Below are 72089 nucleotides of genomic sequence, written 5' to 3'. Positions count from 1 at the left end.
GGTGTCCGAAAAAATTTGGCCTAGTAACCATGATGGATATCAATGTGTCTAGTAAACTCCAGCCTAATAAAAATGACACCAATAGCCTCCAATACTTTTGGTATTTGAAGATTGGTCATCTATTGATAAGATCATCACTTCACAATAGAGATCTTAAAACATATATGAAAGATAGTCACCTTTCATTTATTTATTTAACAAGTTTGTAAACCATACAATTTAATATAATATTCATGAATAAATTTACAAAAAAATGTAATTAATAATTTTTCATACCAAGTTCAGTTATAAAATACTCTATTTTCACTCTTCCAAGTGGTTTAGTGAAAATACTAGCGGCTTGATCATTTGTCTTAACATAGATCAACTTGATCACATCCTTGTCAACCCTGTCTCTGATATAGTGGTAAGGAGTCTCAATATGCTTTGACCAATTGTGGAAGACTGGATTTGCAGAAAGTTTAATGCAACTCTAATTGTCATAATGGATTATAGTAGACTATAAATTCTTTCCAAATAATCCAAATAACAACTTCTTTAAACAAAGTGCTTCACATGCTCCCATGGAGGCTGCCATATATTTAGCTTCAATGAAACTCAAAGAAATTGTAGGTTGTTTTCTACTAAACCATGCTATCATAGTTGTTCCGAGACTAGAACAACATCCAGAGGTACTTTTGCAATTTATGGAACAACTAGTCCAATTAGAATTAGTATAGCCTTCAATTTTGATTTCAACATTTTTGTATTTCAGTCCAAGACAAATAGTGCCATGTAGATATCTCAAAACATGTTTTGCAGCCATTGGTTGTGTTTTTCATGCATAATTTAACTTAGTACATTTGTGGAATAATAGATATTAGGCCTAGTGTTTACTAGAAATAGACCCAATAATTTGCCTGGAAATGGTAGGATCAATAGATTCTAAATGCGGGGCTTCCTCTTTTAGCTTGTGTAGATTAGTTTCATTGGTATAGCAAGTGACTTATTTTCCATATCCCAAATCTATTCAAAATATCCTAAGTGTATTTTCCTAGATTTAAGAATATGTAATCTTCCTTTTGACATACTTCTAGACCCAAAAAGTAATGTAATAACCTTAGCTATTTCTTAGCAGAAAGATCTTATTTAAATTTAGCAGTAAGATGATCTTCACCTATTATTTAGAGATCATCAACATAAAGAACCAATATAATCATATCTCCATTAGAAACTTCAAAATAAATGTTAGGATCAGCTTCATTTTTAGAGTATCCTAATTTGGTGAGATAGTTGTCAATTCTTTCATAGCACACTCAAGGTGCTTGTTTAAGGCCATACAAGGATTTATATAGTTTGAAAAGGTTTTCATTTTTTATCACAAAACCTTCAAGTTGCTCAATGTAAACTTCTTCATTTATGACTCAATTTAAGAATGTTGTTTTAACATCCATTTGATGCACCTTACACATTCGCTACTACTAATGGAAGAATTTCTCTAATAGAAGTGAAATGAACAACTAGGGCAAAGGTTTCTTCATAATCAATACCTTCCTTCTATAAAAAACCTCAAGAAACAAACCTTGCTTTATGTTCCTCAATGCTTCCATCTACTACATGTTTTATTTTATAGAGCCATTTAGAAGAAACAAAATATTTGGCTTTAGGTCAATATCCTAGACATCATTTTGTAGTATTGATTAATATTCTTCAACCATAGTATCTTTCCATGCTTGATAAGTTAGAGCTTCTTCAACATACGTGGATTCAAATTTAGTAAGTTTAGTTACTAGTATGGTATAACATAATTTGTTTCTAGTTTTATTGACTTCCTTAGTAATTTCACCTAGTTCAATGTCATTTTCCTCGAGCATTTTTCTTTCCCACAAAGGTCTTTTCTTGACATTAGGAAAGTTACTATTTTCTACATATTGTACTGGTCTAGTTTCTTCTGATATACTTTCCCCCTAAATTTCAAATGGAGGACTTTCATCTAAGTCTATATTAGGATCATCATCTATACTTGTTGATAGATTTAAGGTAGTGTTCTTGAAAATCACATCTCTGCTAACTTCCACTAATTTTTGTCCAAGGACATAAACTTTGTATCCTTTTGAGTTTTCACAATACCTAACAAATATCTTGTTCTTTCCTAATGCTTTTAATTTAGTTCATCTTAAGTCAAGTTTATTTCTTGTAAAGACTTATGTAGGTGTTGTACTTTCTAGAATGGAGTAGGCACATTTGTTTGTATGTATACAATAGTATTTGTGATTTTTTCCCAAAATGAGTAGTGTGTATTTTTCCTCTCTACTAGCCCATTCTATTGAGGATTGAAAGGTGAAGTATACTCCCTCTTAATTCCAACTGATGCACTAAACACTTTGAAAATTTTAGAAGTGTATTCTTCCAAATTATCAAATCTTAGAGTTTTAATTTTCTTTGACACTTGACTTTCTACCAATTCCTTGAATTCTTTGAATTTCTATAACACCTTATTTGATTATTTTACTTTTATGAAATAAATCCAAGTCTTCCTCAAGTAATCATCAATGAAAGTTATGTAATATGAGTAAACTCCTAGAAAAAGTGTTGGCATGGGCCAACATAGATCGGAGTAAATTAGTTCTAGAATTGATTTGGACTTGTCATCATTTTGAGGGAAAGGTTTTTATATGTTCTTTCCTAGAGCACATCCTTTACATATATTTATGTGTTTAGAATTTAGGTTTAGTATACTAGAGGTGATTTTTTCTATCTTAGGTAATAAGCTAAAACCAATATGCCCAAGTCTCCTATGCCAAATTTTATTTTCATTTGTTAATTCATGATTAAGAGCTTGGTTTTTAATGTTTCATAGTTTGTATAAGGTCCTCTATTTGGTTCCTATGATAATAGCAGTTTTCAGATTTGAGTTTTTAGGCTAGTACAAAACTTTGTCTTCATTGAATGTAACTTGAAATCCTTCACCAGCTAATCTAGAGATTGAAATGAGATTTCTTTTTATTCTAGGTACAAATAGAATATTTTTCAATTTTAATGTAGCTCTAGTCCTTAGTTGAATGAAACAAGTCCCAATACCTTTGACTAGATGAGTAGAATTGTCTAAAATAGTAACTACTTTGGATTTGTTATTTTCAAGTGTTTCAAATTTGTCTTTGAATCCAGTTATATGTCTGGAAGCACCACATTCTATTATCCACACACTTTCATTAGATCATATTTCACTTGACAAAGCAATGAAGAATAACATATTTTTATCTTTCTTACTTTCGGCTAAGAACGCTAATGTGTTTTTCCCTTTTAGGACATTTATTGAAGATATTTTTGAATTTATCACACTTATAACATTTAACTTTAGAGAAATTAGTTTTGTTGAGTTTATTATTCTTTTTCTTATAGTCATGTTTCTTTCCTTTAAAATTCCTCTTCTTACCTTGATGATTAGGAGCAAAGAAAAGAGCTCGAGTCTCTCCCTCTTGATTTGATACAATACCTCTGGAGATTAATGTTGACTCTTCTGATATACAATTAGTCTTTAGTTGATCAAATGATGGAATTGAGGATCTACTAACGACTTGAATGAATTCTTCCCATGATAATTGTAATCATCTAAGTGTTAATATTGAGATTTCTTGGTCTTCTACCTTGTTCCCAATAGAATTTAAATGATTTTTAATTTCAATGATCCTTCCAAAATATGAAGAGATTTTTTCTCCCTTATTAATTTTAGTATTCATTAGTTGATTCTTTAGAGTAATCAATTTGATTGAGTTGTTGATTTCAAATGCATTTTTTATTGTGGTGAATACTTCAAAGGCTTTCTTTAGATTTGATATGGAAGGGAGAATGTGATCTTTTACAAAGTCTACTATGATTTTCTTGGTTTTATTGTTATGCCTTTTCCAAGTTTCTTTTTCAGTTTCATCTTTAGGAATTTGAATATCAGATTCAGTAAAAGATTCTTGTTCTAGTTCTTCAGGAATCGTAGCAAGCCAAATTTTCCACGAAAACAAGTTTATAACACCTTCAAGTCTATCTTCTACTCTTATTTTGTTTGAGATGTTTGATTTAATAGTCTCTCTACAAATTAGGCTTTGATACCATGTAATTTTTAATAAATATTGTTTGGTGGAGACTCAGTAATTTATATCTGATTCATTTCCTTTGTATGATAAACTTGAAGGATGTAGAATGAAGTCTTGATCTGTGAATTTGATGTTATCTGATACCTGTTTACATTTCTAGTCTTAGATTGATATTTCCACTATAATATATATTATTCTGTAAATGAGAATTTGAACCAGATATATGTTGAAACATGATCATGGTTCAATATATACAATATTAATTGTAACTATTCATAACTAATCTCTAACACATGCTAATCCACCCAATGGTTCAATATATACAATATTAATTGTAACTATTCATAACTAATCTCTAACACATGCTAATCCACCCAATGGTAATCTGATTAATGATAATCGTGATTATTTAAGGAAAATCCTGATTATTCAATCTGTGGAAGTAATAATGATGTTCCCTTCATAACCGGCAATCGATATATATATATCAAAAACCCGATACTCATTGGTGATAATCATATGTATTAAATGCACCCAATACAATGAGGATTTATAAGAGGCATCTAAATTATTCTATTCAATCTAAAGATTGACGAACCTGCAATTAGACTGATAGGGAAAATATATGAATATGTATTTTAACAATAATTACGAGAGAGGTGTCTCAACACAGAATGCTAACATTCTTAACACTTTTAAGCTGCTTGATTGGTTTTTCCTCGAAAGCATTTCCTTTGTCATGATTGGATAATTGTCCTTGTTATTCAAACTTCTATACAACTCTGAGAACTGATGGCAATACACTAACATCTTAACTTAGATAATTATCGGACATAAAATGGACGTGTTTTACTATATTAACATCTGTTATTATGTTGTAAAGCATCATCACTATCTTTATATGACTGATTCATCAACCAATATTGAGCTCGAACTACATATAAGAATGCTTAGTTTTGTTGTTGTCTTTCCAAATTATCATTGATACTTTCTATCTTTTCCCTTTTGAAATTAGTGTCCTTCGATCTGTTATGAGCTATTATATAAGTGCGAGAGTGAAAAGATACGAAAGTGAGAATGAAAAGATAAACTCAACTAAATTTGATGAGTTGATCCTAATAAAACATAATCGCTCATGATTTCAGGAAGTACATTTCATCCATAGCACGAAATTAAATTCATTGAAAAGAATTGATCATTTAAAATGTATCACCACTCTGTAGGCAGTTGTCTAGGAAGGATCTGGTGAGATTGGAAAAGTAGTAGCCAAAATTACTGCCCGACGACGGAGTTTATGTCTGAAATGTGTGAAGCTCATTTACGCCAAGAAGGTTGTTCACTCAAATGTAATTGACGTAATATAGTAGCTTAAAAGCAGATCCAAATGTTTGCAATATCAAACATATTTTATAGTACGTTTTGAACAAATTCAAAGATTTTTAATCTCTACACTTTATTCCTAAAGATAACCTAATGTTTAACAAACTATTATCAAACCTTGCACCATAGAGGTAGTACTTTTCAGATGTAAATCAATATACAAAGCTTGGCAGTGTTAAAATTTAACTGTAGAGGTTGTTAAATGATTTCTAGGTGGTTTTTTTAACGAAAGATTGTTCTTCACATATTAGAAAAGATGGTATTAAGATTCATTCTTAGACCCTAACCTATACGGATAAGAGACTGTTCGAAAAAGTGGGGATTGATTGATTGAAGGAAATAGTATACAACCTATAGTATGAAGAATATATTAATAACAGAGTGATAATGAAGATAACACACTTACATGATACAAATATCATTATGAGAGTGGACAAAATATAATCAGGCAACATTAGACAAGTATGTTTTAATCAAAATGATGAGAATAAAAATCAATGGTTGAGATTGGGAGCTAATAAAAGACATTATACTAATACATTATGCTAGACATTATACTTTATACCCATCATATTGAATCGATGGGTGTGGAGGACTGTATCCGAAGTAGAGAGGTGATGATGGTCTACTTGCATGAGGGCAGCCTTTTACCATATATGGAGGGCATGACAAAACATGATGAAATTGTCTCAATGCAATTCTTTCAATCCTATAAGGATAGAAAGGTTACCGTTAATGGATTGGGATTTGAAATATCTAAGAAAAATATTGCAAGGGTTGGAGAATTCCTATTGGAAGGAAAGAAATAGAGGAGGCAAGCTAAGGTCTATGAGTAAGCTAGTTTGTATAAATTTTTCAAATTCAAGGAAGAATCGATGAGATTGCATGGTGGGTTTTCATGGGAAGCCCTTCCCAAGTCTTGGGACATCATCTGCTATGTGATCATATGGTATATCACCCTGGATGACCGATGTTAGGTACAATAGTATTACCATTTTTAAAATCCTAAACCACTTTGGGAATTTAGACTATATTTTCTTCTCATTTCTCTTATTGCATTCGCTAGAGGATAGCATTTTTAAGGCTAGGAGGAATTATGAGGAGGGGAAAAATTTCTACCTAACCCATTAGGATCTCATGAATAAGCTATATATTCACTATCCTTCCCAAAATCCATCGCTCCTAGTGAACCCCCTAGCCTCTAACACCTCCAACTCTCCTTAGACCCTAGCTCTAGCCCTACCCACAAGAAATTCAAGAAAACAACTAGCGTTATTGTGTCAGACTTAGACATTAGGAACGATAGGCAGAGTATAAGGAGAACCAGTAAGCATCACTAGTTAGAAAAATTGAAGTCTCTTGCCAAGCCTGGCTTCGACTCTACATCTCTGGATTGTGAGGAATTATGAGGAGGGGAAAGCTTTCTATCTAATCCATTAGGATCTCATGAATACACTATATATTCACCATCTTTCCCAAAATCCATCACTCCTAGTGAACCCCCTGGCCTCTATCACCCCCAACTCTCCTTAGACCCTGGCCCTAGCCCTATTGTAAAGAAATTCAGGAAAACAATTAGCCTTATTTAGTCAAACTCGAACATTAGGAATGATAGGCAAAGCATAAGGAGAACCAGTAATCATCTCTAGTTGGAAAAATTGAAGTCTCCTACCAAGCCTAGCTTCAACTCTACATCTTTGGATAGTGAGGTTAAGCCTACTAAAAAGAAGAGATTATCCCATCAAAAGTAATGATTATCAACTTAGCAACATAAAAGCTTCCTCCAAAATGACACATCCCACCAAACAAGTGAGATAATTAGTGGACATGCTAATTTCCATCACTAAGCCCCTCGTTATGAGACAATCCCTATCGCACATTAGCAAGTTGTACTCCATCATTAAATTACCTATTTACAAATGAGTCATTTGATCTCCACTAGAAGATCTTTCTCATTCTACCAAACTTGGGAATTGATGACTTCGTGTCCATATCCTGCCAAGTTGTGTACCATTTGGATTCCTTCCCTAAAGACATGTTGTATCTTAAAGTCTTTAAGTCTATTTAGGATACATTGGCATATTTGATAATTGACATGGTATTCTAGCTGACCACAATATCTCCCTTAATAGCTTTAATGATTAAAATAGAATAATTTTCTGTAAGAAAGTTTTTAATTCTCATGATACTAGCTAATTTTTAATTCTCATGCTACTAGCTAATTATAGTCCCCACAAGATCCCAAGCACTTCCTCCTCATTGTTCAAAACACTACAATATTTTGTAGAGTATCCCCTAATATAAGCACCTTGTGCATCCTAGATCATTCCTCCCACTGCAAGACCCTCCTGCCCACCAACTTCTTAGCTTTGTTTCATGGTAGGTTTAGTTTCCTTTTGTTTTATTTCAATTTTTCCTAATCTCACTTTCTTTGAACTATTTTCTTTTTTTGTTCTAATGCATCGTGTTACTTTTTGTCTAATGGTTTGTAGATGACTTTATTCAATAAGAATATACATTTAAAATTATTATTATATTATTTTAAAAATATATAATAAATTTATAATCTTATTTAATTAAAAATAATGTGATTATGTGAATGGACTTTTATCTAATTGGTGAAGTTGAAAGACTTGCAATGATGTGATTATTAGCCTAAAATTAGAATCTAATAAAAGCTTATATAGTCATTCATTTATTAAAAAGTAGGATGACAACCTCTCATACACCCAGCTTTGTGGCCACTAGCCACTAATATTACACAAGTCATATTATCTCTCACAAGTATAGCAATAGAAATAAGAAGGAATTGACTCCTTCCACATTAAAATATATATATTTTAGTAAAACATTTTTAACTATAAATTTTATAATAACATTCAATTTACAAAAAACATTTTTCATTTCGATAACATTAATAAAAAAAATTACAATTTTCAAAATCCAATTTAATATTGTACAAGGTAGGATTTTGTACATGAGAACATTCTAAAAATATTCACAAAAGGAGGAATTAATTCCTTTTAATTAAGAGAGGTATCCTAAAATAGTTAAATTATAATTAATGTAAAAGGTCTATTCATCGAGAAATAGTTAAATTAGTCATCTACAAAATCATCTACTAATTGTAACAAATATTCAAACATGATTTCTAATCTTAAGGATAGTGCTACTATTAGCATTGATATAATTGGACTTTTTGTTGGCAAATAAATGATTTTGTTTGTATTGTATAACAAAAAAATTATGTCGTGAACTTTGAGATTTTCTCCATCTAAAATGATTTTTCATCTAAAAGTAAAAATTAATTCATTTAACTTAAAATATAAAGAACAATTTTTTTCCTTGTAGATAAATTATAACATAGGTTGTAGTTAACAATTTATATTCTTTCTATGTCATATGGTTAATTTGAAAACATATTCTAATAGAAAAAATATCTAACAATAGCTAATTTACTCTAAACAAAATTACTTTAAACCTAATTAACAGAACCATCTAATAGTATAAATTTTTTCTAAACACAATAACTATGAAGCTAGTTCTAATACATATTTTGACAAAAATAATAACATCACTCCATTAAAATCATATATTGTATTTCATTGAAAAAATGTCACTCACATGACATATTTATAACATCTATAACATTCATAGAAATGAGAAAGAATTTTGTCTTTCCACTTAAATTACAACTTAGGCTTGGGTTAAATATTTATTAACCTTTCTACATTACACCATCACTTCTAAAATATACAATAATGAGAAAATGTTTTCTTTTTGTCGGTGGAAGTTTGGTCCATTTTTAAGCTTTTGGATGGGTTTTTGTTTGGCTTGCAACTTAGTTAGTGGTTTATACTTCTTTATTTTAACTTGGTAAATGTTAATTTGTTCTAGTTTTGTTACCTTGATAATTACCTAAGGGGTTAAAACAAAGTTTAATTTTTGGAATGAGAGAAAATTTAAATGTTAAAAATCATTCTCTCTCCATAACAAAACGACATCTCTTTAAGCACTAGAATCACTCTCTGCCCATACAAAAGTCCTCTTCTCTCTCTACATATCAAATGCTAATTTCTCTATCTATCAACCTTAACTTTTTAGAAAGGTAAGATTAAGTAGTTAGAGTTTGGATCTCAACTTTGCCCAAAATGCATACTCTAATACTAACCCAAACTTTGAACCCGAACCCAAACTTTAGAATAACTCCCGTTTGAAAATAAAGTTAAAAAATACAATTTAAAAAAAAAAGATTTTTGACAGAGGCTTTGACAAGCATTACACAAAGAGGAGGTTCAATGAAAGTGTCAGCAAACTGATAAGACTCCATTGCAATCTTGGATTCCAAATGGTGCTTGAAAATGCTATCATGCGTAGAAAAATGAAAGTATTTTATGATTTTTACTTAGAGTTGTGTCACTTTCACCAATCATGAAAACCCGCTATGAAGTTTGTTAAGATGGCTTTAATGAATACAAAAAGACTGAGAGTTTGCATTTTATAAATGCAAAATAGGCCCAATCTGGTCACAATGACACCTGAAGGAGGGTTTGGTAATATAATTTTGACTATCGAATGTGACAATGGCACTACACCCGCACTTGCAGTCTGTTAAAAATAATGTTTATTATAATAGCTAGGCATTTAATGCACAGTCCAGAACTTTCTACTTGCTTCTTGGAGCCTCTCTCTTTGTGCAACATGTGAATTTAAAATTATGTAGAAATCTCTAGAGTGCTTCCTTTCTTGAAGCTTCTCAAGAACCCTCTAGAAATATGTATGAGCTCTATAAATAGAGCATTCCTCTCAGCTGTAATAATAAGAAGAAAATTTATAGCTCTTTGATATATTTGAGTTTTGTTGCTCTGTTTTTAAGCTCTGTTTTTATGCTCTGTTTTTCATTCTTTGTGCTGCTATTTTAATTCATCATGGTATCAGAGCATTTTCAGTTCTTTGGGCTATGAATATATGTGTTTTCCTTGTGTGAATCTTTGCATTTGCAGGCTGTAACTAAGGAGTGAACATCAGTTTGGTTTGGGACAAAAAGCCTACATCAAAGGAAGGATATTGCAGCAAAAGAAAAGGTTTTTTCTTCAACAAATTGGTGATATTTTTTCAGTTTCAAGCTTGGGTGTTCAAGTTTTTAAATATCTTTCATTCTCATCCAAAAAAAAGGGAGAGAATTTATCAATGGAATCACTTGGTGTGACTTTGCCTACAGTTAAATTAAATGGAAAAAATTATTATGATTGGGTATCTCATGTTGAAATCACTCTAACCCTTCAAAATTGTTATGATATTGTGACTGGTAGTGAACAAAGGCCTACGAATCTAAGAAATGATCAAGATAATTGGGATAAAAGGGACAAGAGGGCAGCAACACTAATCAAGCTTACACTTTCGGAAGAAGTTTTTCCAGAAGTTCGTAATGAGAGGAGTGAAGTCAAAGTTTGGGAGATTTTGAAAGATTTATATCAAAATTCAGGTGATACATGGATCTTATCTCTCACAATTGAATTATACAATTTGAAATTATCAAGCTCACAAGAGATAGTCCCACATTTAAGTAAGTTAAAGGAAAAGAAAAATGAGCTTGCTTCTTCTGGAAAAGATATAGATGATAAAGATTTTGTGCACATTATATTACAAAGTCTTCCAGGATCTTATCAATCATTTATGAGGGGTTTAGATACTACAGATAAATTAAAAAGTATTAAATCAGAAGAATTGTGTGCTAAGTTGGTTCAAGAAGAGAAAAGACAAGTTAAAGAAAAAGAATCATTTGATGGTGAATCTCAAGCATTTGTAATGAAAGGAAAACAATATTATAAGAAGTCACAAGAAAATGAATCTAAAGAAAGAAATTGAAAGAATGAAAATAAGATTATTTCATATATAGATCATAATAGAAGTAAATGAAAATGTCATTATTGTGGTAAAATGGGTCATAAGGAAAATGAATGTTTCAAGAAGAAAAGAGATGTAGAAAAGAAAGTAAATAATTATCCAAAATTAGGAGATTCTAAAAGAAATGCATTTTGTGTTGCACTTAAAGAAAATAATACTTTCAAAGAAGATTGGGTTATTGATTCTGGTGCTACACAACACATGTCTCATAATGAGAATCAATTTGAATCAATAAGTGAAAATAATATAGAGAAAATATATTTGGGGGATAATAGTGCTTTAGAAGTTAAAGGGACTGGTAATGTCAAAATTGATAATGGTTTGTTCAAAAATGTGAAATTAGTCCTTGAATTAAAAACAAATCTACTTTCAGTATCTCAAATTGCAAGTCAAGGACATAAAATAGAATTCTACAATGATAAGTGCTTAATCAAGGATGTCAATGATAATTATAGAGTCATTGCAATTGGTAAAATGGAGAATGGATTATATAAATTTCAAGAATTTACTTCTAAATGTGGAGATAAACATATGTGTGCTATTGCCCAATATGATGATATGAGCAGGATATGGCATGAGCGTTTGGGGCACATCAATTTTCAAAGTCTCAAGCTTATGGAGAAATTAAAAATGGTGCATGGGCTTCCAAAGATATCATTAAGCCCTAAGGTGTGTGAAGGATGTGCAATGGGAAAACAACATGTGGAAAGTTTCCCTCAAGGTAAATCATGGAGAGCAAAAACTCCTCTACATTTAGTCCATAGTGATGTAATGGGTCCTTTCAAAACATCATCAATTGGAGGATCAAGGTATGCCCTCACTTTTATAGATGATTATAGTAGAAGAATTTGGGTGTATTTTCTACAAAAGAAAGATGAAGTGTTTCAAAAGTTTAAAGAGTTTAAAGCTTTGACTGAAAAAAAAAAGTGGAAAGTACTTAAAGATACTAAGAACTGATAGAGGGACTGAATACATGAATAAAGCTCTTTTAGATTTTTGTAAAGAACATGGCATTAAAAAGGAATCAACTGTCTCTTATTCACCCCAACAAAATGGTGTTGCTAAAGGAAAAATAGAACTATAATAGAAATGGCTAGGTGCATGCCTCATTCTAGAAATTTAGAAGCTAAATTTTGGGCTGAAGCAGTTCATATTGCCGTATATATCTTGAATAGAACACCTACTAAGGCAGTTTTGAACATAACACCAGAAGAGGCATGGAGTGGAAGAAAGCCTATAGTATCTCATTTTAGAATTTTTGGTTGTAAAGCATATGCTCACATTCCTGATGAAAGGAGGAGCAAACTTGAAAGGAAAAGCGAGAAGTGCATAATGGTTGGATATAGTGAGGAATTGAAAGGATATAGGTTATACAATCCTAGAACTAATGAAATCTATATTAAAAGAAATGTATGGTTTGATGAAGATGTTAAGAATGATAATTCTCCAACATTATCTTTCTTTCCAATTTTGATTGATGAAGAAAATTCTACTTCTACTTAAAGTCAAAGTCAAGGTGTGCAAACCACTACATGGGATGAGACTCAAGAAAGTGATAATGAAAATCCAAAGAAATTTAGAAGCATCAAAGAAATTTATCAAGAAGGTCCTAGATATATATTTGCTAACTATGCTCTTATGACTAAGGTGATGCAGGTTGACACTCCAAACACATATGAAGAAGCAAAAGGAAAAGAAGAATGGGAAGAAGCTATACAAGAAGAATACAATTCTTTGATGAAGAATGGAACATGGGAACTAACAACACTTCCAGAAGGCAAAAATGCGGTTGGTTGCAAGTGGACCTATAGAACCAAATTCACATCAGATGGAGCTATTGAAAAATACAAAGCAAGGTTAGTGGCTAAAGGTTTCTCACAAGAAGAAGGTATAGACTATACTAAAACCTTTGCTCCAGTAGCTAAGATGACTTCCATTCGTACAATAGTTGCTTTAGCTACAAATTTTGGTTGGAAAATTTTTCAAATGGATGTAAAATGTGCATTTTTGCATGGTGACTTAAAAGAAGAAATTTATATGCAACAACCACCAGGATTTATTAAGTATGGAGAGGAGAATTTGGTGTGTAGATTAAGAAAATCACTCTATGGTATCAAACAAGCACCAAGGGAATGGTACTCAAAAATTAATAATTACTTCCTAGAAGTTGGATTTAAAAGAAGTAATGTTGATCCAGATGTGTATGTAAGATATTGTGATAATAAGGTTGTTATCATTGTATTGTATGTGGATGACTACATTATTACAGGAGATCACACACATGATATTGAGATAACTAAAAATCAACTCAAACAAGCTTTTGAAATAACTGATTTAGGACTAATGCACTATTTTTTGGGTATGCAAGTATGGCAAGAAGAAGGAAGAATCATGCTCTCTCAAACTAAATATGCTCTTGATGTACTTAAAAAATTCAATATGAGTGATTGTAAACCATGTAATACACCATGTGAAATAGGAGTAAAGTTAGGTGCTAACTCTACTCAAAAGAAAGTGGATGGAAAATTATATAGGCAGCTTGTTGGAAATCTTTTGTATCTTACTATAACTAGACCAGATATTGCATATGCAGTTGGTATTGTATCGAGATACATGGCAGATCCACACATTGAACATTGGAAAGCAGCTAAAAGAATATTAAGATATATTAAGGGTACTTACCAGCTTGGCATTGAATACAAATATGGAGGAGAACCTACTTTAGTTGGATATACGGATTCTGATTATGCAGGTGACATTGATGATAGAAAGTCAGCTTCAGGATATATCTTCCATCTTGGATCAGGACTGATTTCATGGAGTAGCAAGAAGCAATCAATAGTGTCACTCTAATCTACAGAAGCCGAATATATTGGTTTATCAAAGGCATCTCAAGAAGCATTATGGGTTAGGAGGTTACTTGAAGAATTGCATCATCCACAAGACTCTCTAACAACAATATTTTGTGATAATCAAAGTACTATCAAGCTAGCAAAAAATCCAGTATATCATGCAAGGTCCAAGAATATAGAAGTGCATCATCATTTTGTTCGAGATCTAATTGAAAGACAAGAGCTGTAGCTTCAATTTTGCGAAACAAAAGATCAACTTGCTGATATATTTACAAAAGCATTTTCTATTGTAAAATCTACGAAATTTAGAGATCTATTGCAGCTCAAAGATGTTCCTACTCTCTCCAAATAAACATTATGGGGGGGTGTTAAAAATAATGTTTATTATAATAGCTAAGCATTTAATGCACAGTCCAGAACTTTCTACTTGCTTCTTGGAGCCTCTCTCTTTGTGCAAAATGTGAATTTAAAATTATGTAGAAATCTCTAGAGTGCTTCCTTTCTTGAAGCTTCTCAAGAACCCTCTAGAAATATGTATGAGCTCTATAAATCGAGCATTCCTCTCAACTGTAATAATAAGAAGAAACTTTATAGCTCTTTGATATATTTGAGTTTTTCTGCTCTATTTTTATGCTTTGTTTTTCATTCTTTGTGCTGTTGTTTTAGTTCATCACAGTCTCATTTGCCAAAATAGAAAGATGTGGCCATATCCTCGGTGCTTCAGATGAAGACAAGAATGTTTCAAGCTCAAGAAATATGAGAAGCATAAAAGCATTGATGAAGACAAATCCTAGCCCGTGTTGTAATCAATATCCTCATTCGCAGATTTATCCATACTTCTTTGTCTACCAATAGAACAAGGAAACATGCACATAGGTGAAGGAGAGAAGTATCAAAATGCTTGATTAAATACCTAATTTAATGCTATCTCAATATTTTGAAGTCAATCACTCACAACCCGATATGAAGGCATTGATTATTTTCAAGATTATAGAGGTCTTCAAGCCATATAATTAGCTTCAATTAGAGTCTAAAATTCTCTATCTCTCATTGATTTCTTAAATGTGGAGGTGATTCATAAAAACAAAAAATAACTATCCTCAAACTCATATAAATGTTCGTTGCCAAAGTAAAGGTGAGATTTGAGTGAAGGCACAGTCATAGACAAAGGAGTGCATGAAAAATGTTTGTCTCAATGCCTAAATGAAAATGATATTCAAGATTTCCTTTTAGAACCTTCCATTTTCTCTTAAGGTTTCTTCTGATAACTTCAAGATGGGGAGATGAATCAATGACCCCTTTTATCCATGTGAACATTCTTGTGTGGATATGGAAGGATCATCATGTTGGAATTCTTTAAAATCACTAAGAAAGGGGTGAATCAGTTATCCAAGGTCTAGATGTATAGATAAAACTTTTCATAGCTTAGTAAACCCATAAAACATTTATCATCATGCATGCATCCATAAAATTATGCTATCACTTAAAACTTGTAGGTTACCATCAAATCAATTTGCAAAAATGTAAACATGAAACATAATAGATTTAGCAACACACTTGACACAATGATTTATGTTGAAACCCAATTTGGGAAAAACCACTAGTAACATGCTATTCTTTTTCACTCTTCTAAAGTGATGTCCTATGAAAGGTCAACCTTGTTAAAAGTTACAATACACATTTTAAAATATGACTATGTTAAAGAATTTATATCACTCTGTTAGGAGTGAGCTTTGTTAGAGGACTTTAGATCATTCACTTGGAATATCACCTAGTTAAAAGATTTACAAATGACTATTACATCAACCTTAATCCAAAGGATTTATCCTAGACTGATACAATTATTATAGAGTAATAGTAAAGCTTGATAAGACAACAACTTACAACTCCATTTGCAAATTGTAGATCTCTATTTCAATCCTCCATTCTACTTGGCTTTCACACATTTCAACACTAATAGCTTGTTCGCCCTTCAAGCATCCATACCCTTAAGCCTTCTTGCTTAACTTGTTAATACAGACTCTTCACTTAGGTCACTTGATGAAGCAAAACCCTAGACTCATTGTCTTCCTTGGATTCTCACACATTACAATACATGCTTCTAACCATTCATCCCTATAAATAGAGAATTAAGATCTTTTGCCATTGATGTCTTATCGTCTAATTTAGGGTTAGGATAGATTAGGTAGGATTCAATGAATCCACCCCTCATTCCATATCACTTCTAGAAACTTCTCCTTCAATATTCTTTGATTTTGCCTCAAAATGGTTTACCATGAATTCTATGCCACCAACTCATCAATCTTATCTTCCATCTGCTACACACAATCCAAGAAAGCAAACTTGTTAGCTCAAATCCATCGAATTCATGAGCTTTCTAATAATGCTGACACTCAACATTAACTAGCTTCTGATGCTCATCACACACTATGTTGCTCGACATCCTCTGAAAAATTATTTCGCACAACTAAAATTTACTAGTGTTCACCATCAACTAAACTTTACTCAGCATCCACTATTTTGCTCAGTATAAACTAAATTGAACTTTTACTTGGCTCAAACTAATTTTTTGTTTGGCTTGCACTAACTTTTCTTGAAACCTATTATCCATTCAGTCAAGCTTTGTAGACAAATTTTTTTATCTTGTTCTTCTAAACTTTCTTTGTGTAACAAAACTTTGCAACCTTACATAGATTATCAATGCACTATGATATCACTATCTTAGCTAATTTTTGTGCTCCTTTTTATATCATAACTCAACCTTTCCTCTAAGTGCTATTGTTATATCTTTCAATCAAATCCTCTTCATCAATCAAATAGTTGGTAGTACTTCAATCATATAAGTGGTTTTCTAAGTAGCAAAATAGAAGGTTTGACATAAATGAAAAAATAATGATTGGAACACATTTATCATACTTGTATCAGTCTAGTTTCAACAGATAATCAACAATCAATTCATCCTTATGATTCCCTCTAAATTACTTTTTCTTATATCTCCCTTCTAGATCAATAGACAATAAACAATCAATTGATCCATATGACTCCCTCTGAATTACTTCTTCTTATATCTCCCTTCTACAGTTATGTCCCTCTTTCTAGATAGATCTACCTCATATTGTGTTTTAGGATTTCTTCCTCTTTGTTCAATCACCAATCTCTTGTATTTCTCCCTTTAGAATCAATTTGTCTTATATTTCTTAATCATTGACAACAATGCCAAAGACTTGTCATCTTAATGTGTAGATATAAACTTCTTCAATTTCTCCTTTGTTACCTTGCTTGTGACTGATTTGTAGTTTTATCTCTTTAATTACTTCAGGTAACTCCTAAAGTAAGATCCACTACATCAATTTGCAACATATGACAATCAGCTTGTTTGATCCAGGTCACTCCTCTTTTTTCTTAGATAGCCTTTGATAGGGGTATCAACCTTAGTTTACCTCTTAGATACTAATGAGCATCCTTGGGTAATGTTTTTGTGAAGATATTAGCAACTTGTTATTTTTTGTTAATATATTCCATCTTCACCTCTTTATCTTAAACTAATTCTCTCAAATAACTATACTTGATTGCAATATGCCTAGTCTTTGTGTGCATCACATGATTATTTGATATATTTATAGTACTTGTATTATCACAATAAAGTATCATGGGTTTAGTGATCTCTTCTTTCATATCTTTGAGTAGCTATTTGATCCATACAATATTTATACAATTTATAGTAGCAGCAATGTATTCAACTTCAACAATAGATTGTGAAGTGCAATTATGTTTCTTGCTAGGTCATGTAACCATCTTTTTTTCTAAGAAAAATGATCCTCCATTGGTGCTCTTTTTGTCATCAATGTTTCTAGCCCAATCAGCATCAGTATAGACTCTTAATTCAAATTTCTCATTTTTCTTATACTATTGACAATATTCCTCTATTCCTTTTAGATATGTCATTATTCTCTTTATAGCCATAAAATGATTTTCCCTAGGATTCGCAGAGAATCTTGCAATTATCCCTATAGATAATGCAATATCAAGTATACTATGTGTTACATATTGCAATTTTCCAATCATAGACATGTATACTGTTTGATTCACCTCAACTAAATCATCATTCTTTGACAATTAATGTCATGTCACCATAGGTGTACACACCAGTTTCAAATCGTACAATCCAAAAGTTTTTAGTATCTCCTTGACATGTTTTAACTGAGTGATGTATATACCATATTTTATCTAATGTATTTTCAAACCAACAAAGAATTTGATTTCTCCAAACATAGACATCTCAAATTCTTCTTTCATTTTATTTGCAAAAGCCTTACATAAAGAATCTTGACCTCCAAATATGATATCATCAATAAAAATTTCATATAACAAAATACCTTTTATTTTCTATGCCTTCCTGTATAGATTGTTGTTATCATCAGTCTATTCAAATCCAATCTTCACAAGATAATTATGAAGTCTCTCATACCATGCTCTTGGTGCTTATTTCAAACCCTATGGAACTTTGAGTAATTTACATACCATGTTCTTATTGTTAATATCAACAAATCCTTTTGCTTGTTCTATTTAAACTCTTTCTTCTAATATGTCATTCAAAAATGCAGATTTAACATCCATTTGATAAACTTTGAAATCTTTGTATGCAAAATAAGCAAGTAGAGTTCTTATTCCTCACAATCTAGCAAAATGAGAAAATGTTTCTCCATAGTCAATTCTTTGTTCTTGTGCATATCCTTTGTAGACCCATCTTGCCTTCACAATTTTCATCTAGCTCAAGTTTTTGTATACCCAATTGGTAGGAATCACATTTTTTTCTTATGGCCTAGGAACTAGAGTCCATGTTTTATTTTACTTAATTTGATCAATCTCTTCTTTCATGGCTTTAGTCCAGTCCACATCTTCTACATCATATTTTACTATTTTGCGTTCTTTCATGCTTAGAAAATATATATATCATTTCTCATCTTGTTCCTTATAATTGGTCTAACATCTTTATCTCTAATTATTTGTGTAGTATGATGATATTTCTTGACATGTTTGGATAATCTTGGTTCAACACTAGTTTCTTCATTTTGTCTCACAACTTTAGAGTCACTATGTACATCTATGTCAGGTATTTTAGCATCTCTCTTATGTACACTAATCTTGGAATAAGAATGTGCCTCAACTTCATTCTATAGCTTGGCATCTAAATGCAACTTAGTTCTAGAATGCAACTCAATATTCATAGTATGTGACTCGATAGTCACTAAAACTTGCTATTGGTTTGTAGTTTGATTTGCATCACCTTTTTCAGTAGCCATACCTTCATTAAAGTATTCAATTTTTTTTCTTCTTTTGGTTCTTTCATAGGTTCAGCCTCATATACTTTTGTATATTCATCAAATTTCACATTTTCATTTTCTGCAACTTTGTTAGTGTTAGTTTTTAAAACCTCATAATCTTTACTTCTTGTGGAATATCCTAGGAATATACCTTTTTCACTTTTTGCACCTAGTTTACCATTCCTAAAATCTTTGAGAATAAAGCATTTGCTTCTGAATACCTTAAAATATTTTACATTAGGTGAGTGTTCATACCATAGTTCAAAAGGTGTTTAATGAGTACCTTTCTTAATTTGTACACGATTCAAGGTATCAACAACTGTACTTAAAACTTCTCTCAAGTATTTCAAAGTAACATTTGTCTCCATCATAAGTGTCCTAGCATAGTCCATTATACACTTGTTCCACCTTTCAGCAATTTTATTTTGTGGAGGGGTTCTAGGAGTAGATGTATGTCTTTTGATACCTTTTTCATTAAAGAATATCTCAAACTCATTTATGTAAATTGTCCTCCTCTGTCAAATCTCATAGACTTTTACTTGTTTTCTTCTCAACTCTTACTAAGTACCACTTAAACATTTGGAAAGTATCATATTTATGTTTTAGGAACAAAACTGTCATCATTCTAGAATAATCATCAACAAGTAGCATAATCTACTTGAATAGGTCCACACAAGTTAGTATGTACAATCTCTAGTGTTCCTTTAGAGGTATGAGTTTTACTCTTAAAACTTGACTTTGTCATTTTGCCTAACTAACATTGTTTGTGCTCTATGTTATCGAGATTCTTTAACTTGGGCAAACCTCTAACTTTTCTCATGTTACTGATACTAACCAAGTTATCAATATTAGCATGACATAACCTTTTGTACAATAGCCACACATCATCGAGTTTCAAATTTTACAATTAGACAAGTAGCATCCTCTATATCAAGATAGGATAGATCACTCCTAGTTTGATCACCCTTTATAATTAATTTTCCTTTAGTATCATATATATTAGCAATCTTGATTTCAAACTAAACCTTACATCCTAAATTATTTAATTTTAACACACTCAGCAGATTATAGTTAAGTCCTTCAACATAGTAAGCATTGCCACATAAAATATTTTCTATGAGTTTGATAGAAGCTTTTCCTTTTTTCAAGCATGGTGCATTATTACAAAATCTTACACTTTTTCCATCATAAGAATTCAAGGTAATGAACTTACTTTTATCTCTAGTCATTTGATGTGAATATCCATCTGTCATTCTTGTTCACACAAGACACAAGTGCAATTGCATCATCTTCATTAGATTTGTCCTTCATTGCAACATACACCACTTTTCCATCATGTTCATCAGATTCATCTTTTTTTTCCTCTTCAACAATGTAACAAGACTTCTTACCTTTTTCTTTGTATTTTTTATGTCTTCATCATTTCTGCTTGTGTTCTTGTTACCACCTCTGTAGTTCTTCTTCTCTAGATATCTTGTAGCAATATAACCAACCTCATTGCAATTGAAACAAATGATAGGTAATTTACCTATAAAAAAAATTTTCCCTCTGTGAAATCTCCTTGCCAGGTGCTTCAAGTTGATCTACATCCTCCTCATCTATATCTCTATAACTGGACACATATTTTATCCTTTTCTTCTTCTTCTTCTTCTCATTAGGTTCTTTCAATAACAATTTAGCTTTGAAAGAAGATTCACTATTTTCAAGTTTGTAATTATCAAAATTATATAGCTCAAAAGTAGTGAACCTACCTACCAGACATTCAAGAGATAGATTATTCCCTAGTATACATTTCAATTTTTGTATTGCAAAAACTCTAATAGCATATATAGGCAACAAGGTTCTTAAAAATTTTCTTATTACTATATCATCATCTATTGTACTAGTAGCTCCTCTTATTGCATTAACAACATCTTTTGTCCTTAAGCAATATTGAGCAATATTTTCACCTTCTTGCATTCTCATATCATCAAACTTACCTCTGAGACTTTCAACTTTGGCTCTTAGAACATCATGTCTCCTTTATAGATGGTGTGTAGAGAATCCCACATTCTCTTTGCACTATCAATACTTTAGATATCCTGAAATTTAGCATAGCTTAGGGCATATGCAATCTTCAACATTGTCTAATTGTGTTCCTTCTTCTTTTTCATATCCTGAGCAATTAAGGCTCCAGTAGAATCAACATGCTTAGTAGTAATGGTAGATTGTGCATGATCTTCAAGTCCTTTAAGGTGTAGCTTCATCAAACTTTTCCATGTACGAAAGTTATTTCTATTGAGATTAGGTGCATCACTTTTTAACATCTTGATATTTGTGCTTTTAGTACCTTCAAATTAGTCCTCTTAAGCAAATGGCTATAATACCAATTGTGGGAATTCTTTAGAATAACTAGGGGTGGAGTTTGAATCAGTTATCCAAGGTCCAAATGTATAAATAAAAATTTTTAAATCTTAGTGAACCCATAAAACATTTATTATCATTCACGCATCTATAAGATTATGCAATCACTTAAGACTTGTAGGTTACTATCAAATCAATTTGTAGAAATGTAAACATGAAATATAACATATTCAACAACACACTTGACAAAATTATTGATGTAAAAACCCAATTTTTGAAAAACTATGAGTAGCATGCCCCTCTTTTTCACTCAACCCTATTAAAGCTACAATACACACTATTAAATGTGACTATATTAAAGGGTTTCAATCACCCTATTAGGAGTCAGCCTTGCTAGAGGAATTTAGACCATTCACTTGGAATGTCATCTGGTTAAAGGATTTACAAATGAATATTTGGTCAACCTTAATCCAAAAGATTTACCCTAGATTGATACAATTATTAGAGGTTAACAATAAGACTTAATCTGATAACAACTTATAACTCCATTTATAGATTACATATCTCTATTTCAGTGCTTCATCCTACTTGGCTTTCACATATTTCAGCACAAATAACTTGTTCACCTTTCAAGTATCCATACCCTTAAGCCTTCTTTCTTAAGTTTCCAATACAGACTCTTCACTTGGGTCACTTGATGAAGAAAAACCCTAGACTCCTTATCTTTCTTGGGTTCTATCAAATTACAACACTTGCTTCTGACTAGCTATCCCTATAAATAGAGAGTTAAGATATTTTTTCATTCATTTTCTATCATCCAATTTAGGGTTAGGACATATGAGGTAGGTTTCAATGAATCTACCCCTCATTCCATATCAATTTTAGAAACTTCTGCTTCAATCTTCATTGAATTCACCTCAAAATAGTTTACCATGAATTTTGTGCCAACAACTCATCAATCTTATCTTCCACTTGGCTTATGCAATCCAAGAAAACAAACTTGTTGGCTTAGATCCATCAAATTCATGATCTTTCTAATAATGCTAACTCTGAGCACTAACTAGCTTATGATGCTCGACACATACTACATTACTTGACATCCATGGAAAATCCACTTGAGATAGAGTAAAGTTTACTGGTGGTTAGCATCAACTAAAATTTACTTGACATCCACTATTTTTCTCGGCATAAACTAAAGTGAACTTTTACTCGGATTGAACTAATATTTTGCTTGACTTGCACTAACTTTGCTTGGCACCTACTATCCATTTGGACAATCTTGGAAAACAAACTTTGTTTAACTTTTTCTTTTGAACTTGCTTAGTGCAACCAAGCTTTGCAACCTTAAGTATATTATCAATGTATCATGATATCACTATCTTAGCTTATTCTTCTACACCTTTTTATATCATAAATGAACCTTTCCTCTAGGTGCTATTGTTACCTTGTTTAATCAAATCCTCTTCATCAATTAGATAGGTAATAGTACTTAAATCATATACGGAATTGTCTTACCAGTAAAATAGTAGGTTTGACAAAATAATGATTGAAACACATTTATAATACTTGTATCATTTTGGTTTCAACAATCTCCTTTTTCAACACATCAAACCCACATCTCATGAAGCATATTTTATATGACATGCAAGTGGTTTCATAAATTAATCAATTATGTGAAATAATAGCAAGTGACATTTCAACTATTTGACAAAATGCCTCAAGTAGATATTATTGAATGAGATATAGTTGCCAAATGAATAAAGTGATAACTGTGGGAGCACATACCAAACATGTGAATCATTTGATAGAATGTCACAAGGGAGTGTCATATAATGCACTAATGTGGTTAGAAGATTTTAAAAAAATTGAGCAACTATAATTTGCAAGGAGTTGTCAGTGTTGTTGAACAATGTTCAGTATATATGTGGTGGTTAAATAGGCTTGAATCCTCTATTAGTAGACTTTTCTTCCTACCCTAGGGAAGGGTGTGAATGAAAAATGTGGAAACATAGGGTGGTCTAGATTTTCTTAACAAATTACTTCAAATTTATCATCCAAAGTAATGAGAGTTACACCACTTCAGAGAAATTGGAGTATATAGAGGCAAATCTACAAGATAATTTTTACAAATTACTACTATTTGGATTGATAGCTATGAAGGTTTGGGTTTGTGCACATGAAATAAATAATTTATATCAAAATCACTCTAACCAAGATGTAATATAGATTCAGCCAAAAAACTTCCTTCAATCTTAAAAAGATCCAACATCTATTTGAAAGAGAAAATATAACTAATATTTCATACTATACAATTTAACAAAAATAAATCACTTCCTCCAAATAAATTAAAATTGAATTAAAAAATAATAATTCATTTCAATTAAATAAACAAGAGCTCTGTAGAGCTAGAGTCCACTTTATGAAAGAAAGAATAAGTATAATAAATCAAGTTGTAAATGATTTCAAACATTTGTTTAATAGAGATTGTTGAATTTAAATTATAAATGCATGCTTCAATAGTAAAATAGAATATAATTAATCTTTATCTCTATGATATTTCTAGGTATTACTATGTTTTTTATTTTTTATGTATTTAGTTTAAATATGTACAAAATGGACACTAATAGAAAATATGACCAAAGTCTTATAGATACTTTTCATGCTTTACAACATTTGGCTTCATTAAAACCAAAATCATAAGACAATATAGAAGTTCTTGCTAATTATAATAAATTAAACGTTTCCCTCATTTTCAAATGTAAATTAGCATTCGCTTAAAGAAATTTCATAAGTTCTTAGATAATTTGATGTAATAAATTATCCTTCAATGCACTATTGAAATATAATGAATAACAAAATAAATATATTGAGATAAAAGACAAAAAATAGTACACTAAATAAATTAGGCTCAAATCAAGAAAGGAAAAATCGGAAACTATTCAAGGTCAACTATAATGAGCGAATAAATTTTGAAAAATAGTACACACTAGATTTCCTAGGCTCAAATTGAGAAAGGAAAGATATATTTAAGTTAAATTATTAGCTGATAATCTATTGTGAAAATCATAGGGCTATAAAAGTATACAAGCCTTTCTCTTATGTTGCCACATTCCACTCAATGAGATGGACCAATAATAGTCTTCTCTCCACTAGACCATCAACTTTGGATATGATAAACATTTGTTAATGTTGCTTCTATGCATACTCTTGTCATAGACATATAAATATGTCACTAACTATGCATATAGATTTAGAAATGTCATTAACAAGAAAATAATACATTTAAAAAAATTGAAATTGAAGCTATGACTGAAAAACATTCAAATAAGTTAGAGAAGCTCATATTACCTTTAAAGATGAGACCAAACACAAGTTAATGTAGTAACAATCTCAACATATGCTTGGGAAAGTCCCCGTGTTACATCCTTCTTTAAGTATTTGGATGAGGAAACTACTAGTTCTTTCCCTATGGAGCATATTCAAAGGCTATGTCCATTTTCCCTTTAAAAAAAATAATAATAAATAAATACATATACAATGTGGTAAAAAAAAGTTAGCTTAAATTCAAGAAAAAGCATAGAGACTGAATAAGCTTTCTCATTTCAATAAGAATATTAAGGTAGGAGATAAAGATAGAGTTTTACTTTGACCTCTTCCACAATAATAAAGTGTCTATTTGTTCTCTTCAATTTTCTATCTAATTTTATGTATTTCTATGTATGAATCAGTTGTGTATGAAAAGTTATCAAATCAATATTTTTTTTTGAAATAAAAGTAGCCAAAAGAAAGGGGCTAGCCCATTACAAACAAGCTAGATGACTACTAGCAGATAACCATCAAAACAAAACTAACCCCTAAAGCTTTTAAAAGAAAAAACATAAGAAAAGCTACAATAAAACAACAAGTACAGGCTTAAAACAACATGCTTCTTAACATGTAATAGAAGTTTAAACTAAAATTATAAAGATATCTACACGCTTTAAACACAATGTCTATTAACTGTTAGAAGTCACTTAACAAAAACAAAGGCGTAAAAACCTTAAAACCAAAAAATTTTGTAAACCAAAAGATTAACATGCAGAAAAAAAGAAGTGGGGGAGCCCTTAAAATTTCTTGACCTCATTCTTCCCTAGGAGAATATTCACCCAGTATTCCACTAGGAAGTCATAAAGCAACTTGGAGTCCTCCTTGGGTAGGTCCCCTTTAGCTTCCCTCAACAGGCACAGAGTGGTAGCCACCCCATGAGTAACTTTAACCATAAATTTGGTTAACAGTCCCATTCTTTCCTCCAGTGCCTGAATTCTCTCCTATAGCTCATTACCAACCTTATCTAAAACACTTAGATGTTTTTCCCTAGCAGCCTGTGAATCTTGCACAATAAGGGGGTTAGTAGCCTTTTTAGAACCTGCCTTAATAGGGGAGGGGATCATAATGAGGAAAGGCATCTTGTCCACCATTTTAGGGAATTGATCTTTAGTAGCATCCACACACCTAATCACAACCATCATAAGACATGTGACACCTCCTTATTCTCCTTGCCATTACCTAAGATTGACTTGGAGGAATCAAAAATATCTTCTACAACCCCCTCTCTACATCCCCTACCAAAGTTAACAATTTTCTCCTTCATTCTTCTTTTGTGGTAGCCCAAATCCTCCATATCTGAATCCTCCTCCTACTAGGCTCCCTCCCTTAACTTCCTCTTAGTCTAAGACTTATCCAACCTCACCGACCTTCTCCTCCTTCCTCTCTCCTCATCCTTTGACTCCATTTTCATTTTCTCCTTATCTTTTCCTTTTTCCCCTCTAGGGGAGGGATTAATTGGGGACACATTAGGAGAGTGGTGAGGGGCGGGGTCTCTAGGACCAGTAATCCTAAAGGGGACCATTTGGGGCCTATGCTTGGGGTGAATAGGAATATCAACTTCCACAATCCTGGGGGGACCAAGGCAAGGCGAAATTGGTATAGCCTAAAAACTAGACCCTAGTGTAGAATAGTAAAATTAACCCCCCTTCTCATTTTACCTTTCACATCAACAATAGAATCTTCAAGATCATGCAGTAGGAAGAAGGCAATTGAAATAAAATCACTATGTCTAAAATGATTAAGAAGAGGAAAATGATAGTAGTAGCAAAATCCATACCTTCCTTCTAGGGTAAGATATTTCATTATAATTAGACAAACCTTGTTCCACAGGTTAGGAAGCTTCTCCCTCATGAAAACCCCCTCTGTGCTAAACCTCTTCCTTACCATCCTCGAAGAAACATTGCAAATTGGTTTCATCAGTCACCTATGTCACCTTCTACTAGTTTCTTCCATTCATCACCATGCTCATCGCCATAGAAATCACCTCCTCTGAAACATGAAATGAGATATCATTAATGGTCACCTTGCAATTTTCCCATGATTTAACAAACTACATAGAATAATTCTTGTCATGACCATTGGGCGTCTCCATGAATGGGACAAAATTGCCCCCTCTCTGAATGTACTAGAACAAGGGCTTCCTCACACTATCATCGATCATAGCTGGTTCAATGTGCAAAAGGTCACCTCCCATCTCTATAATTTTTCCTCTCCTCTCTCTCTCTTTCTCTATTCAAAACCCAGGCCCTAAAATGTACTTCTCTCTTAGAAAGATAAACCCACAAATGAAGTTTATAATTACATTTAATAGTAATAATGTAACCTAGAAAATTGGTGAGAAAGATCACAATTTGGCCACCACGATCTTTCCCCCAATCATTTCCATCATTCCCAACACGTTACAAATCTATAAAATATAAATTTTTTTTGCATGATGTACGATGATCCATAAAGGGAAATGAATACAAAATCCCTCATTTCAAATTTCCAATTTTTGGGCCATGAGTTATAATTATTGTCCATACTCAAGCCTTTTCTCCTTACCATATAAGAATCAAGTATGTTTCAACCCTACCAGCTCAACAACATTAAATAAACCAGCTAGGATTCATCATTATTTATTTCTCTTTTCACTAACTCCCTCACCAAATTTGGCAAAGCGTTCAAATTCCTCCAACCTCTTAGCCCTTCAAATTTTAAAGCCAACCGTCACCATGCCATCAACTATGCTATTTCCCTCCTAAAAATTGTGATTCAAATAAAATCTATTGAGGGTGACTAATAGGTACTTGATATCATTAGTTATACTTTTGATAGGCCATCCCTCCCACATAGTGCCTTTAACCATCTCAACAATGACTTTAGAATCGCCTTTAACTTATACATCCTACCATCCCACACTCAAGGCAAAATTTAAACCCCAGTATAGAGCCATCAATTCTGCAACATTATTTGAAACTTTCCCTAATATACCAGCATAAGCCAACAACATCCTTTGCTTACAGTCCTAACAATCCCTCCCCCAACCGATCCTTCTATTTTGGTAGCACCATCAAAATTAAGTTTGACCCAATTAGCTAGTAGGGGTTTCCATTGAGTTCTCTTTCTAGCCATAAGATTAGAGTTGTCAATCTCCATAATCCCATCAATTAACAACCAACAATTTTCAATTCTTATCTCTAGGGTAGAAGGGGGGAATGTTAGTTTTCTTCAATTGCTACATCTAATGTTATAAACAATCAATTTGGAGACTATATTAGCCACGACCTTCACCTCCCTCTCTTCATTTTTGAACACCCTATTATTTCACTCCCTCCAAATACCCTAATACACTTGGTGGGGGGAATAATCTTCCACAAGTTGATAAGTAGGGGGTGAGTAAAGGGGGCCTACCAGTTCACCAAATGCCCCACCTCCACATTGAACACCCAATTCACCTCAAACTTCTGGAGGAATTTCCCCCACACCTTAGAAGAAAATTTTTATTGTAAGAATAGGTGGTTAATACTCTCTTACTCTCTCTTACACATACAACATCTGTTAGGTAATTGGAGCCCCCTCTTCCTCAAGTTGTCAATAGTGAGAATTTTCCCATGGATAGTGGTCCACTAGAAAATGTTGATTTTTGGGATTAAATGGTTAAACCAAACATTTCCCTAGTCATTAGGTTCAAGATATTTATCAAACATTATCGTGTAGGAAAATTTAACTGAGAAATCCACAACTGAGGTGACCCTCCAAATGAACTCATTAGTCCTATCTCTCCTCGGGATCCTATACTCATCTAGCAAAGAATTCAGCTCATCATTCAAGGCCCTTCCTATCAAGTAATTTTGTTGCAACCTCATCTTCTTCCATTTTCTTCCAGAGCCAATATAATCTACAACCATTGCACCCCCCATGTCTTGGATATTATATTGAAGGGATCCAAACTTTGTTCTTGACAAAGGTTTATCTGTAAGCCATGGATCCTCCCAAAAATTGATCTAGTTACCATTCTACACAAGCCACCTTACACCCTCCCTCAAAAGGGTTCTATTTCTCATGATGTTACCCCAAATATTAGAACCCATAAGAAGATCATTTCTCCAGGTGTAGTGAGAGAAATTAAGATTACCAAGGTAGTTAGCTCTCATTATATTACACCAATTAGAGTCTCCCTTCATCAAATTCCACCCTACCTTTGTGAGAAGTACACTATTCAAATTAGTCATCTTCCTCACTCCCAATCCTCCCCTATGCTTATGTTTATAGACTGTATCCCAACTAACCAAGTTTAATCTTATCTTCTTGCTTCCCCCTGATCAAATGAAGTTACATTGATTTTTTTCTAATTTATTGGCCATACATTGAGTAATTTTGAATATGGATAGGAAGTACAGTGGTAATCCTTAGAGAGAGGAGATTAGAAGTTGCAATTTACTTGCACTACGTAGAGTTTTGCCTTTCCATCCAATCAACTTCCTCTCAATCCTTTCCAGAATGTCATTCTAGAAATTGACACTAACCTCTTTCATAGTTAAAGGAAGACCCAAATAAGTATCTGGTAACCGAGCCACATTACAAGCAAGAATATTAACAATCCTTTGGTGAAAGTCTGGAGGGGTATTAAAGAAGAACACTTTACTTTTGTAAAATTTTATCTTATGTCCCACATTCATAACATATATCTCTGGCACTAACTTCCAAGCTCTAGCTTCACCCACCAAGGATTCCAAACTAAGGAAGGTGTGATCCACAAATTGTTGGATCACTTCTGGAGGTAAGCTGGACATAGGTTTAATCCCTTTGATTATCCCCCCTCCCACTTCCTCATGAATTCTCTCCCTGGAACTTCAACCACCATAATGAATAGGTAGGGAGAGATAGGTCACCCTGCCTAAGTCCTTTCTCACCCTCAAAGCTTCCCCATGATGACCAATTAACCATCATAGAATAGTTAATAGTTTCCACCATTGATTTTACCATTCTAATAACCTTTTGACTTAGACCAATCCTCTCCATAACTTTATACATAAAATTCCAATTGACCCTATCATAAGCTTTAGAGATGTCTAGTTTTAGGGCCATACTAGGATTACAAATTTTCTCCATAGAGTATAAAAATTCATGCATCATTATTGCAGCATCTAGGATTTGTCATCCTAGGAAAAACCCATTCTGAGTTTTCCCAATAAAATTATGTAGCATCAACTTTAACCTATTCACCAAAATTATAGAGAAAATCTTGTAGGTGGTGTTACAAAGTCTAATTAGTCTAAAATCAGATAGAACCTCTAGGTCTTTCACCTTGGGAATTAGAGAAATGAAGGTTTTATTGAGCTATTTGAGGAGCTTCCCAATCCTAAAGAAGTCATTGGCTGCCCAAAGGAGATCAAACTTGATTATCTCCCAAAAGTACTAAAAGAACGCCAGCGGGAAACTATCAGTACCTAGGGATTTATAGGCTTTCATTGAAAACAACACACTATGGATTTCCTCCTTAGTCACCATCTACACACGCTCTTCATTCTCTTCTATTGAGATCATTGATGGCATAGACTCAATTAGCCACTATTGATCCTCCTCTCTAAAGTTCCTCTATTCTTCCTTAAAGGAATTCCTGAAGTAAGTTATCGCCCAATTCCCTATCTCTTCAGGTTTATTCAACTTTACATTATTGTCATCTCTAATGCTATCAATAGTGTTTCTCCTTCTGTGCATTGAAGTTGATCTATGAAAAAATGAAGTGTTCCTATCCCCCTCTTTAAGCCATAACTCCTTTGATCTCTATTTCCAGTAAATCTCCTCTCTACTCAAAATTTCCTTCCAAACTTTCATGTAGTTCCTCTCTTCCTAGATCATGTTATCCATTGGTGTTCCTTCCTACATAGCTTTCTAGAGTTCCACTAACTTCTTTTCCATCTCCACCTTGGTCTTAAAGATGTCCCCAAAAAACCTTTTTTTTCTAGGGCACCGCATTTCTCCTTACATTGTCAAGTTTAATAGAGAGTTGATACATCATTGTCCCTTCTATTCTTATTTTGCACCACTCAGCCACTCTAGAGCTAAATTTAGGATGGGATTGCCACAAAATTTCATATATAAAAGGTCATATGGCCCCCAAGGAATCTTCTTTCCAATTAAAAAGGATTAGGGCATGATCTGTAACCATCCAAGGATTTTTTGAATAGGTTGGTTGTAAGCTTAATATCTCAAATTATATTTTCTACTACATTTCATAAATCATATTTAATTTATGACCCAACGAAGAAAGAATGGGTAACATACATAATAATACATTACTTTGAAATTATATATATCTTCTATTTAAATTATGAAAGAAAAACTCATGCATATAAATATATGGGAGATGTCTTCTAGAAAAAGTTATACACAATACTACTTGGCTAACAATTTTGTTTTCCCATTTATCTTTCATGTTTAAAAGGCCCTTATTTTCCTTAGGTTTCTTCTCTTATCACCATCTGTGCACTAAAATTTATTCTTTTTTTAATCTCAAAATATCATATAGGGTTCCATAGATGCTTCATTCTTATTCTATCATACAAAACTTCTATCAGATAAAGCCTTTTCAATTTTTTATTTTTATTTTAATATTTCACATCTATAGAAAAGCACAAAGAATTACACTTCTTTGAAAAATGCTAATATCTCAAGCATTAACCTAGCCTAATAGTCTTCAAATAATTCCAAGAAGATCCCTATACTTTTGTTTTCACTATATTAATAATAAATTTGAAGGGGATGATAAGGAAATAGCCAACCAAGTAGAAAAAGCCATAGAAGTTAGTTTATTTGATGTCCCAATTATATTTGAAGTACCTATTTATTTTTTATTTTTTCAAGAACTTCATATACTTACTTTTAAATCACATGTTAACTAGTTAGTTCAAATCACTATGAAATCTACCAAGAAATTTTAAAAAGGAACAAGATCTTGCTCTATCTAGGAATACATAGTACAAAATACAAAGAAAGTAAATATGAGATTTTATCTATTTGGTAGTTTTCCTTAGAAACAAGCCCTCACAAATGATTATGATAGTTTTCCTACATAACCAAAATTAGTTACTTCTAAACCTATCAATGAAAATGAGCATATTTTTGTGGAAAATGTACTTATTTTCATTTCAATCAATTCCAATAATAGATTAATATTTTTAAAATTAAATATTGAGGGATCCAAGTTCTATATTTACTTTAAAAAGAGAAAAAATGAATTTTTTAGAAAAAATAACTTAAATGATCTATGCGTGCTTAGGTAGTGGTTTTCACGAAGTTTTTGGGGATTTTCAGTGTATTCAAATCAATGCTTTTGTTGTAGAGATCATGGGAGGTAAGAGGAAACAGGTCGAACCGCCTAGGTGCATGGATTGGAAGAAGAAAACTAAGGTGTGGGATATCCTTAGGCGGGGAAATTTCACTAGTTACATGGAGAGACTCAAAGGTAACAACCTAGCTATTACTCACCAGTTTGTGAAATCTTGGAAGGATGGTTCTGTCATGGTCGGGAATGAGAGGCTGGAGGTTACTAAAGAAATCATAGTGGAGGCAACGTGTTTGGAGTTGGATGGGATGAATTTCTATAGGGAAAGGAAGATCTCGACTAAGGCGATTGATGACTTTGCCGAGATTGAATAGGAATAAATCAACTGGTTAAAATAAGTACTTCTTATTTTAACCTGACTTTGGTGTCTTGTCCATGGTGGTTTGTGTTATATGTTATTATGGAATATCTGACTTTGGATGAAAGATATACAGAACTATATGGTTACCATTTTGTGTTGGCAAATCATTTTCGTCATGACATTAGGGTTAATTTTCCTTGATACTTGTTGCAATCTCTCTCCAATTCTACCCTAGCTTTTCAGTATGACCTGACTAGTGAACATATTTGTCATGAAGGATTAATGGTTTTGATTATGAATGTGTTGAAATCTTTAAAAATCCTGAAACCTAGAAATTTTAAAGGGGAAGATCAAGATACCGAAGGAAGTATTTCGAAAAAGGGCTATGACTCTGAGACATAGGATGAGGTGGAAGGGGGTCTAGTTAGTCCTAAAAGAGGTTCAGGTGGTAGCACTAAAAAGAAAAATTAGAGTGTTGAGAAGGATGATTTTGATTAGGTAAGGGAAAGTGATTTTTTTGATGAAATTGTTACAGAACGTGCAAAAATAGGGGATGTAGAAAAGGGAAGGGCAAAGGTCGTATTGATGAGAGGGTTTCTCCTCTATCGAATGATGAGCCTCTTGCTAATTGTTTGGAAAGAAAAAGTAAGTCTTTACGGCCATAAGAAAAGAAAGCGGTGAAAACAAGGATTGAGGCTTCTAACTCATCTGATGATGGTGAATAGGGGTCTGAATCTGACAGAGGTGATTGTGTTAGTGGTGGAACCATGCCCTCTAAAGGCTTATTTGGTAACCCTAGTTCTATAATGAAGGACATCGACATTCTTAAACATAAAATGGTGCTATTGAAAAAAGAAATGGAGCATTCTAGCAAGATGGCCAAAGGGGAAAGAACATTAGGTCAGCATATTGACAAGCTTTCAGAGGTCATAGGTAATGCAGAAGAAGTGAAAATTTTGATGCATAAGATCCCTGTTTTGGAAGCCAAGCAGAAGGTGATGGAGAAGGACATTAGCAGTATCTAGGGGAAGGTGTCTAAATTTGAAACTAGGCTGGGTAACATGGAGAAACAACTAAGACAATTGGGGGATAACATGACTAGCCTCCTGAAAAGGAATGAGGTAGATAAAAGTCAGGTTTCTCCCCTGGGAGAAAACTCTCAAGGTCCTATCAAGTGTACTAAAGCCAATTTGAAGAAGATGGAGGAAACCACTAAGAGGGGTGAGGTGAATGCTATTGTTGAGACTATGCATTCTCTAGTGGGCTAGGCTATGCTGCTGATTAATACTCCTTAGCTAGTCAGTTGATGTTCCTTTGCTGGTCTTTTGTTGTCCTTTCTGGCAATGTTGTCTATCACCTCTTTTTGTTTTCTAAGGTCTGTTTCATGTTTTTTGTTTGTTCTCTTTTCATGATACTTTCTTAATACTCTGTTGATGTAAGGTTTTAGGTCATTTAAAACCTATTTTTACATAATCAAAACTTCAATGATCTATGAAAAATAAACTATTTCTAAACCTAACATTTACCCAATATACAACACCATTCTACCTCCTTCTTATAGTATACTAGGAAAAGTTTTTGGTACTATTGCTTTCTATGTGTAATATAGTTTAACCCTTTCTTTTTCTCCACATGAAAAGTATAATTTTTAAAATGCTTGCAAACAAATTGATTGAATGAATGGAACCTAGTACATGGATATGGGCAACATATTAAGAAAAACCTTGTTATCCACACATGTGTATAGGGTTACAAAATAGTTAAAGGTAAATTATTAAGAGAAAAGAAATTAGAAAAAATAGTAAATGCTAGATAACCTAGGCCCTAATTGAGAAAAGAAAAAAAAGGTGAATGAACATTATTAGTAGACGATGTACATGGAAAATCGAGGGGGCCATCAATGTGTAAAACTTTTCCTCCTACCTCTCCTCCTTCCACTCTATCAGATGGATGATTAATTACACTTCTTTCACCTAGATCTTGTGTCAAATTGTGAAGATTTTATGACATAAAAAATAGAGAAAAATCAAATCTTTCCACAAAATTATATTACACTTGTCCATTTAGTTGAATAAATGTGAAACCTCTTGGATTGGGTCACTACTTGCATTGACTATAAACAACAAATTATATGCATTAATGTTTTATTCAGAAATGATTTTAACAAGTCTCCAAGTTTATTAATGAATCCACTCTATCCATACTAAAAAATTATACACCTTACATGCATCAATATAGAATTTGTCAAATATGTGTCAAGAAAATTATCCATTTCTAGTATGCCTCTCAAAACATACACATGCAAAAGACATGTCAAAAAATAGAATTCTCTATAGAAGATTGTAATAATTTAGATCTTTAAAATTTAAAAAAGAAAAAGACTACCATCAAAAAACAAAACAACAAAATACAAATAAATGTAAGAAATTGACTTTAGTAAGTATTTTTTAAATAGAATAGATTAAAATGATTGTGCATTGTTATGGAAACATGAATTAATAGAATTTAGAAGCATGAAAGCTATAGTCTCTATCTATTTGGTAGGACTAATAATAAATGATTTATATAAAGCAAGCTCACTTATTCCGGTTATGCATCTAGTAAGATAACCACTAGCCATAACTTATAATTTAATAAAAACCCTTTTCATCATCCTAGTGCCATCCAACAAGATAAATGACACTCTTTAATTTCATAGTAAGATTTGATCTGTCATATATGTTTTTGAAACTAGAATCGATCCCCCCAGCGCCTCACCCTTTTGATCCCCATTACCCATGTGACCTCCATCTAGTTATGACATCTCAAGTTACCCATCATAATTGGTGAAGTGGTCATTCTCTTCTCCTTAATATTTTCCACTTTCCTAGAATCAGGGGTAATGGTATCAGTTTGGAAAGTATTAGAAACCTTAGAGGGAAAAGGACTATTCTTACCCTCCTCCATATCATCCTCATTCCTATCCTCACTATCAATTTCTTCCTTTTTCTTCTTCCCATAATTCCTTCTAGCAACCATGCATTTAGGTCTAGGACCAAACTTCTTTCTTGAGTTGTTCGGTTCAGACACTCTTGTAGTGGTCAGGGTTTTTCTAATCTATCATCATTTTCTTGATTTATTAATACCCTAGCTAGAGGTGGTGCTAGTATTTTCAATTATTAACCTTCTTCATTTTTGTAGTGAAGGAAATGGGGTTAGAGAGGGGGTGGGGGGGGGGGTGGTGGCAGGTGGGGAACTTTTACTATTAATCATTAGGGGTGAAGGATTCAGGCTCAAGATTTGAGGGTCATGGACTTTGTAAAATTTAAAGAGGTGAAAAATTAAGTCTTCATGATGAAGAGATTTTTTTTCTCCTCCTCATGTTTCTTTAAAATATTCCACACAATCCTCTATAGAGTGCACCATGAGAAAAGGTAAGGAAATACAATACTTGTTCTAAAAATGATTAAGAATAGGAAAGTGGTAGTAATAAAAGACCTTGACTATGTCCTCCATGGTAGCATATTGTATTATGACATAGTAGACCATATCCCATAGTTTGGGAAGATTTTCTTGCACAAAAACATCATAAAAAAGGACAACTTCATCAGAGAAAAAGAAGTTCCTGAGCTCCTCTCATCCATCACTCTATCATGTGTTCTCAATATTTTTCATCCATGGGTAGGCCAATTACCTTAGCTAACAATTCTTTCATGAGCTCAAAAGAGATCCCATTAATAGTAACCCAACACTTCTTCCATGAGTCATGAAACTATTAGGTGACAATTCAATGATGATGCATGATGCTTTCCATGAAAGGGATGAATAAACCTTTCTTCAAATGTGACCATGAAACTCTATCTTTCCTAATATCTCTCTCAATTCTTGATAGTTCAATTGGCAAATCCATCCCCTCCATAACTTTGTCCTTGTCAAATTCCACATTGAGATCTTCTTCCAAGGTTCCTTAAGTTTGACCACCATATCCTTCATCTACTTTAACAAAGTGTTCAAAAAATCTAGAGCTAAATTCATGCACACCAAGAAATGATGGTTGACATTATGAAATCCCCAAGTTTATAAATTTCATTTAGGATCCATAGCTTTTAAGTTAGGATAATAATTATTCTTAGCTTTCCAGATCATAATATATAAGTGATTTCCTTTCGAAGCCTTGTCTTAAGATTTGGAAATCCATCCTGGATGATGTAAAATATCATTCCAAATATTGCATTGAATATCAGCTTTCCAATTTCCATCAAAAGTAATTATTACCAACTTAGCAACACCAAAGCCTCCTCCAATATGACATGGCCCACAAAAAAAGTGAGATAATAAGTAGACATGCTAATTTCCATCACTAAGACCCTCGTGATGAGAAAATCCCTATTGCACATGAGCAATTTATACTCCATCATTAAAGGACCTCTTTATGAATGAGTAACTTGATCTCCACTCGAAGAAATTTTTAATTCTACCAAACTTGAGAATTGATGACTTTGTGTCCATATCACACCAAGTTGTGTATGACTTGGATTCCTTCCCTATAGACATGTTGTATCTTAAAGTCATTAAATCTATTTAGGATACATTGGCATCTTTGATAATTGACATTGTATTCAAGCTCATCATAATATCTCCCTTAATATCTTTAATGATTAAAATAGAATCTTTCTCCACAAGAAAGTTTTTAATTCTCATGCTACTAGCTAATTATAGTCCCTACAAGAGCCCAAGCACTTCCTCCTCATTGCTCAAAACACTGCAACATTTTCTAGAGTATCCCCTAATATAAGCACCTTGTGCATCCCAAATTATTCCTCCCACTGCAATGCCCTCCCACCTAGTTAGATCCACCCACTTCCTAGCTTTGTTTCATGGTAGGTTTAGTTTCCTTTTTTTTGTTTCAATTTTTCTTGGTCTCTCTTTCTCTTAACTTTTTTTTTTTTTTTTCTTCTCATGCACTTCATGCTACTCTTTATGTAACAGTTTGTAGATGACTTTATTTAATATGAAAATAAATTTAAAATTATTATTATATTATTTTAAAAATATATAAGAAATTTATAATCTTATTTAATTAAAAATAATGTGATTATGTGAATGGACTTTTGGGTTATTGGTGAAGTTGAATGATTTGCAATGATGTGATTATTAGAGTAAAAATTAGAATCAAATATAAAATATATGCTCATTCATTTATTAAGAAATTGGATGACAACCTCTCATACACCTAGTTTTGTGGCCACTAGCCACTAATATTATGCAAGTCATATTATCTCTCACAAGTATAGTAATAACAATGAGAAGGAATTGACTCCTTGCACATTAAAAAAAAAATTAGTAAAACATTTTTAACTATAAAATTTTTAATCACATTCATTTTACAAAAACATTTTTCATTTCTATTACATTGATTTAAAATTTACAATTTTCAAAATCTAATTTAATATATTTACAAGGTAGGACTTTGTACATGACAACATTCTTAAAATATACTCAAGAAGGAGGAATTAATTCCTTTTAATTAAGAGAGGTATTCTAAAATAGTTAAGTTATAATTAATGGAAAAGGTCTATTCATCAAAAAATAGTTAATTTAGTCATCCACAAAATCATCTCCCGATTGTAACATATATTCAAAAATGATTTCTGATCTTAAGGATAGTGTTACTATTAGTATTGATATAATTAGACTTTTGGTTGGCAAATAAATAATTTAGTTTGTATTTCATAACAAACCTTTTATGTTGTGAACTTTGAGATTTTGTCCATCTAAAATGAGTTTTCCTCTAAAAGTAAAAATTAATTTATTTCATTTAAAAAATAAAGAAAAAATATTTTCCTTGTAGATAAATTATAACATAAGTTGTAGCTAACAATTTATATTCTTTCTATGTGATGCGGTTAATTTCAACCCATATTCTAATAGAAAAAATATCTAACATTAGCTAATTTACTCTTAAAAAATTTACTTTAAACCTAATTAAGAGAACCGTCTAATAGTGTAAAATTATTGATTGTATTTCATTGAAAAAATGTCACTCACTTGATATATTTATAACATCTATAACATTCATAGAAATGATAAGGAATTGTCTTTCCACTTAAATTACAACATAGGCTTAGGTTAAATATTTATTAACCTTTCTAAGTCACACCATCACTTCTAAAGTATATAACAATGAGAAAATATTTTCTTTTTTTTAGTGAAAGTTTGGTTCATTTGTAAGCTTTTGGATGGGTTTTTGTTTGGCTTGCAACTTGGTTAATGGTTTATAGCTTTTTACTTTAACTTGGTAATTGTTAATTTGTTCTAGTTTTGTTACCTTGATAATTACCTAAAGAGTTAAAAAAAAGTTTAATTTATAGAATGAGAGAAAATTTATATGTTAAAAATCATTCTCTCTCCCCATACCAAAACCACCTCTTTAACTATTAGAACAACACTCTCTCCCTATACAAAAATCCTCTTCTCTCTCTACATGCCCAATGCTTTCTCTATCTATCAACCTTAACATTTTAGAAAGTTATGTTTATGGAGTTGGAGTTCAAATCTCAACTTTTCCAAAAATGTATACCCTAAACTTAATATAAACATTGAACCCAAAACCCAACTTTCAAATAACTTCCAGTTGGAAATAAAGTTTAAAAATACAAATTTTTAAATAAAAAAAGATTTTTGATAGAGGCTTTGAAAACCATTACAAAAACAAGAGGTTCAGTGAAAGTATTAGTAGAGTAATAAGACTCCATTGAAGTCTTGGATGCCAAATGGTGCTTGCAAATGCTATCATGCATAGAGAAATGAAATTATTTTGTGATGTTTTCTAAGAACTTTTTCGCTTTCACCAGTCATGAAAACTCACTATGAAGTTTGTTAAGATGGATTTAATGAATACAAAAAGACTTAGAGTGTGTATTTTGTAGATGTGAAATAAGCCCAATATGGCCACAATGACACCTATGGGAGGGGTTGGCAATAGAGTTCTGACTATTAAATGTGACAATGGCTCTGCACCTACACTTGGAGTCTCATTTGCTAAAACAAAAAGATACAGCCATATCCTTGGTGCTCCTGATGAAGAAAGGAATGTTTCAAGCTCAAGAAATACGAGAAGCATAAAAGCTAGGATGAGGAAAAATTGTAGCTCAAATTGTAATCAATGTCCTCATTCATAAATTTGTACTTATCTGTCTACCAATAGAACTTAAAACTTGTAGATTACTGTCAAATCAATTTGTAGAAATGTCAACATGAAACATAATAGATTTAGCAACACACTTGACACAATAATTTATGTAGAGACCCAATTTGGGAAAAACCATCTGTAACATGCTACTCTTTTCACTCTTCTAAAGTGATTCCTTGTGAAAGGCCAACCCTACTAAAGGTTACCATACACACTATTAAATGTGACCATGTTCAAGGATTCCAATCACCTTTTTAGGAGTGAGGCTTCTTAGAAGACTTTAGACCATTCACTTAGAATATCACCCGCTTACAAAATTTAAAAATGACTATTAGGTCAACATTAATCCAAAGGATTTACCCTAGACTGATACAATTATTACAAAGTAATAGTAAGGCTTGATCTGATAACACATTACAACTCCATTTTAAGATTATAGATCTTTGTTTTAGTCCTCATTTCTACTTGGCTTTCACACATTTCAACATTGATAGGTTGTTCACCTTGCAAGTATCCATACCCTTAAGTCTTCTTCCTTGACTTTCCAATATAGACTCTTCACTTAGGTCAATTGACGAAGCAAAACCCTAGACTCCTTCTATTCTCTCGTACATTACAACACTCACTTCTGACCAACCATTCCTATAAATAGAGAATTAAGATCTTTTGTGATCAATTTTCCATCCTCTAGTTTAGGGTTAGGATAGATTAGGTAGGGTTTAATGAATCTATGCCTTATTCCATATCACTTCTAGAAACTTCTTCTTCAATCTTCTTTGAATTCACGTCAAAATGTTTTACCTTGAATTTTGTGCCACCAGCTCATCAATCTTATCTTCCACCTAGTTCACACTATCCAAGAAAAGAAACGTGTTAGCTTAGATCCATTGAATTCACGATATTTCTAATATTGTTCACATTAAGTATTAACTAGCTTCTAACACTCAACACACATTGCATTCCTCGACATCCTCTAAAAATTCACTCAGCATGAACTAAAGTTTACTGGTGCTTAGCATCAACTAAAATTTACTCAGCATCCACTATTTTTCTTAGCATACACTAAAATGAACTTTTACTTGGCTCCAATAAATTTTTTGCTTAGCTTGCACTAACGTTTCTCAACACCTACTATCCATCTAGTCAAGCTCGGTACACAAACTTTATTTAACTTGTTCTTCTGAAATTTCTTAGTGTAACCAACCTTTGCAACCTTAAGTAGATTATCAATGGACTATAATATCACTATCTTAGTTGATTCTTGTACTCCTTTTTATATCATAACTTAACCTTTCCTCTAAGTGTTATTGTTATATCTTTTGATCAAATCCTCTTCATCAATCAAATAGGTAATAGTAATTAAATCATAATATCAGTTTTCTTACCAGAAAAATAGAGGGTTTGACATTAGTGACAATAAAATGATTGAAACACATTTATCATACTTATATCAATTTGGTTTCAACAATCTCCTTCTTCAATAATCTCCCTCTTTGGCATTGATGGAAAACCAAACTCACTTGGTTGAAATAGTAAGACCAACAAAATACCAAAAAGAAAATAACTCCTTGTATTGAAATCTCTCCCTCTATCATCAACTTTATTTTTTTGAATAGCTTACAAAATTATATTCTCTCTTCTGTTGGATCACCAAACAATCAAAAATCAATTCATCCTTATGACTCCCTCTGAATTACTTTTTCTTATATCTGCCTTCTAGATCAACATATAATTAACAATCAATTCATCTGTATGACTCCCTCTGAATTACTTCTTCTTATATCTCCCTTCTACAATTATCTCCCTCTTACTAGGTAGATCCCCCTCATACTATATGTTAGGATTTCTCCCTCTTTTTTCAATCTCCAATCTCTTGTATCTCTCCCTTTAGAATCAATTTCTCTTGTATTTCTCCCTCTTTGACAACAATTCCAAAGACTTGTCATCTTAATATGCAAAAAAAAACTTCTTTAGTTTCTCCTTTGTCACCTTTCTTTTGATTGATTTGTAGTTTCAACTCTTTAATTACTTCAGGTAGCTCCTAAAGTAAGATGCACTATATCAATTTGTAACACATGACAATTATCTTATTTGATGCAAGACACTCCTTTTATTTCTAAGATAGCCTTCGATAGGGCTATCATCTCTAGGTTACCTCTTACATACTCACGAGCATCCTTAGGTAATGCTTTTATCAAGATATCAACAATTTTTTCTTTTATGTTAATATATTCCATCTTCACCCCTTTATTTTAAGCTAATTCTCTCAAGTAATGATACTTGACTGCAATGTGCTTAGTCTTTGTGTGCATTACATGATTCTTTGATATATTTATAACACTTGTATTATCACAATAAAGTATCACTAATTCAATGATCTCTTCCTTCATACCTTTGAGTAGTTGTTTGATCCATACAATTCTCATACAATTTATAGCAGCAATGACATATTCAGCTTCAGCAATAGATTGTGAAGTGTAGTTTTGTTTCTTGCTAGTCCATGTGACTAGCCTTTTCCTAAGAAAAATGTTCCTCCACTAGTGCTCTTTCTATCATCAATGTTTCCTACCCAATAAATATTAGTATAGGTTTTGAATTCAAATTTATCATTTTTCTTGTAGTATAGACCATATTCCTATGTTCCTTTTAGTTATCTCATTATTCTCTTTACAACCATCAAATGATTCTCCCTAGGATTAGTAGAGAATCTTGCAACTATCCCTATAGATAATACAATATTAGGTATGCTATGTACTACATATTGTAATTTTCCAATCATAGACCTATATAATGTTTGATTCACCTTAGTTGAATCATCATTCTTTGACAATTTATGTCCTGTCACCATAGGTATACTTACTGGTTTTGAATTGTCCAATCCAAAAGTTTTTAGTATCTCCTTGACATGTTTTAACTAAGTGATGCATATACCATATTTCATCTGATGTATTTGCAAACCCACAAATAATTTGATTTCTCCAAACATAGGCATCTCAAATTCTTCATTTTATTTGCAAAAGCCATACATAAAGCATCTTGACCTCCAAATATGATATCATCAAAAAAAATTTCATATAAAAAAATACCTTTATTTTTCTCCATCTTCATGTATAGATTGTTGTTATCATCAATCCTTTCAAATCCAATATTCACAAGATAATTATGAAATCTCTCATACCATGCTCTTGGTGCTTGTTTCAAACTGTATAAAGCTTTGTGTAATTTATATACCATGTTATTATTGTTAATATCAACAAATCCTTCTAGATATTCTATATAAACTTCTTCCTCAAATATACCATTTAGAAATGTAGATTTAACATCCATTTGATAAACTTTGAAACCTTTGTATGTAGAATAAGCAAGCAAAGTTCTTACTCCTTACAATCTAGCAACATGAGCAAATGTTTCTCCATAGTCAATTCCTTCTTCTTGTGCATATCCTTTGCAGACTAATTTTTCCTTGTTCCTTGTGACTTCACTTATTTCATCTAGTTTGTTTCTATATGCTCACCTAGTACCAATCACCTTTTTTTCTTCTGGCCTAGGAACTAGAGTCCATGTTTTATTTTTCTCAATTTGGTCAATCTCTTCTTCCATGGCTTTACTTTAATCTGCATCTTCTAAGACATCTTTTACTATTTTGGGTTCTTTCATGCCTAGTAAACATGTATCTTTTCTCAATTTGTTCCTTGTCATTGGTCTGGCATCTTCATCTCCAATGACTTGTGTAGCAGGATAATGTCTCTTGACATATTTGGACAATCTTGGTTTAGCTATAGTTTCTTCATTTTATCTCTCAACTTCAAAGTCACTATGTACATCTCTATTAGGTATTTCAACATCTCTCTCATGTACATTAATCTCAAAATAAGAATGTGCCTCAATTTCATTCTGTAACTCGGCATCTAAATGCCACTTAGTTCCTGAATGCAAGTCAACATTCATAGTATGTGACTCTGTGATCACTGAAACTTGCTATTGGTTTATAGCTTGATTTGCAACACCTTCTTCAGGAGGCATACCTTCATAAAATTATATAAATGATTTGTATTATTTTGGTTTTTTGATAGGTTCACCCTCATATCCTTCTATATATTCATCAAATTTCACATTTGAACTTTGCACAAGTTTGTTAGTGTTAGTATTTAAACACTTATAAGCTTTACTTCTTGTGGAATATTCTAGGAATATACCTCCTTCAGTTTTTGCATATTATTTACCATTCTCAAAATCTTTGAGAATAAAGAATTTTCCTCTAAATAGCTTAAAATATTTTACATTGGGTGAGTGTCCATACCATAGTTCAAAAGTTGTTGAATGAGTACCTATCTTAATTTGTACACACTTCAAGCTATCAACAGTTGTACTTACAAATTCTCTCCAGTATTTGAAAGCAACATTTTTCTCCATCATGAGTGTCCTAGAATATTCCATTATAGACCTATTCCTCCTTTCAGCAATTCCATTTTGTGGAGGGGTTCTAGGAGCAGATGTCTATCTTTTGACACCTTTGTCATTACAGAACATCTCAAACTCATTTGATATAAATTCTGCTCCTCTATTAGACCTCAAACATTTTAGAATTTTACATGTTTCCTTCACAACTCTTGCTAAGTACCACTTAAACATTTGAAAAGTATCAAATTTCTTTTTTAGGAAAATAATTGTCATCATTCTAGAATAATCATCAAGAAGTAGCATAATGTACTTATGTCCTTTGTAGCTTTTCATTTCAATTAGTCCACACAAGTTAGTATAAACAATCTCTAGTATTCCTTTAGAGGTATGATTTGTACTCTTAAAACTTGATTTTGTCATTTTTCCTAACTAACATTGTCTGTACATTATGTTATTAGGCTTCTTCAACTTAGGAAAACCTCTAACTTTTCTCATGTTACTAGTACTGACCAAGTTATAAAAATTAACATGACATAACCTTTTGTGCCATAGCCACACATCATCAAGTTTCAAGTTTTACAATTAGACAAGTAACATTCTCTATATCAAGTAGAATAGATTACTCCTAGTTTGATCACCATTTATAATAAGTCTTCCATTAGTATCACATCCTCAATTATTCAATTGTGACACACTCAATAGATTATAGTTAAGTCCTTCAATATAGTAAGCATTCTCACATAAAATATTTTTAGTGAGTTTGATAGAACCTTTTTCTTTTATCAAGCATGGTGCATCATTACCAAATCCTTTTCTATTTCCATCATAACAATTCAAGGTAATGAACTTACTTTACTCTCCAATCATGTGATGTGAACATCCACTATCAATGATCCATCTATCATTCTTGTTCGCACAAGACACAAATGAAGTTGTATCATCTTCATTAGATTCATCCTTCATTGCAACATATACCAATTTGTCATCATGTTCATCAGATTCATCTTTTGTTTCTTCTTCAAGAATGTAACAAGACTTCTTGCCTTTGTCTTTGTAATCCTTGATGTCTTCATCTCTTCTACTTTTGTACTTATCACCACCTCTATAGTTCTTGTCTCTAGACATCTTGCAGTAATATGATCAACCTCATTGTAATTGAAACAAATGATAGGTAATTTACATTTAAACTTGTCTTTCCATCTGTAAAATCTCCTTGCTAGGTGCTTCAAGTTGATCTACATCCTCCTCATCTATATCACTGTCACTAGACACATATTTTATCTTTTTCTTCTTCTTCTTCTTCTTTTCATCAGGTTCTTTCAATAACAATTTAGCTTTGAAAGAAGATTCAATATTTTAAAGTTTGTAATTATCAAAATTATATAGCTCAAAAGTAGTGAGCCTCCCTACCAGATATTCAAGAGATAGATTATTCCCTAGTATACATCTCAATTTTTGTATTGTAGAAACTCTAATAGCATATATAGGGAACAATGTTCTTAAAACTTTGCTTACTACTATATCATCTTCTATTGTACTAGTATCTCCTCTTATTGCATTAAAAAGATCTTTTATCCTTGAGTAATATTAAGCAATATTTTTACTTTCTTGCATTCTCATATCATCAAACTTACCTCTAAGACTTTCAAATTTGGGTCTTTGAACATCGTGTCTCCTCCATAGATGGTGTGTAGAGAATCTCACATTTTCTTTGCATTGTCAAGACTTTTGATATCATCAAATTTAGTATAACTTAGGGTGTAGGAAATCTCCAACATTGCATGATTGTGTTATTTCTTCTTTTTCTTATCCTCAATAGTTAGGGCTCCACTAGGATCAACATACTTAGTAGTAATGGTAGATTATGCATAATCTCCAAGTTCTCTAAGGTGTAGCTTCAACAAAATTTTCCATATAGGAAAGTTATCTCTATGAAGATTAGGTACATCTCTTTTTAACATCTTGATCTTTGTGCTTCTAGTACCTTCAAACTAGTCCTCTTAAGAAAATGACTTTGATACCAATTGTTAGAATTCTCTAGAATAACTAAGGGGGGGGGGGGGGGGGGGGGGGGGCATGAATCCGTTATCAAACGTTTAGATGTATAAATAAAAGTTTTTGCATCTTAGTGAACCCATAAAACATTTATCATCATGCATGCGTCCATAAGATTATGAAAATCACTTAAAACTTGTAGATTACTATCAATTAAATTTGCAGAACTGTAAACATGAAATATAATAGATTTAGCAACACACTTGACATAATTGTTTATGTGGAAACCTAATCTAGGAAAAACCATGAGTAATATGCTACTATTTTCACCCTTATGAAGTGATTCCCTATGAAAGGCCAATTCTGTTAAAGGTTACAACACACACTGTTAAATGTTACCCTGTTAAAGGATTTTAATCACCATGTTAGGAGTGAGCCTTGTTAGAGTACTTTAGACCATTCAATTGGAATGTCACCTGGTTACTATTAGGTCAACCTTAATCTAAAAGATTTACCCTAGACTGATACAATTATTCGAGGGTAATAGTAGGGCTTGATCTGATAACAACTTACAACTCCATTTGCAGATTATAGATCTCTATTTCAGTCCTCTATCCTGCTTGACTTTCACAAATTTCAGCACTAATACATTTTTTACCCTTCAAACATCCACACCCTTAAGCCTTCTTGCTTAACTTTCCAATATAGACTCTTCACGTAGATCACTTGATGAAGCAAAACCCTAAACTCCTTGTCTTCCTTGGGTTCTTGCACATTGCAACACTTGCTTTTGACCAACCATCCCTATAAATAGAGAATTAAGATATTTTTTCATTTCATTTTCTATCATGTAATTTAGGGTTAGGATGGATTAGGTAGGATTCAATGAATCTACCCCTCAATCCATATCACTTCTAGAAACTTCTCCATTAATCTTCTTTGAACTTGTGTCAAAATGGTTTACCATGAATTTTGTGCCACTAGCTCACCAATATTATCTTCCACCTAGTTCACACAATCAAAGAAAAAAAACATGTCATCTTAGATCTATCAATTTCATTATCTTTCTAATAATGTTGACAGTCGGCATTAACATGCTTCTAATGCTAAACACACACTTCATTGATCGACATCCTCTAAAAATCACTCAAGATGAGCTAAATTTTACTAGTGCTCAACATCAACTAAAATTTACTCGAAATCCACTATTTTTCTTAGCATACACTAAAATGAACTTTCACTTGACTCTAAGTGATTTTCTACTTGGCTTGCACTAACTTTTCTCAGCACCTACTATCCATTCAGTCAAGCTTGACAAACAAACTTTGTTTAACTTGTTCTTTTGAACTTGCTTAGTGTAACCGACCTTTGCAACCATAAGTAGATTATCAATGCACTATTATATCACTATCTTAGAAAATTCTTGTACTCCTTTTTATATCATAACTCAACCTATCTTCTAGGTGCTATTGTTACATCTTTTGATCAAATCCTCTTCATCAATCAAATAGGTAATAGTACTTAAATCATATAAGCAATTGTCTCACTAGAAAAATAGCAAGTTTGACATCACTAACAAAAAAATGATTGAAGCAAATTTATCATACTTGTAACAATCTGGTTTCAACAATCTCTTTCTTCAACACATCAAACCCATGTCTTGTGAAGCATATTGTAAATGGCATGCCCGTGGTTTCACAAATTAATCAACTACATAAAAGAATAGCAAGTGACATTCAAACTATTTTCCAAAAGGCCTCACATAGATATTATTGAATGAGATATAGGTGCCAATTGAATTTAGTGATAATTGTGGGAGCACAGACCAAGAATATGAATTGTTTGATAGAATGTCACAAGGGAGTTCAATAAAATGCATTGATTCATTCCACCGAACTGATGTGGTTAGAAGATTTACAAACTTTTGCACAATTGTAATTTGCAAGTAGTTTCCAATTTTTTTTATCAATGCTCAATACATATGTGGTGGTTAAATAGGCTTGAATCCTCTATCAATATACGTTTCTTCCTACATGAGTGAAAAATGTGGAAGCATAGGGTGGTCTCAATTTTCTTAACAAATTACTTCAAATGTATCATCCAAAGTAATGAGATTTACACCACCTGAGAGAAATTGGAGGTATATAGAGGCATATGTACAAGACAATTTCTACCAATTACTATTGTTTGGATTGGTAGCTGTGAAGGTTTGAGTTTGTGCACATGCAATAAATAATTTAAATCAAAATCACTCTAACCAAAATGTAATATATATTCAGTCACAAACATACATCAACCTTAATAAGATCCAACATTAATTTGAAAGAGGAAATATCACTGATATTTCATACTATATAGTTCAACAAAAATAAATCACTTCCTCCAAATAATTTGAAATTTTATTATAAAAAATTAATTCATTTCAATTAAATAAATAAGAGCTCTATAGAGCTACAGTCTCACTTTATGAAAGAAAGAATAAGTATACTAAATTGAGTTGTAAATGATTTAAAACATTTATTTAATAGAGATTGGTGAATTCAAATTATAAATGCATCCTTCAATAGTAAAATAGAATATAATTAATCTTTATTACTATGATATTTCTAGGTATTACTATGTTTTGTATGTTTTATGCATTTATTTTAAATATATACAAAATGGACACTAATAGGAAATATGACCTAAGTCTTATAGATACTTTTCATGCTTTACAACATTTGGCTTCCTTAAAACAAAAAATCGGAAGACAACATAGAAGTTCTTGGTAATTATAATAAATTAAAATTTTCCCCCATTTTAAAATGGAAATTACAATTTGATTAAAGAAAGTACTATTAAAGGTCAATTATAATGAGAGAAAAAAATTGGAAAAATAGAACACACTAGATTTGGTAGGTTCAAATTCAGAAAGGAAAGATATATTTAAGTTAAATTATTAGTTGATAATCTATTGTTTAAATCATAGGGCTATCAAAGCATACAAGCTTTTCTCTTATCTCCCCTTGTTCCACTCAATGAGATGAATCAACAATAGTCTACTCTCCACTAGATCTTCTGGCATTGTGGAGACTAATGATTTTTTGTAGAAAAGATAGAGGAGTAGAGGAGGCAAGCAATGACCATCAAATTTTGATAAGATAAACATTTGTTAATGTTGCTTCTATTCATACTCTTATCATAGACATATAAATAGGTCACTAACTATGCATATAGATTTAGAAATGTCATTACCAAGAAAATAATACATTTAAAAATATTGAAATTGAAGCTATGATTGAAAAACATTGAAATAAGTTAGAGAAGCTCATATTACCTTTAAAGATGAGACCAAATACATGTTAATGCAGTAACAATCTCAAGTTATGCTTAGGGAAGTCTGGGTGTTGAATCCTTCTTCAAGTATTTGGATGAGAAAACTACTAGTTCATTCCCCATCGATCATATTCAAACACTATGTCTATTTTCTCCTTTTAAAAATAATAATAAATAAGTACATATAGAATACGATAAAACAAGTTATCTTAAATTCAAGAAAAAGCATAAAGACTGAAGAAGCTTTTCTCATTTAAATGAAAATATGAAGGTAGGAGATAGAGTTTTACTTTGACCTCTTCTACAATAATAAATTGTCTATTTATTCTCTTCAATTTTCTACCTAATTTTATGTATTTCTTTGTAAGAATCTGTTGTGTGCGCAAAGTTTCCAAATAAAGAATTGTTGAATAGATTATTTGTAAGCTTAATATCTCAAATTATATTTTCTACTATATTTCATATTTTATATTAAATTTATGACCTAGAGAAGCAAGAATGGGTATCACAGATAATAATATATTACTTTGAAATTATATATATCTTCTATTTAAATTATGAAAGAAAAATTGATGCATATAGTAATATCGAAGATGTCTTCCAGCAAAAGTTATATACAATACTAATTGGCTAACAATTTTGTTTTCCCCTTGTTTGCCTTAATTTTCTTCTCTTTTCACCATCTTTCGAGTAATCTTTATTCTTTTTTTCATCTCAAAATATCATATAGGGTTGCATAGATACTTCATTCTTATTCTAATCATTTAAAACTTCTATCAAATAAAGTCTTTTCATTATATATATATATATATATATATATATATATAGAAAAGGACAAAGAATTACAGTTCTTTAAAAAAATTCTAATATCTCAAGCATTAAACTAGCCTAATGGTCTTTAAGTAATTCTAAGAAGATGCCTATACTTTTGTTTTCACTATAGAAATAATAAATTTGAAGCAGGTGATAAGGAAATAGCCAACCAAGTAGAAAAAGTGATAAAAGTTTGTTTATTTGATGTCCCAAATATATTTGAAGTACCTATTTATTTTATTTTCTTTAAAGAACTTCATAAGTTTACTTTTAAATCACTATGAAATCTACAAAGAAATTTTAAAAAGGAAGACAATCTTGCCCTATCTAGGAATATAAAGTACAAAATACAAAGAACATAACTATGAGATTTTATCTATTTGGTAGTTTGCCTTAGAAAACAAGTCCTTACAAATGATTATGCTAGTTTTCCGACATAACAAAAATTAGTTACTTCTAAACCTTATTAGTTTGTGGTTAGGGATTATAACCCTAAAGTAGTTAAAATATTGTATAAAAGAGCTTAGGGTTAGGGATTGTTTCATTGTGGTGATGCAAAATTTGGTTCTTGCAGCAGTATTGAGCTATAAGGGATTACAGATAGTAATTAGGTTGAAATCACTGGATTGTAATAATATTGGACTTGCTATTTGGTGGACATAGCCTAGGGCTTGGGTGAACCATGTTAAATCTTGGTGTCTTGTGTTCTTTTCTGTGAGATCTATTATTTTATGATATTGTTTATATTTGCATTTAATTGTTATTTCTATCCATAGTTTAAATCCTATCAAGTGGTATCAAAGTGAAGTTGGTTTTTTGAAGTTATTCACTGCAAGAAAGTCTCTCAATTGAGTGGGAGTCTCACAGTTGAGTGAGAGCAATGGCAGACAAGGGTAAGCTGAGGGTTGACAAGTTTAATGGGTAGAACTTTTAGTAATCGAAGACTATCGTTATCAGAAGGATTTATGGAAGTTGTTGGAAGGCAAAACCAAGAATCAGGGATCTATGTCAAATGATATTTTTGATATTTTAGACAACAAGACACTTTGAAGGATTCGATTATGCCTAGTACCATTAGTGGCATTTAATATTAAAAAAGAACAGACAATAGAAGAGTTGATGCAAACCGTTGTGAGACTATATGAAAAGCCCTCAGCTTCAAATAAGGTATTTCTCATGAAGCATTTATCTAATATGAAATTATAGAAGGTGGATCTTGTGCATATCATTTAAATGAGTTTAATACTATTACTAGTCAGTTATCTTTTGTGGGTATTAATTTTGATGAAGAAATTAGGGCTCTCTTGATTTTGTGTTCTTTGCCTAAAAGTTGGAATGGCTTGGTAATGAATGTGAGTAATTTTATTCCTAGATCTAGTACACTAAAATATGAAGATGTGATCACTATTAATTTGAGTGAGGAAACTCATAGGAAAATCTCAGGTGGATCTACATCAAGAAGTGCTTTGAATGCACAAAGTAGAGGCAAAATGATTGATAGAGGAATTAATTTTGAAAATCATGGAAAACCAAGAGGAAATTTAAAGGGGAGTAGGTCTCAATTGAGAGGACCAAATGACTACCAAATTACTACTGGTACTATCAAAAATTAGGGCATAAAAAGAAAGATTTTTGGACTTGAAAAAAAAATAAAGAAGATAAACTAGATGGAGACAAGGAGGCAAATGTGGTAAGTAATAAATCCAAAGAGGATTCTTTGCTTCTATCTTTAGAAAGTGTTGATAATTAATTTATTTTAGATTCTAGTGCTTCATTTCATGCTACACCTCATAGAGGTTATTTCATTGATTATGTCCAAGGGAATTTTGGACTTGTTTATTCGGGGGATAATGAACCCTGTTAGATTGTTGGAAAGGGGAAAGTTAAGATTAATTTGTAGAATGGGAATCATTTTCTACTACATGAGGTAAGACATGTTTCAGGGATGAGTAGGAATTTAATTTCGGTAGGGCAACTCAGTGATGAGGGTTGTGTAGTTATTTTTAATGATAAAAATTGGAAGGTTTCAAAAAGTGCCCTTGTAGTAGAAAAAAGTTTAAAAGTAGGCATATTATATCTTTGTATAGGTCATATTGTTCCTTCTACTTTAATTATTTAAGAGAAAAATGAATGTTTAGGAACAATTGATGCAGTTGAGTAGGGAGAATAAATAGCTACTATAAATTCTGATACAACACTATGGCACAAAAAACTTGGGCACATGAGTGAAAAAGGTATGAAAGTACTTCATTCAAATAAATTTTTACTAGGTCTAAAATGTATTAATATGGATTTCTATGAAATTTGTGTATGGAAAAAAAAAGAGAGTGAGTTTTATGAAGACTGAGAAGGAAAATAAAAGAGAGAAATTAGAGTTTGTGCATATCGATGTATGGGGACCAGGTTAGGTATCTTCGCTTGGTGGCTTTCATTATTATTTTACATTTATTGATGATGCAAATCAAAAAGTATGGGTTTATTTCCTTAGGCAAAAATCTAATGTATTTCAAACTTTTTAAGAAATGGAAATGCTTGGTTGAAAATGAGATTGGTAAGAAATTAAAATGTCTCAGATATGATAATGGTGGTGAGTATTGCAGTCATGAATTTGAAGATTACTGCTCCACTAATGGTATTCATAGGTAGAAAACTATTCCAAGGACTCCATAGGAAAATGGAGTGGCTGAACAGATGAACAAGACTATAATGGAGCATGCAAGGAGCATGAGGTTGCATGATCGGTTGCCCTTCCACATGTGGGTAGAGGCTATCAATACTATTATATATTTAATTAATAGTGGTCCCCTTACTCCTTTGGACTATGGTATTCTAGAGGAAGAATGGACTAGTAAGAAGTTGAGTTATTCTTTTCTCAGAACCCTTAGTTGTGAAGAATTTGGTCATATAGATTCTGAAAATAGAACCACGCTAGAAGCTAAGTCAAAAAAATTTATATTTGTTGGATATGATATTAATGAATTTGGCTACTGGCTTTGGAATTTTGAAAATCATAAAATTGTAAGAAGCAGGGATGTCATATTCAATGAGAAAGTGTTGTACAAAGATCTACTACATCAACATGAGAAGAAAGAAGATGATTATGTAGTGCTAGATGATACTTCAAAAGATGATGTTCTAGCCATTCCTCATGATGTGCAACAATAGCAATAGCAAATACCACACACACCAGTGAATATTAGATGGTCAACAAGGCTCATTAGACTTCTAGAAATATTTTCTCCCTCTTTTTATTCTATTTTACTTATTGATGCTAGTGAATCTGAATGATATGACAAAGTTGTGCAGGTGGATACAAAGATTCAGTGGGAGTCTACAATGAAAGATGAAATGGACTCTTTGCTAAAAAATAAGACATGGAATTTATGCAAGTTACCTACAGGTAAAAGGGATTTATAGAATAAGTAGGTTTACAAGTTAAGAGAAGAGGATTGAGGTAAGAAAATATTTAAATCCTAGTTAGTTGTAAAAGGATTTGCATAGAAAAAGGACATTGATTTTGATGAGATTTTTTCTCCTATTGTTAAGATGACTTCTATCTATACTATTTTAAGTATTGTGGCTACTGAAGATTTGCATCTAGAGAAACTTGATGTTAAAATAGCCTTCCTTCATGGTGATTTGGATGAAGAGAAATATATGACTTAGCATTAGGGATTTGAAGTCAAAGGTAAAAAGAACTTAGTGTGAAAATTGGAGAAAAGATTATATGGCTTGAAGCAAGCACCTCAGCAATGGTATCTAAAATTTGATAGTTTTATGCATGAGTGTTAATATAGTAGATGTCATTTAGATCATTGTATTTATTTTAAGAGGTTGGATGATGATAGCTACATTATTTTATGTTTATATGTTAATGATATGCTTTTAGTTGGCTCTAACATGGATCACATTAAGGGGCCGAAACAATAGTTAGCAAAACAAATCCTTGGTATGAAGATTTATAGAGATAGAAAGAACAAAAAATTGATGCTATCTCAGGATAATTATGTTGAGAAGGTGTTGCAATGTTTCTCTATTGAGAATGCTAAAGCTATTAGCACACCATTACCTAGTCATTTGAAGTTGACTAAGGAAATGTGTCCCAAGACACAAGAAGAGGAGGATAAGATGTCAAAGGTACCCTATGCTTCAGCTTTAGGAAGTTTGATGTATGCTATGGTATGTACAAGGCTAGATGTTGCACATGTAGTGGGACCTGTTAGCAGGTATATGAGTCATCTAGGAATTGAGCATTAGAATGTAGTTAGATGGATTCTTAGATATCCGAGAGGAACATCCAGTAAGAGTTTACACTTTGGGGGCTCTACTACTAATTTACAAGTCTATGTTAACTCATATTTGGCAAGGGATATTGATACTAGATAGAGTACTATAGGCTAAATATTCACAGTTGGTGGGGCATTCATGAGTTGAGTTTCTAGGTTACAAAAAGTAAATTCTTTATCCACTACAGAGGTAGAGTATGTTGCTGCTGCAAAGGTAGCTAAGGAGATGATATGGCTTCAATTCTTCTTGGAAGAATTGGGACATTCTCAGAAGGATAATTATTTGTTCACAGATAGTTAGAATGTCATTCATCTTGCAAAGAATTTGGCTCTGCATTCAAAGGAAAAATAAATATAGCTATAGTACCATTACATTCTATCAATTTTGGATGATGGGAAGTTAAAGATGGAAAAGATACATAGAGATGACAATCTAGCAGATATGTTTATAAAGGTACTGACAAGCAAAGACCTTAATTCCTCTTCAGCTTCGGTTGGTCTTCTAGACTAAAAATGAATAAAACAACATTAGAGTCTAGGATGGTTTGATCCAATGGGAGCCCCATGTGGTAGTGATATTGCTATAGGATCAAACTCCAACTAGGAGATTGTTGTCCAGTGTGGACTCTGATCAGTCCATAAATGGGAGATTGTTAGCTTATGGTGACTGATCAGGAACGTACTGTACATACTTCATAAATTTTTTGAAAAAAAAAATTGGACCCTAATTTGTCAAGATTTTGGGACAACATGTAATTATCAATTATAACCCTAAAGTAGTAAAAATACTTGTATAAAAGAGCTTAGGGTTAGGGATTGTTTCAGTGTGGTGATGTAAAAATTGATTCTTGTGGCGCTATTGAGCTATAAGGGTTTACAGATTGTAATCAGGTTGTAATCACTATATTATAATAATATCAAGCTTGCTATTTGGTGGACATAGACCAAGGATTGGGTTAACCAAGTTAAATCTTGGTGTTTTCTTTTCTTTTCTGTGAGATCTATTATTTTCTAATATTGTTTATATTTGCATATAATTTTTATTGCTATCCATGGTTTAAATTCTAACAAACCTATCGATGAAAATGAGCATATTTTGTGGAAAATGTACTTATTTTTGTTTCTATGAATTCTAATAATAGATTATTATTTTTAAAATTAAATATTGAGGGATCCAACTTCTATATTTACTTTAAAAAGGGAAAAGTAAAATCTTTACAAAAAATAAATTAAATGATCTATGAAAAATAAAGCATCTCTAAACCTAACTTCTACCCAATATACAACACTATTCTAACCTAATCTTCGTTTCTAGTTCTTATTTGATTTTGGTCAAGCTAAGACTCTTAAATCAATTATTAAGGCTATGGAATTTTTTTTGCACAAAATAAACAATTCAGTCAATTTGTAAAGATGACTGATATGTACCTCCTTCTTAAAGTATATTGGGGAAAGTTTTTAGAACTTTTGCTTTCCCTTTGTACTATAGTTTAACCCCTTCCTTTTTTCCACTTGAGAAGTATACTTTTTAAAATTCTTGCAAACAAATTGATTGAACAAATGGAACCTAATACATGGAGAAGAGAAAGACAGTAAGAAAAACATCACTATCCACACATGTATATAGGGTTACAAAATAGTTAAAGGTAAATTATTGCAAGAAAATAAATTTGGAAAAATAGTACCCACTAGATAAACTAGGCCCTAATTGAGAAAGGTAAATAAAGGTGAACAAAAATTATTAGTAGACGATGTACTTTGAAAATGGATGGCCATCAATATGTACAACTTTTCTCCTACCTCTCTTCCTTCCACTCCATCAAATGGATGATCAATTACAATTCTCTCCCCTAGTTCTTGTGTCTGATTGTAAAAATATTTTGACATAAGAAATAGAGAAAAATCAAATCATCCCACACAATTATATCACACTTGGCCATTTAGTTGAAAAAATGCAAAACCTCTTGGATTGGGTCACTACTTGCATAGACTATAAATTTTTTTTTATATCCATTAACATTTTGTTTAGAAATTATTTTATCGAGTCTCCAACTTTATTAATGAATCCATTTTGTGCATGCATCAATATAGAATTTTTCAAATATGTGTCAAGAAAATGATCCATTTCTAGCTGCCCTCTCAAAACATACACATGCAAAAGACGTGTCTAAAAAGAGAAATCTCTATAAAAGATTGTAATAATTTAGTTCTTTAAAATTAAAAAAATTAAAAGACTAACATCAAAAACCAAAATAGAAAAATGGAGATAAATTTAAGAAATCAACTTTAATAAGAAATATTTTAAATAGCATAGATTAAAATGATTGTGCATTGTTATAGAAGCATGAATTAATAGAATTTAGAAGCATGAAAGCTATAGTCCTTATCTATTGGGAAAGACTAATAATAAATGATTTATATGAAGTTCCTTGACTTATTTAGATCATGTAACAACATCATATGCACCTAGTAGGATAACCACTAGCCATGACTTATAATTTGATAAAAACCCTTTTCAGCATCTTGGCCCCATTCCACAAGATAAATGACACTCTTTAATTTCATAGCAAGATCTAATCTGCCATATATGTTTTTGAAACTAAAATTAATAATTTTGAAAAAAATAACCTAAAATTACCACTTAACCCACACTACCTAGGGTTTCATATTCAAGAAAGAACACTGCACTAGTCTAGAATCACACACTCACCCTCATTTTCAAAACCACATTTCCTAATTGAAAATTGTGTTGGTAGACAAGTGGACCTAGATCCCCCTTTTTTTAAATTTTGGATTGCAAGGTAAAGCCCAGGCTTGTCATAACATGCTGATGCATTGGATGAAAAAGACCCTATTATTATGCCCTATTGTTTATGTAAAGCCCACAATCTCATTGTTTAGGTATCTTCAAAGTAGTTCTACATATGTGCTCATCTTTTGTTTTAGGTTGGTCTATAGATCCATTTGTTCTAGCAACAATGGTGGCCCACGATATTCTCCCTGTCATCATCATGCATTTCCAAAGGAAGCATCTCCTAAATAGAGATGAGATTATTAAGAATCCATCATGGCTACCACAGAGTGGGTGGACTATGGTAAAGCCATATAAAAATGTTGTGAAGATGATTCGACATATGATGAAATTGAATTGTTTTGTTTTTCTAAAAATCTTTAGTTTTATATATGTGTCAAAAAATTTAATGTAGATAGTCATTTATCCCTAGAGCCAACTGTCCACCTAGCACCTTGACAGCCTACACAACAATAAAAAATATTGAATGCAAGTAGGTGAGTTCAAATTTTAAAAGAGAGGGAAATTGTTTTTGCAAAGAGACAAGGAATGAATTTGTTTCATTCAAGTTATAGTAAAGTAGAGGTTTTGGATCAGTTGTGGAGTAGAGAAGTGCAGGAGCATAGAGCAGAGAAGAAAATTGATCAGCGAATCAAGTCAGAGTTCATAAGACAGAAGGGTTTTAGTTTTGTGTTTGCAGTTGCACGTGTTCGATATTTTGTCATTTTGCAAGTTTTTATTGATTCAACCTATGAATCAATGATTTCTCTAGAATTTTTTGTATTTAGCCATTAGAGCTATAAGTTTGAAGTTTGAAGTTTGAAGTTTTATCAGTTTGAAGATTTTAGGGTTTTTCGGGTTGAAGCTGAATGCTCCCAGATTTTGTAATAGTTTTATCTTATTTGGATAGAAAGAAATAAAGAAAGCATACTAAACTATTTTGTTCCCCTCCTTCTATTCATCATTTCATGGTATTTTTCATTTGAATTATTCATCCTTCAACTCTTTTTATTTTAATGGTAGTTTATCATACTGCTCATTTAGTCTAGTCTTTGACTGGGCTTCATCTCTATAGTTAGCATCAAGCTCACTCAACATACTCTATTGTCAAGAATCACCTTGCAAAGGTGACCGAACTCACTTGGCATCCCTTGCTACTGAGCACACTTGACATACTTTGTGTCTAGTTACTCAGCTTCTTGTGTAGAGTTCACTCAACATCCATTTCCTATCACTCTGCATCCATTGTGTGCCAAACAAATTGTCACTCAGCACCTTCTTATGTTGAGAAAATTTTTAGTGTTTGTGATTTATTTTTTCACATAGTATCAGAGCTTTGGGGCCTCACATCCACAATGAGTTAGGGCATTTTTCTTTCTAGGATATTTGACATGGTAGGAGATGCAAGAAAGATATGGCAACAAAAACCATCATTTAATGGAAAAAAATTATGATATATGGGCAAAGAAGATGAAAATCATAATGGTAGCTAATGACTTGTGTTATTTTGTGGCTAATGGGTTCAGTGATGTGATAGACCCAACTCAGTATGTTGCCCTCTACAACAATCAAAAGACTCACTTGAAAGAGTCAAGGAGAAAGAATGCTAAGGCATATAGAGATAGTCTTTCCCAAGATTGCAGTAGAAAATTATGCAAAGGAAGCATGGATATTGTTAAAATGAACTTCAAGGGGACTAATAAGGTCAAAGTAGTGAAGCTACAAATAATCAGAAGAGAGTTTGAGAACCTTTAGATGAGGGACAATGAAACTATTGCAGAGTTTAGCTCACGAATCTCCACTTTGATAAACCAATTCAAATCAAATGGAGAAGATTATGATGAGCAGAGGATTGTGAAAAAATTATTGATGGGTTTAGGTTTACCTCATAAATATGAAAATCTTTTCATGACCATTAAGGAAGCAAAGGACCTTACCACATTGACCATGGATGAGTTGATGGGAACTCTTCAAATCCATGAACACCGGATAAACAGATCAGCAACTACTTCCAAGAAAATGTCTTACAAGGCTCAAGAGATTTTAAGAGGTAGGGGGAGAGTAAGAAATGGCTCTAGTAGAGGCTCAAGAAGTAGAGGTCATGGAAGGAATGGTCAATAGAATGTTGGTTCAGAAAGCTCAGGATGAACAAGCAACCAAGAGGGAGCAAGCACCTCTCAAAATAGCTCTAGAGGAGGTAAGAAGAATTACAATTCTAATAAGAGCAATGTTGAATGCTACTACTATCATACGTATGGGCATTATGCAAGTGAATTTTGGAAGAAGCAGGGTGATTAGTCAAAGTAGAACACTAATATAGTAGATGTGAATATGGAAACTACAAACAATCCCATAGCCTTCATCATGTGTAAAATTGGTGAAAAAGGTAGCCCTTAGGTATGCAACCACATGAGTGGTAATGAAATTTTATTCTTTTTCATTGATAATAATTTTAAGTCTAAAATTAAGATGTGGAATAATGGAACCATTCCCATAGTGGCCAAAGGATCTATCATGGTCCATACCTAGAAAGGTTAGAAGAAGGAGATAGAGAATGTGTATTTTGCCCCTTGTATAAAGCACAAATTGATGAGTGTTGGACAACTCATTCAAAATGGATACAAGGTGCTAAAGGAAAATGACAAGTGTGTCATTCATGAGAAGGATGGGAGTAACATATTACTTACAACAACCCAAATGACACAGAAACAGATGTTCCCATTGAAGATAGAGACATGTTTCTCTTCTCAAGTCATTGTTGCACCTCCTAAGCATGTATGTAGGGTAGTACATTAGAAATTAGCTCTTAAGAGCATGATTAAAGACCCCTCTAAGCTTTGGTATCTTAGGTATGGACATCTTGGCTTTGCTAATTTAAATTTTTTGTCCAAGAAAAGAATAGTAGATGGTTTGCCAAGCATAGTAGATTCCTATTACAAGTGTGAGTATTGTATTTTGGGTAAGAAACATAAGCTTCCCTTTAATTCTAAAATTTTTTAGAAGGGCTAGAGCACCACTAGAATTGGTGCATTCTAATTTGGTAGGCCCTAAGAAAACTACTTCTATTGGGAGGAGTACTTGTTTTATGACATTCATAGATAATTTTAGTCATAGAACTTGGGTGTATTTTTTTAAGAATAAATCTAAAGCATTTGATAAATTTGTTGAATTCAAATCCCTAGTTGAAAAATAATGTGGACACTATGTTAAGGTCCTTAGATCAAATAGAGGAGAGAAGCATATCTCTAATATGTTTGTAAATTTTTGTAAGAAACATGACATAAGAAAAGAGCTTATAACCAATTATACTCTACAACAAAATGGAGTGGCTAAGAGAAAGAACAAGACCATTGTTGGAATGGCTAGAAGCATGATGAAAGAAAAAGGGATCCCAACTGAATATTGTGGAGAAGTTGTAGCAACAATAGTATATTTAATTAATAGGTGTCCTACAAAATAAGTTCGTCACAAGATACCTCTTGAGGCATGTTCAAGGAACAGATAGACTATTGAAGACTTGAGAGTGTTCAAATGTGTAGCATATGCACATGTGCCTAAAAAACAAAGGCAAAAGTTGGATGAGAAAGGTGTGAAGTGCATCTTCACAGGGTATAGCTTAGAATCAAAGGCTTATATGCTATGTGATCCAATTGACAAGAAGATCACCATCCCAAGAGATGTTGAGTTTTTTTAGAATCAATCATGGGATGTCTCGATGGATGAATCCTCAAACACTTCAAGTAAAGTGTCTACTATTGAATAGGAAGAGGATGACATTGGTAATTAGCAAGAAGATGGAGCAACTAACATGGTTTGCAGAAAAAGGTCAAAAGGGAAGTAGCTCTTAACATGTTGAGCAATAGCTCCAAGCACATCAAGATAGCCATGACCTAGTATGCAAAATAATAGCAACAACAATACTGAGAATTCAGATCCCACTCTCACCTCCCTATTGCTAGGAAAGACTAAAAGTATACGGGAGATACACCAAGATGAAAGGTATGAGGAAGATTATGATAAGAGTGTAAATTTTGCATTATTTTCTCACAGTGTTCCAATTTATTTTGAGGAAGTGATGAATGAAGAGAAATAGTGTAATGCCATGGATGAGGAAATAGAAGCTATTGAGACAAATGCTACATAAGAGTTAACTACTTTGCCTTCCAAGAAACAAGTAATTAGAGTGAAATGGATTTACAAGACCAAAAGAAATGCTCAAGGAAAATTAGATAGGCATAAGGCACAATTAGTAGTCAATGGGTACAAGCAATAGTATGGCAGAGAATATGATGAGACATATGCCTTGGTTGCAAGAATAAAAACCGTGTGTGCTATCATAGCAATTGCAGCCCTGCACAAATGGAAGTTATATCAAATGGATGTGAAGTATACCTTCTTGAATGGTGTAATGAAGGAAAAAAATTATGTGGAGTAGCCAACTGGTTAAGAAGTTGCAAGTGAGCAACACAAAGTGTATAGATTGAAGAGAAATCTATATGGGCTCAAACAAGCTCCAAGGGCATGGTATAGTAGTATTGGCTCATACTTGATGAGCAATACCTATAGAAAAAACAATGGTGAGCCCAAACTTTATATCAAAGTAGAAAATTGTAATGTGTTGATTGTTTTCTTGTATATAGATGACTTAATCTTCACTAGAAATGATAATTTCCTAATTGGTGAGTTCAAACAGGCTATGAAGAATAAATTTGAAATGACATATCTAGGTCTCTTGAAGTACTTTCTAGGCATAGAAGTAAAACAAATGTATGATGACATCTTCATCTCTCATGAAAAATATGCAAGGTAGATTTTAGAGAGATTCAAAATGAGAATAGCAAAGTAGCCACAACACCAACAATAGTAGGTCTGAAGTTGAGCAAAGAAGATTGCAAAAAAAGTGTGAATCCAACACTATACAAGAGTATGGTTGGAAGTTTGATGTAGCCAGACATAATGCATATAGTAAGTTTAATTTTTAGATTTATGGAAACACAAAAGGATTCCCATTGGCAACCAAGAAAGAATATCCTAAGGTATGTGAATGGTACCAAGGGATTTGAGGTTTTGTATACCATAGAAAAAAATTTCAAGTTGGTTGGTTACATGGATAGTGATTGGGCTGGAAGTTTAGATGATTGCAACAACACTTTTAGATACATGTTCCATATGGGATCAAGTGTAATTTCATGGGCATCCAAGAAGCATCCTATTATTGCTCAATCTACAGTAGAGCCTGAATACATAGCAGCGAATGCAATAGCAAGCCAAGCTATTTAGTTAAGGAGGATCTTGACAAATTTGAATGGAAGGCAAGAGGATGGAACTGCAATCTTTTGTGACAACATCTCCTTAATTGTACTTTCTAAAAATCTAATCTTCCACAGGAGAAGCAAGCATATAGAGACAAGATATCACTTCATTAGAGAGTTGGTAGAGAATAAGCATATCAAAATAGCATTTTGCAAGTCTGAGAAGCAGCTAGCAAACATTTTCACTAAGCCTTTAGGCATTAGAATTTTTGTACACCTAAGAGAGAGACTTGGTGTAGTTGATTTGGATCAGGAGTGATCCTTGTTTTGTTTGGCTTGGGACAAAGGGGTAGTATCTAAAATTTAATGCAGATAGTCATTTGCCCCTAGAGCTAAATGCCCACCTACCACCCTGACGGCCTACACAATAGTCAAAATTATTAAATGCAGCTAGGTGAGTTCCAATTTGAAAAGAGAGAGAAACCATTTTTGCAGAGAGACAAAAGGAATGAATTTGATTCATTTGAGTTGCAAAAGAGTAGAGTTTTTTGATCAGTTGCAGAGCAAAGAAGTGGAATAGCACAAAGAAGAGAAGAAAATCAATCAAAAGATCAAGTCGAAGTTCAAAAGACAGAAGGGTTTGAATTTCATGTTTGCATTTGCACGTGTTGGATCTTTTTTCATTCTATACATTTTTATCAATTCGACCTGTGAAGCAGTAATTCCTCTAGCCATTAGAGTTGTAAGTTTGAAGTTTGAAGTTTTATTACTTTGAAGATTTTAGGGTTTCTCTAGTTGAAACTAAATGCTCCCAGATTTTGTAATAGTTTTATCTTATTTGAATAGAATGCAGGCAAGCAAGCATACTAAATTGTGTTGTCCGCCTTCTTCTATTCATCATTGCATAGTGTTTTGCATTTGAAATCTTCATCCTTCAACTCTCTGTGTTTTAATGGCAGTTTGTCATACTGCTCACTCAATTTAGCCTTTGACTGGATTTCATCTCTATAGATAGTACTGAGCTCACTCGACATACTCTATTTCAAGACCTTGGCAACTACTCATCTTCTATATATGCATTTCATTGTCATTTTAAGTTGGTAACGTCTCTTTTACCATACTAACATCCATTATTTTGCTCGCAAACAGAGGAACCAAAATTGAATCCATTATTTTACCTAGGATCCATCATGACTGCCACAGAGGAATCAAAAAACGTGATGTTTCCTATGATGAGGTGTTCAACATAAAGCCTTTATATTTACATTCTTTTCAACTTTGTCGATCTGAAATAACATTCGAAGTATTAAGATAGTCTGACATATAATCCAATTGAATTTTGTTTTGTTTCCGTGGAAATCTTTAGATTTATATCGAGGATCACACTAAACGACCCTTTCCATCCCAGCCAAAAGTAATGACGTACTTGCAGGAATCAGGATCACAAACGAAAATGGTAAAGGGTATGGATAACCTTTGCAAAATATTTAAGACGTTGTTTAGGTTTAAATGTTTGCATTATCTGATAGCTAAAGGGGTGATTTTATTGAAGGAGCAAAACCAGATAATGGAATCCATGGTAAAGTCCGCCCCATGAGGGTCAACTGTCATCAGCAGAGGTAAAAGAATACCTGGAAACGGAGGAAAAGAAAAATGGTAATCATTACAAAACATTTTTATTTTTTTCCATTGAAATTTATTTGTCTACATTGATAGCAGAGAGGACTTTCAGAGTAACGGTAAACAATAAACTAGCTGCAAACATAATTGATCGCAGTTCTGCTCCAGCAGAATACGTAGAACACAAATATCTCAAAATTATTTCATTGAATGTAAATGAATGATTACGTGGCCTTTATTTAAAATAGCTTTCATGCAACCGCTGGTGAGTGTTACGAAGACTATTACATATAGAATACATATAAAACTACGCTTCTAAGTTGACTAAAATTAACAATATGCTAACGATGTGTATGAAAAATATGGAAAGTTCTGTATTTGATTAGCCTAAATTCTAGCTAAAACTGGCCCTTGGCTGTAAATGAGAATAGAAATGAGCATGTAAGTTTTCTTATTCTAAAGCCTTACGATTGGGTGATGATCTTACCATGGTCAATATGGAGCTTAGTTTTTTGGTCAAGCCTAGCCACTCAAAGAAGGAACAAGAAAATGTGAGCAATAGTGAAACTAATACAGTCTATGGAAATGATGAAACTAGTTTATTCTTTCAACAAGTGACACGAAATCAGATTCTTGGTTGATAGATTCCTAGCCTCTTTTTATGCCACCTTTTGTACAGATTGTTTCAATAATTATAATGAAGCGCTTTTCCTAGAAGTATTTTTTGGAGGCAATAAGTCTAGCGATATAGTTGAAAGAGGTGACATTAAGTTTCAGCAAGAAGGAAGGGGCCAATTGTTGTCAAAAATGTTTTTATTTATTTTTATCACAGGTCTGCTACAACAGAATAGATAGGACATAAGTAACTTAAATTTTGTTTGCCTTTATCTGAAATAGCTTTCATGACACCGCAGGTGAGTGTTTTAAAGATTATTACATAGAGAAGACAGATAAAACCAGACTGCATGTAACCTTAACAATAGGTTGGCTGAAATAAACGGTATGCTAACGGCATGCATGAAAAATATTGGAAGTGTCTTATTTTATTAGCCTATATCCATTGCCTGATTATTAGGTTATCATCTTAATACAGGAAAATCAAATAAAAGAGCAAAACCAGATGTTGCGAATCCTGTTCAATTTCGTTGCATGAGAGGGCAGCTGCTATCTACAGAATAACATGACAAGGAATCCACCGAACAATCCTTTACTTCCATTGTTTTGTTTTGTCATGTCCACTTCATTTGCTTGGCATCCAACCATTTTGGATATCGTAGTTCATATCTGGCACACAATGTTGTTCAGTTTTTATAATAAACAGTAATTTGGATTATAGACACAGATTTGATTAGGTTTCTAAGTGTATTGTAGATTCGGATTTTATAAGGATTTTTTAATATTATAGATTTTAATTTAATAATTTTTTTTAGGCATTTCTAATATTATATATATGGAATGGGTTCTAAATAGTTCTTATTAAAGGCGGGTTGGTTCAAATGAATTAATCAAAAATCTAGAATTAGTCTTAAATTATTCCATTTGTTCTCATTAAAAGTGGGATCTTTTGAACCACCATTCATAAATTGATCAAAACTCTGAAATGCGTGCTAAATTGTTCATTTGTTCTGATTAAAGGTTGGTTCATTGAACCACTGTTCATAAATTGATAAAAAATCTAAAATTAGTGATAAATTGTTCCATTTGTTTGTGTTAAAGGTAGGTTTGTCTGAACCATTGTTTATGAATTGAGCAAAAAATTAGAATGTGTATTAAGTTGTTCCCTTTGTTCTTATTAAAAGTGAGTTCGTTCGAACCACTATTCATAAATTGTTAAAAAAATCTAAAATGTGTGTTAAATTGCTCCATTTGTTCTCATTAAAAGTGAGTTCATTCGAACCACTGTTCATAAATTGATAAAAAATCTAGAATGTGTGTTAAATTGCTCCCTTTTTTCTCATTAAAAGTGAGTTGGCTTGAACTAGTGTTCATGAATTGATCAAAAATTTAGAATTAGTGTTAAATTATTCAATTTGTTTTTATTGAAGGTTGGCTGGTTTGAACAATGGAAAATCTATAGTGTGTGTTAAAAGTTTGAATAGACCAAGTCATTGGAATAGACCAAGTCCACATCATTCTCCTATTACAACTGAAACTGCAGTTAACTCCACCATGTGTGTGCATGATTGAATATGTCACAAACACATGACAAGGTTGTTAAATGTTAGTGTTGTCACATTACACCATCCACATGTACACTCTAGACTCTTCGTTTGTAGCTGGAAGTCCTCTATTTATAGAGGCTATCTAATCTATATTATTGTGCAGCCAGATTAATAAAACAATCTTGTTATCTGCTGTCACCATTTTCGTTGTTAGTTCTATTTTTTAATATTAAATTGTTCCCTCTGTTCTTTCCCTTTTACAACAGTGCCAACCGATGAGAAAGTCTTGAAGTGATACAGGTCTAACATCATAGCGTTCCAGGCACTCGAGTAACCAATTCCACCAGCCTCACGATTGAATGAAATATGGTTTATTGACTCACCCGCCTCTTTGCATAGAGGACATCTAGTAGGTCTCATCACACCCAACTATTGCATTCTTTCACCTATCAGGATCCGATTGGGCATTACAACCCACAAATTACATAAATTTTGTCGTCAAAGTTTCTCCTTTTATTGTATGAACAGCTCATAACACATCAAAGGACACAGCATTTTGTTATTACAGCTTCCCCTTGCACTGTCCCTCGTTATAAGTTCACAGCATCATAATGAATAAAACCATGGTGTTATTGTACCATTTTCTTCGTACTCTTATACTGAGAAACAGTGTCCGCTTCACAAACTTTATGTCATTGTGTAGATGTCACTATTTCATCATCATTAAGCTGGTAGGATTTTTCCCTGGAGACATTCATCGGAATTTTCTGAGTTTCAGACGTTGTCGGGCTCCTGAAAATCAATTTAATCAACCGTTGGACTCCTGAAAATCAATATAATCAACCGAAGGTGGTATTTCAGATATGCATGACAGTTCTTGGGAAGAGGGGTTGATACTGACAGATTGTCGGACATGTGTGATTTTAACAGGCAGTCGGATTTTTCCTTGCATTGTAAAAATTTCTCAACTATCGAGCTTCAGCTTAAAAATCATTCCTGACAGAAAACGGTGGGTGAAATGGTGAGACGGTTAATGTGCCCAATCTACCAATCCGGGGCCATTGATGTGAGAAAAGTGTTTGACTTAACGAGCAGAAACAAGCGGAAGCACGGAATTTTTTATTTTGATCATTGCTTTCTGCATCAAAAAACTTAAAAAATGAATCGTGTACTCTTTACTCTCTTCAATATTTTTGTGAGAGTGTATTATAGTTTCTAATTTTGCTACACTTTTTCTGCGGTTTTTCCTTTATATGTTCGATCAATTTTTTCAAGAATTCCTTGAGCTGTTTGTGGATTATGTCAACATTAGCAGACCTCTAAAAGTCATCAACGGAGGGGTTTTCGAACAAATCACATGGCCTTTCAATCCAGCTGCCGGCCATGTAAAATACCAAGGAGGAAGCCATTGAACACCTAATTTAGAAAGCATGGTCCCCCATCACAGAAATAGAAAATAAAAATCTTGATCCTCAATATTATTTTTCTAAGAGGACATTAAGCAAGGGCAGAAACTACACTTTTAGATAGGATGAGATGAAACAAGCCATTTCATGAATTAAAATTTAAGTTAGAGAAATCGATATTAAAATTATATATGTAGAAATTTCAAGAGAATAAGATGAAATATTTTGACAAATTTAATATTGATACATTTAATAATTGGAGAAAATTTGTAAGTGTTTATTTTATTTTATTTTATAGAAGTATTATATATTGAGCATCAATTTGAACTATTGCTTTACACTCTAGTACCTTGTTTCTTATGTAAGTTTGAATTGAGCAGACAAACTTAACAATCATACTAAAAAAGCCATAGCAAAATAGAACAAATAGATAACACAACAAATTATAGTGGTACCAATATGGATGCAATGTACATAGCAATTCATAGAATTATATACAACTGAGAGATGGGAGAAGTTGCAAGGTTTGACAATTGGGCTTTACGTATTCAATAATCGATGCCACTTGAAGTGCTATTGGGACAGTCATGAATAACAACATCGTTGCTATTTTGTCTTTAATATTATATTGGAATCAGACGTTGAGAAGATTTTAATCATTCCAAAATCTGGTAATGAACATTGCAAATTAATCTTCTACAAACTTTTATCGGACTAAATAAAATATAACGATTAATCATCTTCCCCTACATCTTTTAAAGATTTAAGGTCGCGAGAAAATCGACGATGAGGAACACTACTCAAGAAAAAGAAGCCTTTTCCTTAACTGCTACATCAGTAAAACATTTCTCAAGGTCCACCCTGGTTATCGGCTTTGGCTATCCCATTTTGGCTTGTAACTTTGAACAAATCATTCTTTATAGTTTCTGCATGTTATAGGAGAGTCTTCTCATTTCTCCGTGGCCTCTCATGTGAAAAATAAAACTATTGCAGTCACTGATTATTAATCTCCTATCACAAATGATTATTAAACTGCTGAAAATAAATTCCCAGCTAATATCGAAGAATAACACAACTGCAACTTCACTTATAAAATACGGAAAGAAATGCGCAACATAATGAACACAATATTTTCGGACAAATTGTCTCTAGAAAAACACCTAAGGGAAAACCAGTTCTACAGATGAGGAATTATATTAACCTTCAGCAAATCAAGAGATACAAAATTCCTTGCCTCTCATTGGCAGAACTCCGAAAACCTCCTAATTTCTCCCGCTGATATTCCTCACTGCTATCCCTGCACTAACACTGCGCCCTTGCTAACACTGCAAGACTGTTTGCTAACACTGCAAACTGCTTCATGAAAGCTTCTTCCTGTGCCCTTGCTAACACTGCAAGACTGTTTGCTAACATTGCAAGACTATTTGCTAACACTGCAAACTGTTTCACAAAAGCTTCTTCCTGTGCCCTTGCTAACACTGCAAGACTATTTGTTAACACTGCAAACAGCTTCACCAAAGCTTCTCCCCTTCCTCTCCAAATGCCCCCGAGACCCCTTTTTATACTACTCTCGTTGGTAAACCAACGACCAAGATTAAATCAAACCAACGGCTGAGATTAAGACAACTCAACAGCCAATAATAGAATTGGTTGCAAGGTGTCCAAAAGGGAATCTCTAAAATTAGTAAATAATAACCATTTACTAATTTTTGGCAAGTGGACAAACAGCTGTCCAAACCACCCATAAATACAACCGCTATTCATAGATAAGGATGAACAGTTGTCCAAGCTACCCATAAGTAGTGCTGCTATTTCTGGGTCAGAAATAACAGCTGTCCAACTAACAATAATTAACACTCCCTCTTAGCGAGGAAGCTGTTCTGCATGACACCCATCTTATCTCTGAAGAAGATAAATTTGGCCTTTCCCAAAGCCTTCATCAGAATGTCTGCTACCTGCTCATCTGTAGGTATGTATTGTAGTCGAACAACTTTCTTCAATCTGCACACGTGGGTCTCTTTGCTGTGCGCTACAAAGCCTTCTGGTTGTTCTATGTATACCTCCTCTTTCAACTCACCATTGAGGAATGTTGTCTTGACATCCATTTGATGGATCTGCCATCCCATCTGTGCTGCAAGTGAGATTACAGCTTGTATAGAAGTATACTTGGCAACTGGAGCAAATGTCTCCTCATAGTCTATTCCCTCCTTCTGAGAGAACCCCTTTGCCACAAACCTAGCTTTGTATTTCTCGATGCTACCATCTGCACCGTGCTTTATCTTATAGATCCAGCGTGATCCAACTATAGCCCTATCTGTTGGTCTAGGTACTACCTCCCACACATCATTCTGCATTATTGAAGAATATTCCTCAACCATAGCATCTCGCCATACCTGATGTTCTGCAGCTTCCTGATAGCTAGAAGGCTCACTATCTACCAACTAACTAACTAATGCCACATAGTCATTGAATTTGGCTGGTTGTCTTCGCTATCTAGTACTCTTCCTAGGAGCTCCCACAAACTCCTGAGTATCCCTTTGTGTATCTGGAACCACATGGTTCCTGCTGCCAACTGTAGAGGATGAAATGTCAACCTCTAAGTCTTCCAGATGCATTTCTTGTTGCACCTGTTGCTCCATACTCTGTGAATCTTCACTAACTGAGTCTACATTCGTACTGGTAACTGTACTTGAGCTTTGATGCCCTTGACTTGGTCTTGGAGCTTCTGTTGGCTGCTCACTTTGATCATCTATTGGCAAATCTCTGGATCTCTTGAATGCCTTATCCTCCATGAACTTGACATCCCGTCTGACAATAACTCTTTTAGTCCCCGGAATAAAAATCCTGTATGCCTTTGAGGTCTCACTGTACCCAACAAAGTACCCCCTCTCTGCAGTATGATCTAACTTTATACGTGTATCTCCAGAAATATGACAATATGCCAAACTCCTGAATATCCTGGAGTGACTAACATCTGGCTTCTTCCCTGTGAAAGCCTCCTCTGGTGTCATCTTCCCTAGCACCTTGTGTGGAACTCTATTCCGAATGTAGACTACTATATTACACACCTCTGCCCATAAGTAACGGGGCATGTCCTAGTCATGTAGCATAGCTCTTGCTGCCTCCGATATAGAATGGTTCTTCCTCTCAGCAACTCCATTCTGCTGTGGATTGTAAGGAACAGTCCATTCTCTCTTGATTCCTTCTCTGGTGCATAACTCTTGGAAGACATTTCCTTTGTACTCGCTTCTATTGTTTGACCAAAGAACCTTTATCTTCTTTCCTGTCGAGTTCTCCACAAGAGCCTTGAACTCTTGGAATCGACTGAAAACCTCATCTTTAGTCTTCAAGAAGTATATCCAGGTCTTTCTAGAGAAGTCATCAATAAAAGTAACATAGTACTCATATCCTCTGAGAGATTTCGTTGACATTGGTCCACAAACATCTGAATGTACTAGATTAAGAACACCCTTAGATCTGGTGTCACTCCTTGGAAAAGATGCTTTTGCAAACTTCCCCAACACACATCCCTTACATACATCGTCATGCTCTGTGCTCACCTCTGGAACACCTATCACGGTCTCACGAAGCAATCTAAGTGCTCCATGATGAATATGGCCCAACCTCCTATTCCATAGCTCTCCAAGATCTCTAGGATTATTGTTGCTCATAAGTGCCTTAGGAGTATCAAACTGCAATCTATAAAGGTGACCACTCCTAACTCCAATAGTTATGGGTGATTTCCAATCCTTGTGCTTAATCAACACATGTGTCCCTCTAAAGAGTACATTATACCCCCTATCCTGAAGAACAGATACATAAATCAAATTCATACCTAAGCCCGACACATATAACACATCATGAAGAGCAATTATCTTTCCATTCTCCCTCTAAAACTGAACAATCCCTTTCCCAATAGGGTTGAGTTTGGACAAGTTTCCCATAGAAATCTGGATGTTGGTGTCCTCCTCCTTGTAACTGGAGAAGTACTCTCTAACTCCTGTCAT

The sequence above is a fragment of the Cupressus sempervirens genome, chromosome 5 (assembly GCF_028749045.1).
Source record: "Cupressus sempervirens isolate cs-2001-9-10 chromosome 5, ASM2874904v1, whole genome shotgun sequence".
NCBI lineage: Eukaryota > Viridiplantae > Streptophyta > Pinopsida > Cupressales > Cupressaceae > Cupressus > Cupressus sempervirens.
The sequence above is the reverse complement of the archived record's forward strand: the minus strand, read 5'-3'. Positions refer to the sequence as shown.